General features: G+C 35.8%; 3 protein-coding genes and 1 long non-coding RNA gene across 5 annotated transcripts; 2 read left to right on the forward strand and 2 right to left on the reverse strand.

Annotated features, from left to right (window-relative positions):
* Nucleotides 1–22,925: 22,925 nt before the first annotated feature.
* LOC130934169 (uncharacterized) lies at nt 22,926–25,771 on the reverse strand. Its single transcript, XM_057863753.1, has 3 exons — nt 24,157–25,771; nt 23,754–23,965; nt 22,926–23,264 (listed from the first exon to the last, which is right to left on the reverse strand). Exons 1-3 carry the CDS (start codon nt 25,769–25,771, stop codon nt 22,926–22,928), a joined length of 2,166 nt encoding a protein of 721 aa, XP_057719736.1.
* Nucleotides 25,772–33,433: 7,662 nt separating this feature from the next.
* On the forward strand, nt 33,434–36,207 carry LOC130936615 (probable glycosyltransferase At5g03795). The gene is made up of 4 exons (XM_057866711.1): nt 33,434–33,586; nt 34,561–34,805; nt 34,907–35,255; nt 35,372–36,207. Exons 2-4 carry the CDS (start codon nt 34,618–34,620, stop codon nt 36,038–36,040), a joined length of 1,206 nt encoding a protein of 401 aa, XP_057722694.1. The 5' UTR covers nt 33,434–33,586; nt 34,561–34,617; the 3' UTR covers nt 36,041–36,207.
* A 30,451-nt stretch (nt 36,208–66,658) lies between these two features.
* Nucleotides 66,659–70,109, forward strand: LOC130935951 (uncharacterized). 2 transcript variants are annotated; one of them, XR_009068010.1, is made up of 7 exons: nt 66,659–67,015; nt 67,293–67,376; nt 67,492–67,595; nt 68,051–68,172; nt 68,523–68,596; nt 68,696–68,751; nt 69,608–70,109. It is a non-coding gene; the product is annotated as an uncharacterized LOC130935951 (long non-coding RNA). The 2 variants fall into 2 exon arrangements; XR_009068009.1 differs by having other exon boundaries at nt 66,659–67,376.
* A 315-nt stretch (nt 70,110–70,424) lies between these two features.
* On the reverse strand, nt 70,425–71,883 carry LOC130934170 (uncharacterized). The gene is made up of 2 exons (XM_057863754.1): nt 71,684–71,883; nt 70,425–71,241 (listed from the first exon to the last, which is right to left on the reverse strand). The coding sequence occupies exons 1-2, from the start codon at nt 71,881–71,883 to the stop codon at nt 70,425–70,427; spliced, it is 1,017 nt and encodes a 338-aa protein (XP_057719737.1).
* Between the last annotated feature and the right edge of the window lie 206 nt (nt 71,884–72,089).

A 72,089-nucleotide genomic window follows, 5' to 3' on the forward strand; every position in this document is an offset into this window, starting at 1 on the left:
GCCAAGGACGCGCACGCGTACCATGCGCGCACGCGCCGATGATGGCACATGACCTCACTAATGCAACACGTGCCTGGCGATTTTGGAAGGTTTCAGCAACCAACTTTGGCGCCAAAATGCATATAAGAGCCAAGGATTGAAGGGGATTGACATACACATACACATTCACACCCATAGACTAATTTTTTAGATCATTAGTTAGATAGTTTTAGTTTTTTAGAGTTCTAGAGAGAGAAGCTCTCACTTCTCTCTAGGATTAGGAATTAGGGTTAGACTAGGATCTCATAATTCTAGGTTTAATTCAAGTCTCCTTCTACTTCTACCTTCAAGTGGTGATTGCTACACTCTGGTTCTTCTTTCTATCCCTATCCTCTTGTTGTAATTTCTCTTATTTTGTTTCTAGGTTTTGTAATTGAGATATCTTGTTCTTTTGTTTTCTTTTAATAATGCAATTTGAGATAATTCATGTGATTGTGATGTTGTTGATTGTTGTTTTGTTAATTCTTTGTAATTGTTGGTTGTTGATTCCTTTTATTCTTACAAATAAAAATGCTTTCTTTCATTACCCTCCAAGTGTTTGATGAAATGCTTGAGAGGATGTTAGAGTAGGATTTTATGTTCTTGGCTTGAGAAGGTAACTTAGGATTCTTGAGTCACTAGTGTCCAATTGATTGCTAGTTGATAGCCGTTAACTCTAGCCTTCATTAATCCAATTAGTGGAAAGCTAGGACTTATGGACTAGGATTGATATAACTCACTTGACTTTCCTTTGTTAATTGATTTAAGGATGACTAAGTGGGATTAATCCTTGCAACTACCATACTTGTGGCTAGTGATAATGATGAAGACCCTTGACAACCAAATCTTGCCAAGACCATTTTGTTAATAAAGTTTTCTTACCATTTACTACCATTTACTATTCATGTTTCTCCTCTAAAACCCCAAATATAACTCACAACCAATAACAAAACACTTTATTGTAATTCCTAGGGAGAACGACCCGAGGTCTAAATACTTCGGTTTATAAATTTTAGGGGTTTGTACTAGTGACAAACAACTTTTTGTACGAAAGGATTATTGTTGGTTTAGAAACTATACTTTACAACGAGATTTTATTTGTGAAATTCTAAACCGTCAAGAATCCAATCGTCACTCCTAAAAAAGAGAGAGCATAAATAGGGCAAGAAAGTTCTAGGTACCTTCCTTTTTTGGTCTTAAAAAAAAGGGGCAGAAGAAAAATAGTAGTAGATAATCCTGCTTTTCTTAAAATCATATCCTCCTCCTGCAAAAAAAAAAATAATTAAAATTTAATTATTTTTTATTTTTAAATATATATCTTATAGTTACAAATGAACATAGCTCATAATTTTTAATTCAATTTCTTCTTTCCTGTTTTTTATTATTTGTGATTTTATTGAAACATATACAAATGAAGAAATAACATCCAAAGTTGTAAGATGAAAGATCTTTATCAAAGAATTCCTATAGCTAATTCCAAAATTAGCAACCCAATATACATGGGGGCTGAGAGGAGTTGCATGAGAACGAAGGCAGAGAACATAATAATAAGGGTTTAGAGTAACAAAGAGTACAGAATGATCGTCAGAATTTAAAATGATACAGGTTCAGAGTAACAAAAATTCAGAATAATACAAAAAATGTTAAATACACAATAGCAGATATCCAAGTGCCAGAATCTCATACAAGAAAATAGGAGTACACATTATATGATAAAAAAAAGAAGACCAAGGCTGAAGACAAAAACAAGGAAAGAAGAAAAAGAGTCTTATCAAGTAAGAAGACAGAGTAAAAAGACAGAGCGAAGTTGAATGTGGGAGTGTCCTTTACCCTAAAAAAACTCCCAATTGTTGAAGGAGACAGAGGGTTTGGATGGTGGTGGTGATAGTAGTGATGATACTGCGCGCTGTGTAAAAAATGCCCTAGCAGAGATGATGAGAAACACGCTCTTCTCTGTCCTTTCAAGTGTTCTCTCTCCTTATGTGTCTCTCCAAATTCAGTTACTCAAATTTAAAATATGTCCAATTAAAAGGATAAGAGTTTCTCCTCTTCTTATTTCCTTAAAATATATATATATATATATATATATATATATATATATATATAATATTATGTACACATACATACAATATTTTAAAATAAATACATACGTACATACAAATAAATTATGAATATATTTATTTACTAATCTTATTTATTTATTTATTTTATTAATATTTTAAAATCTGCAAAATAACATTCTTTTATTCATTTTTTATGAGTACATAATCGTATTCAAATTATACAGACATATTTATATTTGAACAATATTTACAAATACATATATTATTATAACAAAAAATGAATAAAAGAGGGGAGATTTGATTCTTTAGAGTTATGATCTGTTTTTTTTTAAATGTTATGTTGATATTTTGTTTTAAAAAAATTATAGCTCTATTGAGTACAAAAAAAGTTCAATGCAACTTGAGGAAATACTTTGTACCCTCAAAGACTACATGGGGACTTATGATTGTGTACTAAAAATATAAACTCTTTTTGTACATAAATAACTTTTACAATGACCTAAAAACATGGTCAAAAAAGAGTTAAGTTCCTCTTAGAGGTATTGGGTAAAAGGATGGAACCCAAAAGAGCACCTTGGGGAGTTGAATTTCTCTTCAGTGGGAACTATATTGGTGGAAGTGGATTTGTTGGATCTGGAGTGTAAAGAGCGTCATCTAGTTGAAAGAAAACCAAACTAGATGTCCCTTAACTAATGTCACATGTCAGGAGCTTTAATTTAACGTGTGGGAATCAACTTTCTCCATTGAACAGTTGAAAAGACTTAAAGTGACGGGAATACCAAAAGATATTTGGGATAAAAAAAGAGTAAACTAAATATCATACTAAAACCATTGGACAATAGATTTCCTCTTCATCATGGTTTTACACTATAAAAAGGACCTCAAGCCACTTCTGTAATGCACCTTCACTTTCACCTTGACCTTCTTACAAGCCTTTCTTACTTCTGAAGCTGGGAAGCTAAGAAACCCATCTTTTTCTCTCCCCAAAAAATTTTTCTCATTGTTCTTCATTTCATTCATCACCTTCACGAGTAAAAACTGGTAGGAGTTCCACCAGAGCACTCAACAACCATTAACCAATCCCTGTCCACTTTAAACAAAGCTCTTTCATCCTCTTGTGACATTAGTGGTGGTCTCAACACTTGTTCTCCACCTCTATTCCTCATAATTAGTTCTTGTATTGCTTATTCGTCATTAATAGAAGTGTCTTCCTCACAAGTATACTTACCCTGAATCTCTCATCTTAACCATCATTCTTCACTTAATCTATTTTTCACAAAACTCACCCGAATCAATAAGCTATGGTCATACTAAAATTGTGACCATAGATTAGACTATGGTAACGGTTTTAAAATAGGGTGACCATAGATAAGATATGATCATGCTAAAACTGTGACCATAAATTAGGCTATGGTCATGGTTTTACAAAGGGTGACTATAGAGCAAGCTATGATCACGATTTTTACACATGAACATAGAGTAACATATGATCATGGTAAAAAAATGTGGCCTAAAATGACAGAATTTAAACACTGCAACCGTGACCATAGATAAAAAAAAACCGTGACTATAGATCTATTGCCATATTAGAAAAAGCCATGGTGGAAAAACTGTGACCATAAGTCAAAAACAGTGACCCTAGACCTATAGTCACGCTTTTCACTAGCTGATGAACATGGACCTTTTTTTTAGTGACACTAATTAATTCAGAAAATAAACAACTCAAATAATAATAAACTTGAAAATCAACAACAATAAACAAGAAGTCAATAATTAACTTAGAAAATAAACAAGTTAAGATTAACTCAGACAATTAACTACAATCAACTAATTAACTAATAATTAACTCAAACAACACCATAACATAAATAAGAACAATGCAGTTGGGGATCTTACACTTGTAGATTCATTCAGATGAGCAACATCGGGTCATATTGCTCCTTAGTTTTTGTGTCGTCAATGTTCTCACTTGAACTGGTATCAAACTGCATAATTATCATAAAATTTGAAACAAAATCATAAAAACATGATTAAAGATTAGAATAATAAACGTAGAATTTGAAACACAAAATATCAAAATAGAATTCAAAATCAGAATCATAAACAAAATTTCAAACACAAAATCATCAAAACAAGGTTAAAAAATCCTAAATTAAAATAGAATTAAAAATATCCTAAATCAAAACAAAAATATTGAAACAAAATTATAAAAACAGAACAAAAAATCAGAATAATAAACATGGAATTTAAAACCCAAAGTCATCAAAACAGAATTTAAATTAGAATCATAAACAAAATTTCAAACACAAAATTATCAAAACAAAATTAAAAAATCCTAAATCAAAATAGATTAAAAAATAAATCAAAACAGAACTAAAAAAAATCCTAAATCAGATATTGTCTGGTGTGTGCTGCTATTGTGCATAGAGGACGATGCCGACTGTTAGTGCGTGGAGGACAATGGTAGCTGTTGGTGCATGGAGCTATGGAGTAGGATGGAAAGAGAAGCGCTTCGAAGATGGAGGAGGGAGAGGAAAGATCGTGCCACCGCAGGACGCGAGTCAGGGTGCCATGGGGCGGTGTCAATGGCGGAGAAGGGGGGAGCTTCATTGCTGTGATTCCAAAACGATGGAGTGGATCTTTCAAAACGAGGGGAGAGCGCGTGCGATTCCAATTTAGGGAGAAATTACTATCAGACTTTTCGACGGTGATGCATTGCGTATGACCATAACACAGTGTTTCATTAATTGAGATTTATCGGCGAGTAAATCTACTAGTAATTCTGACAGTAATGATTGTGTCAATTAATCTTTTTTTTTTCCTTCAAATATTACCGACGAATTTACCATCGGAAAATAGAATCCGCCAATAAATCTAACGTTAACGTCCGACATTAAATTCAATAATAAATTCAACAATATTCAACATTATTTTTGTAGTGTCCATAAGATAAATTTTATGCTTAATATAATCTTTTAATAAAGAATATTTGAAGATTGTAAATAAATATTGTCATAATATAATGATATACGAGTAAATCATTACTCTGGCTCCTAACTATTTTGATAAGTAACAATCCGTTCCCTAAGAAAATTAAGACTGTGTTTGTTTCTAAGAACAAGACATGACAAGACACTGAAAATAGGATAGGACAAGACATTGATGGACAGAGACACAAAATTTTGTGTTCTTGTATTCTGTTTTGTGATAAACTAGAACAAATTATGAAAATCTAATTTATGCTCATTTTTTTTTTCATTCAAAAAATTTGAGATAAAAAATATAATAATAAAAAAGTATAATTATGAAAAATTAACAAAAATAATGAAAAAAAGAATGAAAAATAAGTTGTGTCCCCTGTTAGTGTCCTTGTGTCCTTCCTGTCAGGATGGACATAAAATATACTCTACCAAACATAATTTTGTGTCTCAATATTTATGTCTCAATGTCCTGTCTCTATAAACAAACATAACCTAAAATACAATGCTGATCCTTATTTGTTCATTTTGTTGGACATCTTAACCTCTTTCTTAACATCTCCGACAACTGATAATGACGCACATGGATTAATTAAGTGTCTCTTCTTAAAATGGATAAGAATTTAAGTGTCTCTTTATTATCGTCCTCTTGCTCAACCTCCATGAACGACGATTTAAAACTGAGAATTGATATGTGCAACTGATAATTCTTTGTTAAGGTTTCTAATCCATTAGCAAAGTTTGAAAAACTTCTGCTAATTTGGGAGAAAGTAAACACATGCGTTTTGTGTATTGGGTTATCTATTTTAAATAAATTGAGCATTGACATATAGGCCGTTAACATTACAACTAGGATTGTGTCGGTTATTTGTTGACGGTGATGTTAAAGAATGGTCAAAATATCTAATAGAATGAATAGTTAGAGATTAATATGGTATTTTAATTTTATTAGGAGATAAATTGCCACTTATCAAAATAATTAGAGATTGAAATGAGAATTTATTCTACAAATATATATATATAAAAATTCTTTCTTATTTGTATTATGTAGGTGTCAAACAGGTATGTATTAATCACAATCAATGGCATGATTTGTTAAGGAATTAATAACGTCTTAGATAATTTTCTCGATGGAAATTTTCACCTCGTTTCCACCTTATCTTAACATTTACAAAAATGGAGAAAATCCATTTCCTTAAAATACCGCTATTCAATTTGCAAAGAAAGGAAGAAGGATGCTACACTTTGCACGTGATTCTGCCCTTCCGTAAATTCTTTTTTCTTTTTTCGGCAAATTTTCCAAACTAACTTATAACTCATAACAGAAAAGCTACAAATAAAGTTTGGAATATTTGATATTTTGCTGTGTAATATTTTCAATTATTTAACCAGTACTATACTTATTACTAGAATCAGTAGTTGATGAAACTTATTGTTTAAAATTAACACTTGGGGATATAATGACAATGATGACTTAGACATTGACAATTTTACAGCCCATTATTAGTATTATTTTACTATTCATTGTCTTCAATCGAATAAAAGCAAATTTAAGACTTGGGAATGACACGCAATATAGACATTTTTACCCTATTCTTATTCTTATTGCGCTATTATTGACTCCAATAGAAGCAAAATCCAATCTGGCATTAAACCGATAAGTTATTGCAGAAATGTGGCGCATTTAGGAAATTGGCATGCCTTCAGATCTGTGTTCCGCTGATGGAATAAATGATTGGCGGCCACACACACGAGAGTCCAATAATATTCTTAGTTAACCACCCAAAGGACCAAAAGAATGAAAGATAATTATGATGAACCACGCCACTAATTTTTTTTTTTTTTAACTTTGATCCTAAAGGTCATTATGAAATCAATACCTCGTAACCTCCCGGCCCGATATTTTCCATAATTTCAATTAGAATTAGACTATTTAAATAATTTGCGCCTTAAGAATATTAGATTATAAATTAAAAAATTTAATATAAAAAATTTAATATTTTAATAAATTTATTTTACCGTTATTAAAAGATAAAATTTAAAAACTTTTACTAATATTAATAATTAGCTTTTTAATTATTTTTATAAGCATGATTATGAAAATTAGATTGGACTGGTCCAACCACAAATTTAAAAACCGTATATAAATTACTGAATTGAACGAAAACTAGTCGATTTGTTTAAACTGGGATTCGGTCATTTTTAGCTAAACGGTGTCGTTTTGAAGTTTAATGATGAAAAAATGTGAAACTTTGCCCAACTACTCTATCTTATCCTTCTTTTTGGTTCAAACTTTAAAGCGTTGTCACCTTAAGCTCTAGCTCCTCCACTACCGCCAAAAAAACTGTTGTCATTCGTCATGCTTAGACACCACCGTCGTCAACTAGTTGTCCGTTTTTCTTCCTCGTTCAATAGTCGCACCTCCTTCTTCGAATTCAGTATCAATCCTTAGTCTTTGTTTGCTCCGTCGCGCTCAGGCACCACTGTCTTTGTTTGGTCGTCGAAGTTTCCAACCCATTGTTGGAGCCTGCTAGTAGGTGTGTTGGAGTCTGCTCTTCGTTTGTCAGTCGCAGCTTCTTTCAACCCACACCGTCATGCTCGTTGTCTGGCCTCCGTCTCCGGCACGCTTCATCCCCTCTACTCAAACTAAGAATTCAGAACAAAGGTTTACGATTCTGCTAGTGCTACTCGGATTGGTTTCTGTTTTGTCGATTTTTAGCAAATCGATAGTGGTTCGATATCTAGTGGTCTGAGAACGAAACCTACTCCTCTTTGCAGGTACCAATTCTCTAATAGTGCATCAAAGTGTCTTCGATTAGACGGGTATTTGAAATAAAGATAAATTAAAATTTGTAAATCAATAAAAGACACAAAAAGATAAAGTTTTCAAAGAGAAAACGTGCTGGAAATAGAAAGACTTGCATTGAAATTAAAAGAAAGCAGTAGAATGCCTTCGACTGGGTCAAAGGACTTTGACATGAAAATTTAGAATGCAGAAATGATTAAATTGGACAAAGAAGATAAATGATACTTGAAAGATAAATTTACTTGAAAGAATAAAGTTTACAGGAAAGTAAATTGAAAGAATGAAAAACATGGAAAGAACCCTACAGAAAAGTTTACTCGATCGCAGACGCAGGAATTTTCTGAGATGTGAGCGTGCTTGAGTGTTTTTCCGAGTTTAAAGTTCCAACCCTTATTCCCTAAAACTTCCTAGTATTTATCGTATACTTTTGGTAATTGACAATTAATTACAATTAATTATAAAATCACAGACTTGAATGCATATTCTTTGGTAACTGTTCCCGCCTCTTTACCTATAAATGTTACCCATGATTTCCTCGCGTAATAAAAGTCTTTAACTTCTCCACCACCATAACTACTCGATCCGCTTATTCGAATAACTTATTCGATTATCTGACATGAGTACCTTGTTCGATTTGACTTGCTCGATTTATTGAAGAGTCTTGAAATCGAATTTGTGTCGAGTATCTCCGTCTAATGCTTACGTGTATATCTTTTCGAAAACTGCTTATTTCTTCGACTGCCTTACCACTTCGAACTATTTACCTTCATCGAAAATATTTTTTCGATCAATAGTTTCTTTGTTTTTTTTTCTAATTTTTTGTTCTTGGTTTTTTGTTGTTCGTTTTAGGATTCTACTGCTGCAAGTGCTGTTCAGATTAAATTGTTGAAAGATTAGCTCTACTCATTGTTACTATATTGTGTTGTACTCTGTTTTATTGCTTTTCTTTTTGTATTGTGATGAAAATAATTTAGCTGAAATTACATTCATTGCAACTACTTATTGTTAATATTTGAAAAAGTTTATTTGTCTTTATTAAAATTATGCTGAAATTATGTTCACTGGTACTACTCATTGTTATTTTTCAAAAAAATTTATTAATCTTTGTTAAAATTATGCTATTATGCTCACTGCTATTGCTCATTGTTAATCTTTGAAAAAATTTATTAATCTTTATTAAAATTATGCTAAAATTATAATGAAAATTATGCTGAAATGATGTTCATTGTTACTATTCATTGTTAATATTTAAAAAGGTTTATTAATCTTTGTTAAAATTATGTTAAAAATTATTGAAAATAGTAAAATTACTTTAACTAATAATAGTTAACCATAGCTCAAAGTAAAAAGTATAAAAGATTGTGTTTATACCTCTGAGAAATAGTTAACAAATGTGTGTATAAATAGGGATTAGTTTATTAGAGCTGTGTACGATTTTCTTTTATTCTTTAACATATTTCTTACTTAACAAAACTACTCCATTTGTTCATCAAAATTTCCTTTTCTTCTTCCTGGTACTAGTTCTTGTTTTTTTCATCACTTGTTCTTGTTGTTTTCTATTGGTTAGTCTTTAGCAATCTTTTTTCTCTCTTTTAAAATATAATAAAAATTGATATATAAATTGTATCTAAAAAAATTTTCAAGTGGCAGTATTCTTTTTTTTTTAAAAATATATATATATCATTCGTCTAGAAAACAAGAACAAGTGATGAAAAAAACAAGAACAACAATAAATTTTAAAAGAATATATTCATCAAATTGTATCTAAATAAATTTTCAAGTGGCAGTATTCTTTTTTTTAAAAAAATAAAAAAATAAAAAAAGGTGTACATATAAATTATATTAAGACAAAAATTTAAGCGAGGACAATTAAAACATTTTTAAATAAAAATATTTGATTTTGTCTATTGACTAAATTGTTATGTATTAAATATTTGATACGTGACATAAATTAAAAGTATTATCATTATTAAAAAATATTATTGTATTCTTAAAATCTTTGCTTTAACTTTGACACTAATTTTTTAATTTGTTTTAAATATTTATTAAAAGATTTTTTTTATTTTTCTTATTAGTTTTTGTAAATTTTATAACATTATTTTTTACTTTTATTTTATTATCATTTTGATATTTTTTATTTTACGAATTTAATAAATTTTTTTGAATTGAGTTTTTATTTACAATTTTTATATTTTTTAATATTTTTTTTTGTTTTTTTAATCTACTAATTTTTATTGCTAATTGTTGTACTTTTAGTCTAATAATTCTTATTCATTTTTAAATTTTTTTGAATAAAACTTATTATATTAATTAAAAAAATATTTTGTATTAATTTAACTATGACTAAATAAATAACTTTAGAAAAAAAATAGCTTTTATAATTTATAGTTGTTGGGATTTTTTTAATAAATAAAATAAATATTTTAATTATGAATATACATTAATTTGAAGATATTTACAAATTTTCATGAAGTGCTTTATCTCGTTTATAAGTTTGACCATATATCGTTTATACTATAAATGAGATAAGGCATGAACACGTGGCAATGTATCATGTTTACAAACATGATATGACACGAGCCTTATTTTGTTTACAATGTAACGAGATATAGTCAAACTTATCTCGTTTACACTGTAAACGAGATAAGTACAGAGAGCGACTATAAATGAAAGTCATTCACAGCACCTCTGACCCCATATTTCTCCCACATTTTTCTCGTTTCTATCTTTTTTGCACCTTTTTCTTGATATTTATTAGTTTTTCGTCCGTTATGGCATGCAGGGAGGGAGGTACGCACGGATGCACAGGACCCTGACATCAACTGCCTCAATGCTAGTTGGTACATTGCGGGAGCTATTGACTTTGAGGTTAGTGTTATCTTTAATGTTTAAATTAGTAAGTGTATGTGATTTTATTTCGAGAACTTCTATAGAGTTCATGTTTTAACATATGAGTAGACTGAATGATATTGAGGTAAACTCAGTTTAAGTTAGTTGGCAAGTTAGTAACATGAGTTAGGTGTATAATTTATTCTTAGTGAAAGTTAGATAAGTAATTACTTTGATTTGATTAGTTAATCAAATGTTTTTGTTAGTTAATATTTTCTTTAAATTCGGAGTGAATTTTTAAGTATTGGTTTTGTATCCTATTTATTATGTTGTGATTTTTATTTGAGTTATATTTAGATTTGTTAGAATAGATTTGGACATGCTAAAAAACTTAGTTCAAAATCGAATCTTTATAAAAAATTTTCTTTTAAACAGAAGCCTGACGATCGAATTTCTGCTAGTAAAGAATTTCACAAAAATAATCGCGTTATATGTATAGTTTCTAAACCTACAGAAAATCCTTTCATACAAAAGTTTTGTGATAAGAGAAAACACAGCGGAAACATAAGAAATAAATAAGGTTTTCCTACTAGACCTCTAACATACTTGTTCTTAGCAACCTAGGTCACCGGCAAGGATTCCCTACTAGACCTTCAAGGAACTTGTCCTTGACAACCTAGATCAGAGGGGCGAAAACTGAAAGAAACCACCACGCAGATCGCCTTAGTGTTGGATCCTCCAATCTTCCTCATGCAACAAATGAAGCAAATCACTCACCTCACTTCTCACACAATAAAAGTGCTTAAAAGCAACTGAAATTTATTCATCAAAAGTTATCCCAAATGGTCTCACCAGAGGTGTATAAATAGGCCCCTAACAAACTAACAAACAGATAAGATTTTTTTTTGAAATTTAAATCCGATCTAATCTTAATGGATTAGATCAGATTTGATTTTAAATTTAAAATTCCTAAAAACACTACTAAACAAATCAAATTTAAAACAAATCTTCTAACAAACTTTAACTGCATAACAACTAAACAAAATTCTTAAATTTTCGAAATTTAATGATAAATTATGTCTTCCACTGAATTTGAAAAGTATTATTGGACTTCTTGCTGTCCTGACTTAGCCCAATGGGCCTTGCCCATTCTTCTTTGGTTAGGACTTGATGTAACTCCATATGCGTAAGCGCTGCCAAGTTCCCAAAGCTCTCCTTGAGCTTCTTTGCACGTACTCTAGTGATGGGGCCCTCTGAAAGTGTGAAATTCTCATTCTGCCCTTTTGTCTTAGAGTGCTCCAGTTGTCTTTTCGAGCATATATCATTCCCTCATTCCTCAAAAAGATTCGTCCTCGAATCTGTGTCCATATCAAAGGGAGAGAGATCAGAAACATTGAAAGTAGCAGAGACATTATACTCACCTGGTAGGTCAATCTTGTAGGCGTTATCATTGATCTTCTCAAGCACTTGGAATGGGCCATCCCCTCTAGCATCAAGTTTAGTCTTCCTCTGATTAGGAAATCTCTCCTTCCTCAAATGTACCCAAACCCAATCTCCTGGTTCGAAGACTATATGCTTTCGGCCCTTGTTAATCCTTTCAGCCGTGGCTTTGTTCTTCCTCTCAATTAGGTCACGAGCCTTTGCATGTATTAATTTAACTTTTTCAGCCTTGCTTGCTCCATCTAAACTAATAAGATCACTCAAAGGTAAAGGCATTAAATCTAAGACAGTTAGAGGATTAAAACCATAGACAAGTTCAAAGGGTGAAAACCCAGTGGAAGAATGGATTGTCCTGTTATAAGCAAACTCAATAAAAGGTAAACAATCTTCCCAGGTTTTCAAATTCTTACCAACAACAGCACGCAGTAAGGTTCCTAATGTCCAATTTACGACTTCAGTTTGACCATCAGTTTGAGGGTGACAAGTAGTGGAGTACAACAATTTTGTTCCCAAATTACTCCACAAAACTTTCCAAAAATGTTTTAAGAGTTTGACATCACGATCAGAAACAATAGTTTGGGGAACACCATGTAAGCGCACAACTTCTCGAAAGAATAGGTCAGCAATATTTGTGGCATCATCAGTTTTATGGCAAGCAATGAAATGAGCCATTTTACTAAATCTATCTACCACAACAAAAATGCTATCTCGACCTCTCCTAGTTCTAGGCAAACCAAGAACAAAATCCACAGAGATGACAACCGATGGGTGCACAGGAACAGGTAAAGGAGTATACAAACCATGTGGTAAAGACTTGGATTTAGCTTGTTTACATGCAATGCATTTGGCACAAAATTTTTCTTTACGCATGTGGGGCCAGTAAAAATGCTCAGATAAAACATCCAAAGTCTTATGCACACCAAAATGACCCATCAAACCCCCACTATGTGATTCTAGAACAAGTAACTTGATAAACTCCATTTTTAGGGTTTATCTTGTATTGAATTTAGAGTATTTTGATAACCTTTTCTCGCATTTAACCTATGAATTGGCATGGTTTTGTAATCTCTCCCATATTTGTGCTTAATTGTAAAAACATGCTTTTTAAGCCTTATTTTGATGAATTCTAGTTCTTCTTTGATTCCATAAGAATGCCTTGATGTGTTTGCTAGTAATCTCAGGATGAAATAGGCTAGGCATGGATCAAAGGAGCAAGGAAGGAAGCATGCAAGTGGAGAGAAGCACAAAAAGCCAAAGAATTAATCTCGGCCAAGCACGCGCACGCGCACAAGGCGCTCGCGCGCACATCGCAAAATTAGCCAGGGACGCGCACGCGTACCGTGCGCGCACGCGTCGTAGTCCGCACGTGATTCTGTTATTGCTACACGTGCGTGGCGATTTTGGGAGGATTCAGCAACCAACTTTGGTGCCAAAATACATATAAGAGCCAAGGATTGAAGGGGATTGACACACATTCACATCCATAGACTCATTTTTACATCTTTTGTAGATATTTTATCTTAGGTTTAACTTTGTTATTTTTGGATTCTATTAATTCATTGAAGATCTCATTTTCATTGTTGTTCATTCTGATTGTTGTTCTCTTGTGTTGAATTACTTTGCTTCTAAACCTTTTTTCTCAATTTACTATGTCTTACATTCTTGCTCTCATGTTTGAGAAAATGCCAACTTTAGAAATGGAGTAGTATCCCTTCACTTGGCCTAGTAGTTGAGTCATTGGAGACACTTGAATAGTGGATGTCAATTGTTGATTGAGAATTGAGAATTGCTAATTGACTTAGAGTGCACTAAAGCTAGACTTTCCTAGGGTAAGACTAGACTTGTGACTTGAGTTAATTACTTTTTACTTGACTTCCCTCTATGATTAGGGGTTAACTAAGTGAAGCAACACTCTTTTGTTATCACAATTGAAGGAAGCTATAGTATTGAACTTCCAATTGGAGACACTTGAATAGTGGATGTCAATTGTTGATTGAGAATTGAGAATTGCTAATTGACTTAGAGTGCACTAAAGCTAGACTTTCCTAGGGTAAGACTAGGACTTGTGACTTGAGTTAATTACTTACTTGACTTCCTCTATGATTAGGGGTTAACTAAGTGAAGCAACACTCTTTTGTTATCACAATTGAAGGAAGCTATAGTATTGAACTTCCAATGTTCAACCTTGGCCAGGCTTTTTGATTGATTGATGTTGTTTCCTTTATTAGCACTTTTATACCACACTCTTCAACCCACGAAAGATCACTTAACCAAATAGCATGCATCCTTGTAGCATTCCTAGGGAAGAAACGACTCGGGTCTAATACTCCGGTTATAGATTGTAGAATTGTTTGATGATGGATTTGCGTCGGTTTAGACTATACTACGATTGATTACTTGATAATTTCTATACCGGCAAAAATTCATTTATCAAAATGGCGCCGTTGCCGGGGAATGCACATGAGTGCCATGTTTTGGTTAATGTAAATATGTGAATATTGTGAATATGCTTGTCTTTTGTTTGTTTGTTAGTTTTCATTAGTTTTAGATCTCTATTAGTTTTGTTCCTATTTGCCACCATGAATTCTCGTCCTTGTGGTTTTGGATATGACTATGACTATGTTGTAGGCGATGAAAACTTGAATGATGGCTAACATTATGGGAGAGATGAATTCTTAGGAAGGGAGCCATATCCATATGAGCAATCATCATGGCAACCTTCCCCTTCAAGTTACTATGATGGTAATCCTTCCTATAATGCATATCATTCCTATATGGATATGAAGATTTCTTATCATGGTTATCATTCTATGCACCATATTCTCAACCCACATCTTATTTCCACCAATTGCCTACATATGATCCAAATCTATATTCTCCCTATGCATACTCTTGTGACGATTATGAACAAGCAACCCTTGGATCACCACCACTCCAACATCTTTACCCTCCACACCAAGTTCCCATGGATGATACATTTGGTATCATCCTTCAAGAGCAAGAAGAGCTCCAAACCGCACTCACTTGTTTCACCTCTACTCTCCAAGAATTTATGTCCCGTATAATCCCACCTTCTACCAACAACCAAGATGCCTTTCCACCGCCAAGCTTTGATGAACCTCCTTTCCAACCATATCATGATTTCTCCTTTCCGCCACAAACCTCCACGGAAAGAAATCCATGTCCATCAATCCAAGAGCCGTATGATCCTACTTATGTTAGTGAAGAGAAACAAGAGTCAAAGGATCCTCTCAAGGAAGAAATGGATCGGCTTCAAGCAATCATCCATCAAAAGATGGATTCTTGGGATTCATATCACAACCAAAATGGGTTCACGGATGATTGTGAAAAAGCAACCAAAGAGGGAGGTAGGAGGGAGACTTTAGAGTCTCAAGTTGAGCATAAGGAAATGGAGTGTGTGTTGCAACAAGCGGAGGAAATGAAGATTGTTGAAGATAAAGAAGTGGAAGAAGACCTAGAGGAGGTTGAACAAGAAGGAAGTTCCATCAACGAAAATAACTCTACATCAAGTGACAATGGTGATCTTGTTGAAGCTTCTCCCATCGAATGTGAAACCAATGTTGAGGAGGGTGCGCAACCTCCAACACATGACTTGATCAATGATAAAGGTTTGGAGGAAGTTAGCAAACAAGAAGAATTTAAAGAAAGTTATCAAAAGATGGAAATCATCATGGAGGAGCCAAAGGAAGTGGAACCTACAATGTCAAGACCATTGGATATCTTCCTTGCTAAGTCGCCGTCCCAATTACAAATTGAGTGGGTAATCATCTCATCCTTTAATTTTCTTGGCCCATATCAATATGCGTTGTTAGAAACGGACAGTCAACTTAGAACTCTTTGTGGGCTAGAGAGTAAGAACGGATTAGATGTTGGTGAACAATTTGAATCAAGGAGCATAAGGGATGGAAGACCAAAATTTGAGCTTCAAAAGTGGAGTGCAGCCAAATCCAATGGAATTAGGATGATGAGTATGAGTTACAAGGAGAATTCAATAAGTTTGTCACCCTATTGGAAGCATGAAGATCAAGAAGAAAAGGAGTTGACAAATAAAGTATGGGACCCCGGCACATACATAGACCACTATCAACTTAGGGGCCTTGTTACTTGCTTAGGCCCCCTTGAAGGCCTTGTACGTTTAAATTGGGATCCCGGAGGCTATGGGAAGCATAAACACTGGTGAGGATTCGAAGAAGAGTTCAAGCATAAGCCACCATAGCAAGGACTCCATCAAAATGTCCAACTTAAGGACTTAAACTAAAAGTGCTAGGTGGGAGACACCCCATCATGGTAAACTCTTTCCACTTTCTTCTAATTTTGTTTAATAAGTGATTTGAGTTACCATTGTAGGTAGGTTTTCATCTCATAATTAGCTTGTTTGTGTACATTAGTTGCTAGCATATTAACATGTATGTTGTGCTTAGTAGAAATAGAATAAATCTCAAAACCAACTTGCATTTTAGAAAGTGTGTGATTTTGACTAAATAAGGAGTTGTAGGCACCATGGGGAGTCCTTGGGCAATTTAGAGCTTTTAGGCATTTTCATTGTAAAAAAAAAAAAAAGAAAAAAAAAAGAGAAGAGGAGGGTGGACGCGCGCGCACTATGTACGCGCACGCGCCCCTGTGCAGATGCACCACGAGCCACATTCCAGAGAGTTGGGCTTCTCTTGGGCAACTATTATGCCCTGAGCCCAACATGACCCGCGCTGACGCGCACTACGCGCGTGCGCGCCAATCATGGGAACATGAACCTTCACGTGGACGCGCACCTACCGCGCCCGCGTCGATTAGCTGCTGCAAATTTTTTGAGCCAAGCCCCAGAGAGTTGAGCCGGATCTGGGCCAGCTTTAAGCCCCTGGCCCAATTCGATCTGCGCGGACGCGCACTTGCCGCGTGCGCGCCCATGTGGCCAGGAAGGAACAGACGCGAGCGCACGCATTGCGTTAACGCGCCTTATCGCGTATTACCAATATACGCGGACGCGCGCTTGCCGCGCACGCGTCCCTTACATGCTGCCACCACTCTAGGCTTCTGACCCGAGAGTTGGGCGTGCCTCAAGCCCACTCTAAGCCTCAGGCCCAATCCCATGTACGCGTGCGCGCAATGTACGCGCACGCGCCCTTGCATGATCTGCCAACCCACGCTAGAGCGCACTGCACGCTCACGCGTGGATCTCCATTTTCTTCAATGCACGCGGACGCGCAAGGTGCGCGCTCGCGTCAACTCAAAAAGATGACAACCCTAACACGCGACGCGCACTGCGCACTCGCACATCCCTCTCCTCCCCCATTTTCATCTTCTTCCTCTTCTCGCCCATAACCGCCGTGCAGCAGCGTCACCACCACCAACGGCCACCGTAACCCACTCATTCGCTCTCTTTCTCGACCAATCACCTCGCCATCTCTCTCTCCTCCACTCACTCTCTCCTCTTCCTTTCGGCCAAACCACCGCAGCCGCCATTTTCACCGCCACCGGCCGCAACCTCCACCGGCCACCACCGTCACACAGCCCCTCTCTCTCTCTCACTCATCCCTTCCGCCCTGTCTCTCACACGCCGCCGTGAACACCCCTGCCCCATTCTTTGATTTTTGCTCTGCTCCAGGTTTCTGCTCCAACTCCTGTAAATTTTGATTCCGTTAGCTACTGTTAATTTTCTGTCATTAGTTAGCATTGATATTTTGCATGTTAGGTTAGTTAGAAATAATTGCGGTTAGGTAGCTAGGGCTGGATAGAGGATTCTAGGCCTGATAAGTGCTCTGTTTGTGCATAATTTGCTATTTGTTTCCTTGGGTGCTGTATGATTGATTTTGGGTTGCTCCTCTCTGCAATGTGTGTTGCTAAATGCTATCTGATTGCTGCTGTACTTGATTGATGTTGTGATCATGCTATTTGTGCTGTTTTGCTATCCGGGAACGTCCAATTTCAAGCCGGAATGCTGCCCGATTTTCAAGAAAATTAGTTTCATTTTGGTCTTTATCAATTTTGGGCTAATTTTCGTTGCCTTTCCACTTCCCGGATTTACATCATTCATTGTGAACATGAACCGCAACTTCTCTTTTCTTTAAGCCTAAATATCATCATAGCACTAATCCACCTTTCTAACTCACTAATCTCTTTAACCATTTAACTTCCACTCACCTTTAACCCTCTTTAACAATTCTTTCAAAAATATGATGATATTATTGCCTTTTGAATAAGAGTTGTTGCCTTTAATGAAGATTACAGTCTTGGTTTACTTGTTCACTTATGCTCACTTGTTTACCAAGTCTTTTCAAGTTCATTTCAACATCATGCTTGTTATTAGCCAATTGATATGCTGACATGCCTTCTTTGTTACATGCTAAGTGTTTCATTGCTTATATTCTATCATATTTTTCAGGATGTCGGATAAAGGAAAGGCTATAGCCACTGCCACCTCTTCCAAGAAGAAAAAACACTCTACCCCCTCCATTCCCTCCATCTACAAGCATTATGCTAAGAATCCGCTAAACGACGAAGAAAAAGAAAATCAGCAGTTACCTTCTACCGATCCGACTAAGTTTCCCAATCTCTACTGTGAGCTTCGATTTTCCAAGTATCGAACGACAAAGCTGAATATCGAGAAGAAATTGCTCCTACCCAATGATGTCCGACGGTCCATTACTAGCCGGATCCTTGAGTTGGGTCTCGATTTTGTTGACAGAGATTTGGGGGATATTAACATCTCTTGGGTGAAGGAATTCTACTGCAACTTTTTCCGTCCCACTTTGGATTCGGTTCAGGTGAGAGGTAAAGAGATCATGATTACTGAGACTGCCATTGGGGAGGCATTACAGTGCCGACATATTCCTGATGACTTGTGTGCCCATCAGCAGGCAGAGATAGCTATCCATACCATGACCTTTGACTATGAGGCGCTTAGGCGCGTGATTGGGTTACCGGATGCTGCATGGGTCATGGATGCGACCAACACCAAGCCTAAGGGGATGCTATTTGCTCAGTTGACTAGAGAGGCCAAGACTTGGCAGATGATCTTCGCTCACTACGTCTTGCTCACCACCCACTTCTCTGAGATCCCTATGGAGATGCTACTCTTGATTGGCTGTGTTATGGAGGGAAAGGAAGTTTATTTTCCCCGATTGATCCGACAGAGCATGTGGCGAGCCCATATTCGTGGCCTCCTGCCTTCTCCTGTCCTGATTACCAGCATGGCATCACTGGCGGATGTTCCTAGCCACGATGATGATGTGATACCACCGCCGCCAGAGGACGGTGCTAAGGAGGTCACTATTCCTTGGGGCACTTGGGTGACTGAGAGACCCCCGGCTAGACGCCGATCTAGAGCTAGAGCGGTGGTAGGGACAGCCGGACCTTCAGCAGCCCCATCCGCTTCTACACCAGCAGCTCCATCTTCATCGACAGCTCCACCTTCAGTACCTGAGCCTACTTACCTACTGGTCCAGCGTTTGTTTCGGTTTTTAGAGCGCGAGAGGCTCCATGTCAGACGCTGACTGGATCGGATGGATCAGGCGCTCATATCTCTTGGCGCTGAGTTACCTCCGCTACCAGACTCTCCGGCCTCCGATGAGCAGGATCATCAGGAGGAGGATGTGGAGGCGCTGACTCAGCAGGATGCACCTCCAGTTGCCCCGGATACTACGGAGCCAGGCCCACAGCCACAGCCAGTGCAGAGCCTATCGTTGTACCTCCCACTGATCCTCCGGTTTAGCATCGAGGACGATGCTTGATCTTAAGTGTGGGGAGGGCACCGGTAGCATTAATTGGGGACCGGTGAACTTTTCGGCTACTCTCCTAGTTATCTTATTTTGCACATCTTTTGTATATATTTTGATGCATTTTTAGTTTACTTTGGATACTTTTATTGCTTATTTTGGATTTTAGATATCTTGATGCTTTTGGATATTTTTAGATTTCATACTTTTAGTTGGATTTTTTTTCTTTATGCATTTTGCTTATCTTTCTTTTTAGTTTGTGGTTGTGATTAGAAATCATACTTTGAATTGCAAACTTAGTGTCACCCTTTTTGCATAAGAAATTGGTTTTAAGTAAAAGGAAAGGGTAAACTAAGGAAATTTTTGGATTTTTCAATCACAACAATGCTTAGTCAAACATTGAGATTTTTCAAGAAGTTTAAACATAAGGCATTGAACCAATTGATTGAAAAAAATTTTTTGGTGAAACTTGCTTGAATTTCATACTTTGTGAAGCATGTATTGAATTGAGAACACAAGCTTGTGAGACTTGAGCCTATTGATGTGGTTACATTTTATAACCACTTATCTTCCATTCTTGTGTGAAATTGCTCTCTTTCTATGATTATGATCCTTGATTTGCTTGATTCTATATGTCCATTTATTTCTTGTATTTATGCATTTATATGATTGAGGCCATCATTTCATTAGCTCTCTTATCCAAATAGCCAACCCTCTTATATTCCCTTGTTAGCCAATTTGAGCCTATGCTTAACCAACTTATTCTCATTTTAGCACATTACAAGCCCAAGGCGGAAAACCAATGAAAGTCCTTGCTTGGATCTTTGATTAGCCTAGGCTAGTGAGAGTGTTTATTATTCAAAGTTGGTGAGGCTTGGGAACATTGGATGAAAAAAAAAAGGGGGGTAGTACACTTTCATGTTTAGGAATTGGGTACATACTCATGTATTGATTAAATGTATAGACCTTATGCATTGATGATCTTGTGTATAGTTTGAAAGAAAAAAAAAGAAAAAAAAAAGAAAAAAATGAAAAGAAAAAAAAAAGAGATAAAAGTGAAAATGAGAAAAACAAAAGAAGAGAAAAGAAAAAAAAATGTAAATAGAAAAAGAAAGAATAAAAGAAGAGCAATAAAGGGGACAAAATGCCCCAAAGTGAAGTCAATAAAAAGGAATCAATGCATAGGTGTTATGAATCAAATAAGAATGCATGAGTATGTAAGAAAAAGTGAAGAATGGGTGGTTAGAGTAGTTTGAATTTGTATAGGTCATTATATAGTTAGGTGGGAAAGTCTATGCTAATCAAAGATTCAAATCCTAGTCCACTTAACCATAAATGATCCTACCTTGACCCTAACCCCACTACAACCTAAATGAAAGACCTCATGATGAATGTATGCATGCATTGAATAAGTGTTGATTGTTAGAAGAAAATCAAATATTGGAAAGCTTGAATAGAAGAGAATTGAGTGAGTTAACCCTTGAACACTTGAGTGAATAGGGCGGATACACATCCGGTGAGGGTTCAAAAGTTCAATTACATGGGTTCACTCATATTATTTATATTCTTGCAAGTTTGAACTCTTTTTAATAATTCAATACAATTGTGGTTTGGACTTTATTCCTATTGCCTTAGTTACTATGCTTATGCATGTCTCTTGGGAATTGAACTAAGCATTTCCATTTGCTTTAGATAATTGCATTTAGATAGGACTCACATAGTTTAGTTGCATTCAAATAAATGTCATAACCCTTAGTCCTTCTTATTTTAGCATGAGGACATGCTAAGGCTTAAGTGTGGGGAGGTTGATAAACCCCATTTTTAGGGTTTATCTTGTATTGAATTTAGAGTATTTTGATAACCTTTTCTCGCATTTAACCTATGAATTGGCATGGTTTTGTAATCTCTCCCATATTTGTGCTTAATTGTAAAAACATGCTTTTTAAGCCTTATTTTGATGAATTCTAGTTCTTCTTTGATTCCATAAGATGTCTTGATGTGTTTGCTAGTAATCTCAGGATGAAATAGGGCTAGGCATGGATCAAAGGAGCAAGGAAGGAAGCATGCAAGTGGAGAGAAGCACAAAAAGCCAAAGAATTAATCTCGGCCAAGCACGCGCACCGCGCACAAGGCGCTCGCGCGCACATCACAAAATTAGCCAGGGACGCGCACGCGCACCGTGCGCGCACGCGTCGTAGTCCGCACGTGATTCTGTTATTGCTACACGTGCCTGGCGATTTTGGGAGGATTCAGCAACCAACTTTGGTGCCAAAATGCATATAAGAGCCAAGGATTGAAGGGGATTGACACACATTCACATCCATAGACTCATTTTTACATATTTTGTAGATATTTTTAGTTAGTTACATTTGTAGAGAGAGAGACTCCAACCTCTCTCTAGGATTCATCTTCATTTTGTCAATTCTCAACCATTCCTTGGTGAGATCTATTGAAACTCTCAATTTACTTTTGTTCATGTTGTAGATCCTCTTCTCTAATCTCCATTAGTGTTTGTAATTGTTCAATTCTCATAGATCTTAGGTTTAACTTTGTTGTTTTGGATTCTATTAATTCATTGAAGATCTCATTTTCATTGTTGTTCATTCTTAATTGTTGTTAATCTCTTGTGTTGAATTACTTTGCTTCTAAACCTTTTTTCTCAATTTTACTATGTCTTACATTCTTGCTCTCCACATGTTTGAGAAAATGCCAACTTTAGAAATGGAGTAGTATCCCCTTTTCCTAGTAGTTGAGTCATTGGACACTTGAATAGTGGATGTCAATTGTTGATTGAGAATTGAGAATTGCTAATTGACTTAGAGTGCACTAAAGCAAGACTTCCCTAGGGTAAGACTAGGACTTGTGACTTGAGTTAATTACTTTTACTTGACTTCTCTCTGATTATTAGTTGAAGCAACACTCTTTTGTTATCACAATTGAAGGAAGCTATAGTGATGAAACTTCCAATGTTCAACCTTGGCCAAGACTTTTGATATTGATTGATTGTTGTTTCCTTTTATTAGCACTTTTATACCACACTCTTCAACCCACGAAATATCACTTAACCAATAGCATGCATTTTTGTAGCATTCCTAGGGAAGAACGAATCGGGACTAATACTCTCGGAAGCATCACATTCGATTTCAAAGGTTTTAGAAAAATCTGGTAAAATAAGAATGGGGGCAGAACACAATAATTCTTTTAAGGTGTTAAAGGCAAGTTCTTGTTCTTTATCCCATTTAAAGGTGATATGTTTCTTGATGATTTCAGTTAAAGGTGCAGCAATAGTAGAAAAATCTTTAACAAACCTCCGATAAAAACCCGCAAGACCATGAAAACTTCTAACATCAGAGACACTCTGAGGTGTTGGGCCTTCTCTAATAGCCTTCACCTTCTCGCTCTACCTCAATTCCTGCAGAACTTATCACAAAACTCAGACAAATGAGCACTTTTGGAGATTAGCATATAATTTTTCCTTTCGAAGTACCTCTAAAACAGAATGAACATGCAAAATATGATCATCAAGACACTTACTGTAGATAAGGATATCATCAAATAAACAACCACAAATTTACCTAAAAACTCTCGCAAACATGATTCATTAGTCTCATGAAGGTACTAGGTGCATTAGTCAAACCAATGGCATAACTAACCACTCATACAAACCATATTTAGTTTTGAAAGCTGTTTTCCATTCATCACCAAGTTCATTCATATTTGATGATAACCCTCCTTAAATCTATTTTAGTAAAAATAACAGAACCGTGCATTCATCAAGCATATCATCAGTCTAGGAATAGGATGGCGATACTTTACCATAATCTTATTTACAGCTCTGCAGTCAACACATCCTCCATGAGCCATCCTTCTTGGGCACCACCAATAGTACCGGAACAACACAAGGACTCATGCTTTCTCTCACAAAACCCTTAGCCAAAAGGTCCTCGACTTGCCGTTGCAGTTCCTTCGTCTCCTCAGGATTGGTCCGGTAAGCTGGCCGGTTAGGAATGCTTGATCCGGGGACAAAGTCAATCTGATATTCAATGCCTCGTAATGGCGGTAAACCTGAGGGCATCTCATCCGGAAATACATCGCCAAATCCTGCAAATCGCCAAATTCCTGCAAGAGTGAAAGAAAAGTACTAGGTAGGTTATGGGTTAGTTTTCAATGGTAGAAAGTAAAGACTCTCTAAATCGTACTAATACCAATGCTTTTTTTCCTAAACTAGCATGCTTCCCTAAACTAGCATGCTTCAGATCCTCTCTTAAAACATATTTTGTGAGCACTCTCACTCTCCACAGATGCTTCTCTTTTAGAACTCTCTTTTTCACTCAGACCCTGACTCTTTTTCTCACACGTTTCATCTCTCAAAGCCCTCTCTTTACCCTCTTGTTTTTCTATTTTCTCACATCCTAAAGACTCTTTAGTAGATTTGCGCATGCTCAGTTGCTCCAGGTACACTTCTTTAGGTGTCAAAGGTACAAGAGTAATCTTCTTCCCAAGATAAGTGAAGGAGTATCGGTTTGTGAAACCATCATGGACCACCTTCCTATCATACTGCCATGGACGGCCTAGGAGTAGATGACAAGCCTGCATGGGAACCACGTCATAAAGTACCTCGTCACTGTATCTCCCAATAGAGAATTGTATGCGGGCTTGCTTCATAACCTTCAACTCACCAACATCACTTAGCCACTCCAGTTTGTAAGGGTTAGGGTGTTTGGTGCATTTCACCAATTTTGTGATCAAAGTAGAGCTAGCAACGTTTGTATGACTTCCAGCATCAATGATCATGAGTCCAACCTTACCTCCCAATAAAACTTTTGTATGAAAGATGTTCTCTCGCTGTTCTAGACGATCATCCTTGGCTTGTACATTTAAGATCCGCCTAGTAACAAGGGTCTCGCCACTAACAGCATACTCAACTATATCTTCATTATCTGTAGCATCATCCGCATGTGGCATGTCTTCATACCCATCTGAATTATCAGATTCTGAGAAAATATCATTTGCCTTAATTACCATGGTCCTTTTATTTGGACACTCAGAAGCATAATGGCCTAATCCGCGGCACTTAAAGCAGGTAATATCACGATGCCGTGTAGGAGGTTTAGAAGTGGAATTAGGTGTGTGCGGCTTCCTGTGCTGCTCTGTGGGCTTCTCCTTTGATTCGGTAGGTTTGGATCCAATCTTCTCCCTGAAATTAGCACCTCTCGAATCCCACCTTGAAGTAGAATTTTGTAGCCCTTTCGCCTTTTGCTGTTTTTCCACTTTGATAGCTAGGTTCACCAAGTCTTCCATAGTCACAAATGGAAGATGTTCTACAGTATTTGCAATGTCTCGGTTCAGCCCACCCAAAAAACGTGCCATAGTAGCCTCAGACTCCTCCTCAATGTTTGCTTGGATTAGCAGCATCTCCATTTCCTTATGATACTCATCTACAGACTTAGAACCTTGGTATAACCGTTGGAGCCGTTGATGTAGTTCCCTGTAATAGTAAGGAGGGACAAACCGTTGTCGCATGACCTTCTTCATCTTTTCCCAAGACAGAATTGGTGATTTTCCATTCCTCCTCCTCTGTTTGTCCAGCTCGGCCCACCAGACAAGGGCATAATCTGAGAATTCTACAGCCGCTAGTCTTACCTTTTTGACATCAGAGTAGTTATGACATTGAAATAAGAGCTCTACCTTGCGTTCCCATTCCAGGTACGCCGCAGGATCACTTCTGCCTTTAAATTCTGGGATGCGCATCTTGATAGCATTAAGGTTATTGTCAACATCAACCGGTTGTCTATGATGCCGGGATCTGGATGAAGTCTCCTTCTCAGACTCTGTAGAATCATTATTAATAGATTCTCGTGACCGTGCTTTTTGCCTAGGGGTAAAAGAGTTAATTTGAGAATCCATGTCATCAAGACGTTGTTGAATCCCTGTAAGGATGCTGGCAAATGCGTCGAGGCGGAAAGTTAGTTATGGATCGGGGTTCTCTTCAGTGTTATCCATCAATGAACCTGAAAAAAAAAGACCTTACAGCACTCTTCTCACGTGTATCACTCGGAATAGGACACTCGTGTTTCACTCAATACGTGGCTTTTACCCTCTGATGAGCTTACCACTCTTGGATTGCCTTAACAAGTTGCACTTCGGAAGATGAGGAATTGAGACACCAAACTAAGATAAGCTGAATGATAGAAACTTCAACTTGACAAGAAGACAATTAAAGTATGTGAAAGAAAAAGGAAACAATGAGTGATACTAGGATGAAAAAAAGAAGAAAAAAAATTAGCAAAATTGAATTCTAAGTGGAACCCAAGGAAAAATCTGAAAAGATAAAAACAATGGAAAAATTTAGAATTTCGTTTTTTTTTTTGCTTTTTTTTTTTACGTTTCTTTTTTTTTTGTTAACTGGAATAAACAGAAATTGCAGTAATAAAATTTAAGGAAGATTTTTTTTGAATCTAAAGTAAATTTGCAGAAAAATAAAGAGATTAAACAAAAATCCTAGAACGTGCAGATAAATAGGAATTTACCTACAACCCGTAACTGATACCAGATGATAAGAGAAAACACAGCGGAAACATAAGAAATAAATAAGGTTTTCCTACTAGACATCTAAGATACCTGTTCTTAGCAACCTAGGTCACCGGCAAGGATTCCCTACTAGACCTTCAAGGAACTTGTCCTTGACAACCTAGATCAGAGGGGCGAAAACTGAAAGAAACCACCACGCATATCACCTTAGTGTTGGATCCTCCAATCTTCCTCATGTAACAAATGAAGCAAATCACTCACCTCACTTCTCACACAATAAAAGTGCTTAAAAGCAACTGAAATTTATTCATCAAAAGTTATCCCAAATGGTCTCACCAGATGTGTATAAATAGGCCCCTAACAAACTAACAAACAGATAAGATTTTTTTTTGAAATTTAAATCCGATCTGATCTTAATGGATTAGATCAGATTTGATTTTAAATTTAAAATTCCTAAAAACACTACTAAACAAATCAAATTTAAAACAAATCTTCTAACAAACTTTAACCGCATAACAACTAAACAAAATTCTTAAATTTTCGAAATTTAATGATAAATTATGTCTTCCACTGAATTCGAAAAGTATTATTGGACTTCTTGCTGTCCTGACTTAGCCCAATGGGCCTTGCCCATTCTTCTTTGGTTAGGACTTGATGTAACTCCATATGCGTAAGCGCTGCCAAGTTCCCAAAGCTCTCCTTGAGCTTCTTTGCACGTGCTCTAGTGATGGGGCCCTCCGAAAGTGTGAAATTCTCATTCTGCCCTTTTGTCTTAGAGTGCTCCAGTTGTCTTTTCGAGCATGTATCATTTTGGTTGTCACTTAAACAAATCCAATAAAATTTATAACCGAAGTATTTAAACCTCGGGTCGTCTTCTCAAGGAATTGCAGAGAGGTGTGTTTATTATTGATTATGGAAAAAGGTATATTTTTGGGTTTTTGAAATAGAGAACAAGTAATTTAAATAGCAAGAAAAATAAATTAATAATTACGAAAATCTCTTGGTAAGGTATGAGAACTGGAAATCCTATCTTAGTTATCCTTATCAGGTGTGATGAGAATTGGATTTTGCTCCCACTTGGTCAATCTCTAACTATGAATGTATGTTAAGTGGATAAATCAATTTGATTTCTCAAGTCCTAGTCAATTCCTAAGAAAAGACTAGAGTTAGGGGAATTCAAATCAATCAGCAAAGAATTCCAATTTTCAATCATCAGCTGAGTATGATAACTCAAGTGTCACCAATTACCTAACCAAAGCTAAGAGTGTAAAAAGCTAAATAAAAATCATAAGTCTGAAATACCTCAAATTGCATTAATAAAAGAAATCAAATCTAACATGGAAAAGTTCATAAATTAAATTGGGAAAATAAATAAAAGAAACATTGAACTTGGAAATTGAGAAGTAGAAATCCTAATCCTAAAAGAAATCCTAAATCCTAAAACCTAAGAGAGGGAAGAGAGCCCCTCTCCCTAAAAACTACATCTAATCCTAAAATTATATATATGAAAGTTGTGTCTAGTATGTCTTGAGTCTCTGCATGTTCCCTGGCTTTATTTTGTGTTTCTGAGCCGAAAACTGGGTCAAAACACGGCCTGAAATCGCCCCAAGCGTTTCCTGAATTTTCTACAGATCGCGCATGTCACGCATAAGTGTCGGTTACGCGTCGGTCACGCGTACGCGTCGTTTGACGATTTTTCTCTCCACGCGTGCCCGTTAGGCATGCACTCGCGTCGTTGCGCGAACTCCAATCCACGCGTACGTGTTAGGCACGCGTACGCGTCGCTGTGATTTTCTCTATTTTGCGCGGTCGCGTGAGCCATGCGTCCGTGTCGGTGTTCGCTGGTCATCTCATTGGTTTCTTGTGTTCCTTCCATTTTTGCAAGCTTCCTCTCCATTCTCTAAGCCATTCCTGCCTTATGAAGCCTGAAACACTTAACACACGGATCACGGCATCGAATGGTATAAAAGAGAATTAAAATATACAATAAAAGGATCTCTAGAAAGCAAGTTTTCAACCATAACAACTTTGGGAAGGAATTATAATATCATGCGAATTATATGAATAAGTGGGCAAGAATTTGATAAAAATCACTCAATTAAACACAATATAAACCATAAAATAGTGGTTTATCAAGGCCTCATTTGCTACTACCTATGCGGGTTAGTCAAATACTTGCACCCCCGGACGCCATCATCCCTTACCTGAGGGAGGCTAGGTTAGACGAGACGATGCAGCTCAGGAACTTTATGTGTTGACAACTCCCTGATCACTGCCTTCATGGAGCACTGGTGTTCGAAGACCTACACTTTTCACCTTTCATGTGGTGAGTGCACCATCACACTACAGGATGTTGCTTACCACCTTGGGCTACACACATATGGGGAGCCAGTGGGTGGGTGCCTGCATGACTTCCAGACTTGGTACCAGCAACTGACATGGGAGTACGTGGATGAGCTCTTGGTTTCCAAACCCCCCACACGGTCTGTAGCAAGGTGCCCAGAGGAAGGAGTCATTTAGCATCAAGATGACATGGCTTCAGAACAGAGTCCCGCCACATGCCTCTGAGTACGACGGATCCAGCCACCCTCCGACAGTACACTAGGTGTTACATCATGCAACTGATCGGTGGTTACCTGATGACTAATAAGTCCAACAATCAGGTGCATATCAGATGGTTGCCACTATTAGCTGACTTCAGGAGGTGCAATGGTCTGTGGTGGGGGTCTATTGTGCTTGCATGGACATACCAGTCCTTGTGCCATGCAGCACATTGTGAGCCCACGGACATAGCCGAATGTATACCGCTGCTAGTCTCGTGGATATACCACAGGATTCCATAGTGGTGTCCGCCAAAGAGGTAGATTCCGACCTTTCCCCTAGCAGTGAGGTAATTGTTATCGTTTAATGTTCTTGTCAATTTTTATTTATTCAATTCAAGTTTTACCTGCACGGATTGACACAAATTAATTACTACATGCGACTGATCAGGCACATCCATACCTTTCACATCCTCCTCTACCACCGTCACATGCAGTGGCCCTTCCACCACCACCAGCTCCTCAAGACGTACAAGGCTGTAAACCACCTCGCCAGACCCAGCCTCCCTCTTGTGGCACTGGCCATTGCCTTCATTACCCTAGGGACCAGCATCCATGATAGGAAGGAGATATTGATAGATTAGTTAGTAGTTTATCCTATATTACTCCAAAGTACAGTGTTTTGTACCAAAATTTTACATTATAGTGATGTACTCCTTTATTTCTGTCTTTGTTTTATGTGCCTTGTTTAACGAATTTTTTTAGTTACTATCCATGCCTTGATTAGGGTTATGTATGCAAATTATTGTAATAGAACATAAAATGTAGGCAGTTCAATTGCTAAATAAAATAAAATAACAACAACACATAACGTAACCTCAAATGAATGGAACGCTTCTAGTAGATATGAAATGCAACACAAGTTACGCAATTGCTAAGTGTCCTCTGTGGGTTGATTCAGACAACCCCTCCGAGTATGACCTATTTACCAATAGAGCCCGTACCGTTTCTCTTGGTACTCCACCTCATCCATATTGCTATGAAACCTCGTAGAAACTAGTCTGCCGGTTCCCTTACTATACATGGCTGAATTAGGGGGCAAGCGTGCCCTGTGTCACTCTGGCCAAAGCTTCTCATCAGGGATCGGGAAAAACTCTACCTTGTAAATCTTGAACACATACTCTTAAAGGTGGATTGGATGAACATATGACCCCCACTCGACGCTGGCAGAAGCGCAAGCAGTAAGTGCATGATGACAAGGGAAATGAAGTGATTGGGAAAGCCCACAGTCGCATGTCCCCGAGCTCAACCGAACACGGAATGAACCTTAGCTCTAACCCTCAAACGGCTCTAATTCCTGTACCAAAAAAAATCGAAGCCCTCTTGTCGCAATGTGTAACCCGCGTCTTCTGAATATCCTCTCTATTTTTTTCAACCGCAACCTACAGCCACTGTGAATACCGATTACCCACTGACATTTGAGCCTGCACCTCCCTACCTTTCTGGACGAACAGCTGCTGCAGCCTCTCGTACACGTATCTAACAATAGCTGAAATGGGTAGATATCTTGTACCCTTCAAAATTGCATTGATGCACTCAGATAGGTTAGTTGTCATGTGCCCAAATCGACATCCACCATCACAATGTTTCAATCATATTTTCTTATTAAATCTATCGGCCTAGTCAGCCATCTGACGCAATAACGTTTTCAGAGCATCCATGTACCACTCATACCAAGTATTGCTATGACTGTATGAAGCATTAATGAGATATCACTTGCCCTCAACTGACTTGAACTGAGACATGAAGTTCACTGCTGTGTGCTTGAGACAAACGTACGTGGTACTTTAATCGATCCGACTCGACTACTCGATACTCGGCACTTCTCCGAATGTTGTAATTCTTCACGCCTTGCAGCAATGCCTCTCTGCTTTTGAATCTGTGACCAACCCGAAACTCTACACCACCGTCAGTATTGTAATCGTCGGCCCCCATATTCGATAAACGGAGTTTTCTCGTGCATCACATCCAAATCCAATGTATGGTAGTGGCTGGGTACAAATGATAACTCCAGAATTGGATGCGGAGTAGAAAAAAGGTATCGAACTAATCCACCAACAGGAGTCTCAAGTATGAACTCATCGTTGTTGTCATCGTCAGAGGAACCACTTTCATGGTGATCGGTAATGTACTCTTCATTGGATTCCTCATCCTCAATGTCCATGTCCTGTACTGGACTAGCAAAGTACAACGGTCGTGGTGCGAGCGGAGGGTCATCTGGTACAAAATTCCAGCCGCCAGCACCACCACCACCAACATCACGAACCTCCGCAGAAAGCTCCATCACTTGTTCAACAATAATTTTACTGTGCACATTAAACATTAGGCACACATGCTCATCGCCATCGAGCCAGAATAGACGAAAGCGAAATACACCATTCTTCATCGGTGCTTGCATCCTATACCTAACTCTACCAACCTCTTTTCTCTTACCACCACCGACGTCGGACAAAGAATTTGCTCTTCAAGTTCGAAATAGCGCAGGACTTTCACACTCAAATATAACCCCGCTGTCACTATTTCTCATCTGACAGTTGGATACACCATCACAATAAAAAAAACCACTACTACTAGACATTTTTGCTATGTTTTTTGAAAAAAAAAATAGAAGAGAAAGAAGAATTGAGAGATTTCTAAGGAATACTAACAATTTCTTAACCCTTTTATTAGGGGGTTGATTTTTGTCCTATTTTATGTCATTTACTGTGTAAATATTTTTTACTCTCACGTATCTCCTTTACACGTAAACTAGATAAGTTTGGTCATATCTCGTTTACAGTGTAAATGAGATATAACTAAACAGATATTTCCCACATATCATATTTGTAAACGTGATTTGTTACCACGTATTCATGCCTTATCTTATTTATAATATAAACGAGATATGACCAAATTGTAAACGAAATAAGACATTTAATAAAAATTGATAAATACCTTTAAATTAACATATATTTATAATTAAAATATTATTTTATTTATTAAAAAAAAAGTCCCGATTGTTGCCAATAAATTAAAGATTTGGTCACTCGAACTGGTGGTGGTGTAAGGAAAGTAATGACCAAGGATAATCAAGAGAATTAAAATTGTGTTTGTTTATGAGAATAGGATAGAATAAGATATTGAAAATAAAACATAAAAAATAGAAATACAAAATTTTGTGTTCTTATATTTTGTTTGATGATAAACTAAAACAAATTATGAAAATTTAATTTATTTTTTTATTTATTTTTTATTCAAAAAATTTGAAATAAAAAATATAATTATAAAAAATTAATAAAAATAATAAAAAATAATAAATTATATTTTTTATTAATATTTTCGTATTCTTTTTGTCAAAATAAATATAAAATATATTAATTTAATATCTATAAACATATTATTTTTATCTATATTTTTTCTATCAAATATAATTTTATATCTCTATATTTTTATCTTAATGTCTTATCTCTATGAATAAACACAACCTAAAACTTGGTCATCATAGTTATTACTCTGTCATCAGTTAGCAGCAAAAGTTAGAACGTAGGGCAAAGTCTATATATGGACTACGGAGTATGGAGTATGGAGTATGGAGGCCATAGAGTTACCATCCTCTTGCGTGCCAACATGTCAAGTAATCAAATTCTTCAAATCTATGCCTTCAGCTCTCAAAACGACACCTCCGAAGCCAAAATGATGACACGTGGGATAATTTTAAAAGAAAATGAAATATATAATTAAGAGAAAATAAAATGATTCTTAGCATATATTAATTGAAAACAAAAATTGATAAGTTTCATTTTCATTACAAAGAACAAAGTAGAGGCCATCAGGCGATGGCCATTAAATAAGCAATCGGTGGTGTGGGCAATGTTGTCAAAAGGGCAAAAGGTAAGGAGCAAAAACGGAAACACAAAAAAGTTGCATGCAAGAACTCGGATTTTAAGGGCAGTATATGAAGACGCTTGGCCTCAAGATTCCAACAATTTATTACCAAGATTTCTCCTACTTCCTCCTCCTCCTCTTTTTTCTTCTTCAATATCACCAAAGCTACACCACCTTCAATCTCTGTCTTCTCTCTCAACTTTCTTTCTTTTTCTTATCTGTTTCTGTTGCTACAAAGGATAGTGATGGAACTGTTATTACTTTCCCGTATGTGTAGTTAGAGAAAGAAAAGAAAGAAGATATTGAATGTGAAAATCCAATGGCTAACAACTGGAGATGCAGTAGTTGTAATTGTTTTTTGTGGAGGGGCTCATCATCATCAGAGTCTTATTCTTCTTCTTCATCAACGAAGCTATTGTTGTTCATGTTACCTCTTCTAGTCGTTGCTGGGCTTATTTCAGTGTTAGGTCCCAACAACCCCTCCAATTTAGTTGATATTGCTAAAAGGCCCCTCTCAGATGCCTCTGTTACTGTCACCACGGTGGAGTCACCGCCGCTAACTGAAGTAGCGAAGAAGAAGCAAGGCGGGGAAGGGCTGGTGGTGGTGGCCGTCAATAATGCTCACGGCGGAAAACAGGAGGAGGCCAAAGCAATCTCCGAAACACTCTTCAATCACTCCTCTACTCCCTCACTTCCCATTCAGGCCATAGAAACGTTTATTCAATCTGTAAGAGATTCTTTTCTTTCAGTTAGTCTAATCCTAAAACTCATCCGTACTACTCTTAAATTCTATTCTTTTCTTTCGTTTTTTTTTTTTTTTTTTTGGGTCAAGACAATTTCACATGGATAATAATAATAATAATAATAATAATAATTTCAAAGATTAGAATGTTCATATATATATATATATATATATATATATATATATATATATATATATATATATATTCTTATTTCAAGAAAGAAAGAGTGTAATTATTATGCTGATAAATTTAAGGAGGAAAGAATGTAATTAAAGCCGGAGATCCATGTTTCTTCTAATTGTGCATACTACACCGAGAATTCGAATGAATTGATTTTCTTTACTCTATTGGTATAACATCCGGATGAAAACGGAAAAGAATATTTTGTTACCCATAACATCATCACCTGCCTCATTCTATGTTTTGTGAGGAAAAAAAAAGTTAGACTCATTAGGATAAATTTTTATAATGAAATTATAAATGATTATAATAAATATTTGATATGTTTCTGTAACGATGACGAGAAATTTAAGGTCAACAAGCCCTGTTATTATCCTCGATATGAAGTACATATATTCTTTTGTTTAATTTGCTTATTGGTGAGTGGAAGCATTGCAATTAACGCAATGTGCTGTATCAACGTGGATATATTTTGTAAAATCGTTGCCTGAGTGTGGCAATCCTAGGAAATAATTACAGATTTCGGACAATCCTTTTATCATATTGCAATTTTATTTTTATTTTTATTTTTATTTTTTTTAATCCCAAGTAAAAAACTTGTCTCAATCTCTGCCTTAGTTTGCCTGAAACTTAATTTATTTTTTGTCTTCCAATAGTGTGTACTTCTATTGTTGGCAAATTGGATTTTTAGAAACTGCTTGGTAGGTAGATTCAAACAAAGAAAATTGTACTAATTAAAAATCTTGTCATTGTGTTTTTTTTCCTCCCTCAAAAACAGAACACCACCGAGGGAATTCTCAATGCCTCCTCCAAAACCTGGCCCATCGTGGCTTCCATGAATGAATCTTATAACCCTATTGAAACACTGAGGCGGCAAAGAAAATTCAGCATTTTAGATAGAACTGAAGCTGGTCTACTACAAGCTCGAGTTGCAATTAGAGAAGCAAAAAACAGGAGTCAATTACAAGATATAGACTATGTTCCAATTGGACCAATGTATCATAATGCTAAAGCATTTCACAGGTAAGTAATGCCATTTCTGGTATAACAAAAATGTACCCATTTGATTTGATAGTGCCAAAATCTTAATCAATTGATACTAATTGTACAAATTGCTATGACAGGAGTTACTTAGAGATGGAGAAACTGTTCAGGGTATATGTGTACGAAGAAGGGGAACATCCTGTGTTCCATAACGGCCCTTGCAAGAACATATACTCCATAGAGGGGAATTTCATCCATGGCATTGAGATGAACGAGCGACTCCGAACAAGAGATCCTGAGAAAGCACATGTATACTTCCTTCCTTTTAGCGTAGCAATGATGGTGCAATTCGTCTATGTACGTGACTCTCGTGATTTCGGACCCATACGAAAAACAGTCACTGACTATGTCAATCTCGTAGCCGGAAGATATCCATATTGGAACCGAAGCTTAGGTGCTGATCATTTCATGCTCTCTTGTCATGATTGGGTAAAGAGTTTTACACGAATATTAATATTCAATTATGTGTGTCTGATTTACTGAATGGAACTAGTAATAGAAGAGAAATGTAACAATGTTGCACAATATTTTTGTAATGTTTTCAGGGGCCGGAGGCATCATTTTCGGTACCAAACTTGGGGAAGAATTCAATTCGAGTGCTGTGCAATGCTAACACATCGGAGGGATTCAAACCGACAAAGGACGTGTCTCTTCCCGAAATAAATCTCCTAACGGGAACATTAGACGGTTTCCTTGGTGGGCCATCTGCATCAAAGCGTCCACTTCTAGCTTTCTTTGCTGGTGGGCTTCACGGGCCCGTTAGGCCCGTTCTTCTGGAGCACTGGGAGAACAAAGACGAGGACATTCAGGTCCACAAGTACCTACCAAAGGATGTGGCCTACTACACAATGCTGAGGAAAAGCAAGTTCTGTCTGTGTCCAAGTGGGTACGAGGTTGCAAGCCCAAGGGTAGTTGAGGCAATTTACACTGGTTGTGTACCAGTGCTGATTTCGGACCATTATGTCCCTCCGTTCAGTGATGTGTTGAATTGGAAAGCGTTCTCCGTTGAGGTTTCGGTTAAGGATATTCCTAGACTGAAGGAGATTTTGTTGAGCATTTCTCCTAGGCAGTATATAAGGATGCAGAGAAGAGTGGGACAAATTAGGAGACATTTTGAGGTACATTCTCCACCAAAGAGGTTTGATGTATTCCATATGATCCTTCATTCCGTGTGGCTCAGACGGTTAAACTTTAGAATTCATGATGATCTATAACTTGGTAGCTTTTTTTTGTTGTTATGCCACTGGTGACAAAAATTAATTAGTTTCGGCGGTATGAGGTGGTACATGTGATTCTCTTCTTTGTCCTGTGTAAAATTATTCATAGAGGAAGCATAGGATTCCAATTTGCCAGTATGCCTGGATTCCAGTTCATTTTAATAATCTCCACCGTTCCTTTTTGGTAGTTTTATGTATGTAATCTGTAAGGTGTTTGCCTGATGACAAATTTATAGGTATTGATATGTAAAAAATATATAGTCATATAAAATTTATTTTTTACGTCAGCATCAGAATTTTTTTTAAAAAAAATAAATATCATATTACTAATTGCACTAACATACCTCTAATTTAATAAAAATAAAAAATAATTTTTATTTAATTTTATAAAAAGATTTAAACATTCTTATTTTATTCTATTAGACAAAAATATTTTTTTAAATTAATCAAATTTTAAAATCTAACTAATTCTAATTTAATATTTTTAAATAATTTAAACAACAGAATAAAAACATATCTGAAAAACAAAAAAAAATTAAAAGATTGTTCTTTTATTTAAGTTTTAGAAATTCTCTTTATCACCGTCTTTAAAAATTTTTTAGTGTTCTTCATCTTCTTAAGGTTTTTTAGTGTTTTTTCTCTTTTTTTTCTTTTCTCTCTCTGGTGTCGCACTCAAGCTCTCTCTCTCTCTTTTCTCCGGTCTCACAATTAAGGTTGTCGTCGCAATTGAGGTCGTCATTGCGTCAGAGATCGTCGCCATCTTGGGCGTTCCAGAGAGCGTCGCCGTCTTTCTAGTTCCAGAGAGTGTCACCATCTTCCTCGTTCTACATCATCGTCGTCAGCTTCTCCCTTCCGATAACATCCTCTATGCCTCTCCCTTCCGATAACATCCTCTATGAGATTTATGTGATTTTAGTTATTATAACATTGTAATTTTTGTAATTAAGGTAATTTGGTTTTATTTTTATAATTTTATATTAGTTGTTAATTTTGACAAAATAAAAATATTAAGAAAATTGTATGTGACAATTGGCAAAGTTGGACATAAGCTTCATGTGAAATATCTTGGTGACCAGCCTTTAGTTTTATTTTGGAGGAATGATATGGTTTAGGTTTCTCATCTAAATTGAATTCTTATTTTATTTGCATATATTTTCTGAAACTTTGAATGCAATTTTTTTAATAGAAAACTTAATTTAAATGACAATAGCTTCATTTTTGAAATGCTGCAGAGTGTCTTAATGCACATCTAATTTCACAAATTTTAAATGATGCACTGCAAAATGCCACTTATCTTAGCTATTTTCAATCATGCATTCATCGATTCGAAAAAACACTCTCGAACCTTAAGCATCAAAATATACCTCTTTCTTAGTAATACCAACAAGGAAAAGTCTAGGGGGCCAGCAGTTTTATTGAATTTTGGCCAGCATGTAACCAGCAGAGGAAGGTGAGCCATTGGATGAAATTTCACACCAATCTCACACCATCAAATCATCATTGATGGCTAGTTGATGGCTAACAATCACAAAAATTGCTGGCCCCCTAGCATTGCTCATACCAACAATGCCTGTAGGAATCAACCACATTATAAGAAAAATGTCAATTTGAGATGCATAGTTACTGATATAAGTCGCCCTTTCGTTATTGTACTCAGCACCTTTAATTTTTATAGGATTACCAAGAATCTACATCTGCAACCAAAATCTGAAATATCAGTCATATTTTCCACATCTATTACTAGTAATTCGACTAATTCGACAAAAAATTGTTGTTGCCTCTCTTAGCATGGGGTTTTTGTTTGTCCTTAGGATTCGAAGCAAGACTACTAAATTGGCAATAAATTTTTCTACAACTCGACCAACCCAATATTAGTGCAAAATTATGAACAAACATAACTATGCTACTTCAAAATATATATTATAAAGAATCAATCAACAAAATGAACAACATAAAAATTTTAAGCAGCTATGCACAACATTAAAACTTACCAGCATTCTACCAGTGGCATGGCCATAAATATTGCCTTGCCGAGTCTTCTCATAAGGCCATGGTATAAATAAGCACAACTATGATCAATGCCCATATGAATGTTGTGACCATCATAGACACAAAACATGTCACAATCCTGATCCAAGAAATGATTGATGAAACCTACCCATTGTCTTCCATATATACATCCTTCTTTAGCCGGTGTTTCAATTTTTTTTAACCATCATTGTTTGGAGGGGAGAAGCAGAAGTGTTACTCTGATTCTTGCTTACTTAATGCTCAAAAAATACGTAAAATAGATTTGAAATTATGCAATTTTATTAAATAGTTAAAACAATTAAATCTTTTTAAATCTTAATGTAATTATTTTACATATTATTTCTGATTGGTTCAATTTTGATGGGATGGTTTGGTGTTGTATTTAAAGTTGACATATCTCAAGTTTCAAAAAATCTAGCTATAGCAATTAACAACCGGTTACCTAGGAAGTCTTACAACTTTCAGCGGTTGGAATAAAAAAATGCTTCAACTCAGTGTCTTCGGACACTGACTCTTTGCCATACTCGGTTTTTTATTTGATAAATAGGTCTACTAGATAAGAAAAGTTTTCTTTTAGTTATAAATATGATCTTAGTCTTGTTGAATTTTATTAGTGTTTTTAGAGGCTATGATTAGCATTTAGCATTATTGAGTGGTTTTGTTTTGCAAACGTGATTTTCCAAGCTTATTTCTTGTTGGATTTTTCATCATAGTTGGAATTGAAACTTCCAAGGGGTTCAAGTGGCTTCTAAACAAGCTGAATATGTGTTCAGGAAGTGGTAATAACTCTGAGAACTGTAGAGTAGATAGCCCCCAATGTTAGGCAGGGCAGGGTTGTTTAAATGGATGCCATTTGGAACTCTCATTGCCAATGTATCAACTACTTGTGTGATGGCTACACTTTTCACCGTAAAGGAAGTAGCAAGTTTCAATTGTGCTCCTCTGTCTCCTAGTGCTCCAATATTGGCTACATTTGCTAATCTCTAACCTAATAAGAGTAATAGGATTACAATTAAATTAGATATCAATGAGAAATTGTTACAATTGTGTCTAGATACATTGATTTATGAATGTACAAAAAAAGGTTAGTATAATAACCATAAAAAGTAGTGTAATACAGGTTTTTGATGTAACAACTTATATATAATAATAGGGCCTTCTTTTATTATCCATCCATGTGCCTGCTATTAATAAAGTTATTAGAGTGACATTTTAATTATTCTTATTTATCCAATTGTAAATCATGATAAAGCAGAAATAATAAAGAAACACCACATCACTATCCGTCATTCTTAGTTATCCAATTAAGAATAAAGCAAGGATTAAGTTAATCACTCTGTTAACGTTAGACGCGGTAATAATGAAATGCAAGTTTGATATAGAATATAAACTTTTAATTTTGACAATAACATGTATATCAGTTCCAGAGTCTAGAGTATTAAATGAAAAACTTAACATAAATTGCAACACACTATTAACTGTCTCAACTTGTTACTAACACGGATATATCTCTTTTATCTAACATAAGTTTAGTATAAACATAAGCAATTAAACTTGCATAACACTATTTAAATGAAGGTCCGAGATAGATAAATGGGCACATTTATTGGTGAGTAAAGTTGTTCAAAAGTTTTCACTGCACATTTTTCTTGGACAGAGTACCGAAAAATAGAAAGGAATGAGAAGGAAACACCCTCTCAGAATAAACTTATATTAGATTAAGATATAGTAGTGGAAGACATGTCATGGAAGATCACAACATCTCTCGTTGGAAGATCTAATATATATGGTAGGGAAAAACTTGGACTTTTTCCCCAACAAACACACTATTCAAAGGTCAAAAGTAGATATTGTCTTCTGCTATGCCCCAATTGTTATATGCTACTGTCATATCCTGTTGCCCAAACAGCTACACAGTAGATCAAGATTTCAAGGACAAATGAGGCACACATTGTGATAATGGCATACACATAGGCTTTCTAAGGATGATTGTTTTCTCTCATTGCATTGAACTCAGCTACAAAAGTTGAGACATGACTCAAACACCCCAAGAGACCTAACTGTGTTCCAATTACAATAGTGTCACAATTTTTGGTATTGACCTGCAAGATTTGTGATGAGAAAAATGAGTTTTCCTTTTATTTTTACAATGTGAAATTGGTTTCGCTTTATCTAAAGCTAAACTTTATATCACAAACCCTTTATAGACTTCGGACCAGCTATCGGATATCAAATCACATCAATCACACTACAGATTTTTTGTGAATGGCTTATATGAATCCACCTTTAAGAGGTTGTAACAATAAAATCTTTACATCAGGAATATATTAATGTACAAATGATTCAAATTTGCTATTTCTTGTATGTTTAACACACTATTTTTTATGGTTGTATAACCTTTTTTTGTACATTCATAAATCAATGACACAATTATAACAATTTCTTAATGGTATCTAATTTAATTGTAATCCTATTACTAGTATTAGGTTAGAGATTAGCAAATACAGCAAATATTGGAGCACTGGAAGACAGAGGAGCACAATTGAAACTTGCTGCTTCCTTTACGATGGAAAGTGCAGCCATCATACAAGCAGCTGATACATTGGCAATGAGAGTTTCAAATGGCATCCATTTAAACAACCCTGACTTTCCTGACATTGGGGGTAGTTCTCAGAGTTATTACCACTTCTTGAACACATATTCAGCTTGTTTAGAAGCCACTTGAACCCCTTTGCAGTTTCAATTCTAACTATGATGGAAAATTCAACAAGAAATAAGCCTGGGAAACTACGTTTGCAAAATAAACTCACTCAGTAATGCTAAATGCTAATCATAGCCGCCAAAAACACTAATAAAATTCAACAAGACTGAGATCATATTTATAACTAAAAGGAAACTTCTCTTATCTAGTATACCTATTTACCAAATAAAAAATCGAGTATGGCGAAGAGCCAGTGTCCGGAGACACTGAGTTGAAGAATTTTCTGATTCTAACTGTTGAAAATTGTAACACCTTACCACACATAATCTTATGCTTAAGTCATAAGATAGAGGTAGTGAGGTATTACGACCTCTAAAAACAATATATATATATATATAATAGTTGAAAGGAATTTATACTGAGGGGCCTTTGAAGAAGTTTAAAACAAAAGTCGTAACGCTCACGTAAACGGAAAACTTGCGTACGAAGAAATGTAAGATATGTGTGTGTGTGTGTGTGTGTGTGTGTGTTTGTGAATAATAAAAAGGGAATGTCAAAGATACAATTAACAAAGCTTCCAACTCAGTTCGCGAAGATAAACCGGCCAGAGCATATAAGTATATATACATATATATAAGAGAATCCCAAAATGACCCAAAGCAGAAAAATGACAGCTTGTTTCTCCGAGTCAACCTCTAAGAGGGACAAACATAAAATACAAGGTGGAGAATCTATATACATACATACATATATATATATATATATATATATAAAATACGCCCCTGAGTCCCAAGAGTTCTTCGCTTCACCAGAGTCTCCAGAATATAGAGTGGTGCTTCTCAACCTGCATCTGAAAAACAACAATATTGTATGGGATGAGAACTAGGAGTTCTCAGTATGGTTAAGGTGCCCACATATATAAAAAATAAGGGTTCGGGAAAGCCAGAGGCAATCCTAGAACACCGACACTCAGATTATAAAACTTAAGGAGGGTAGGTTTCTAAGGTTTTAAACTTGATCAAAATCTAATCAAAACCCTCAATCCTCTGCCTGCCCTCTAATCCTCCAACTCCAGTGCACAGACAAGCAAAACAGGCAACTCAAGCACATACAGAAAACATATATAACAAGTAGGCAGTTAGCAATTAACAAGAATAAACAATTAAGCAAGCCACGACAATGCACAAACAAGAAAATCAAACATATGCACTTGATGTATGCATGCCCTATGACTGTTGATATCAACTGTTGGTTACTTAGCCAGCCTAACATGTCCTGGTAGCTAACCATGGACAGAACACCAAACACGGAGCAAGTGGGACAATGCTGCAACCCTTGCATCTTACCCGCGTACTCGGAGCAGGGGACAACTTCACTCTGCCTCTTATCCAGGAAGTGTTACTGCTCTTGACCCAGAGCAAGTGATGACAGAACACAGCCCTTGCATCTTACCTGAAGCCTTAAACTTTTCTGGAGCAAGTGGATAATACCACTGTATTTTACCCGGCTTATTGACTCTTATCCGGAGCAAGTGGATAACACCACTGCATCTTACCAAGAGTCACATTCAGAAACACATTTTCATTATTATTACAATTCATTCTCATTCATCCATTCACTCTCAATTCATACCCAGAGCTAGTGGATAATACCACTACATCTTACCCGGCATTCTCACCTCTTACCCGGAGCAAGCGGATAACACCACTGCGTCTTACCCAGAGGTATATTACAATCAAATTCAAGTTTATTTTTGTTATTATTCTAGTTCATTAGTTCATCTTCCATACATCCTCATCATCTCTACATTTTCTTAATATATACCCGGAGCGAGTGGTCAGTACCACCGCTTTTTACTCGGTCACCTTTATCTCAAACAATTCATTCCAATTCAATCACCATCATACCTTAATGTCACTATCCTCATCAACCCATTTCTATCCCATTGAAATTTATTATTATCATATTCATAATTATATTAATTCAGTTAACACTTCTCAAGCTTAAACCCACCACTTCACAATCATAATTTATTACCCCACAACTTGCTTCACTCCTAAGTTACTACCCCTTCCTAATTTCATCTCATCTCTAAGTATCCAACAAAGGTTTAAGGCTAAAAGAGTAAAAATAGAGGTTTAGAGATTCAAAATTAGGTTGTAAAACATTAAAAATCCACTTTCTTGAAAACCGGGGTCACACGTACGCGTGGGCGTGTTTTTCTTGCTCACGTATGCAAGCACCCTGCTCGGGTACTCGAGATGCCCTACCCGAAAGGTTTGGTCGTGTCGCGTGCAGTGGTCGCGTACGCAAGCTATGCAGTAACGACTAAAATGTTGAATGCTGCAAAATTTTTAGTTTTGCCCTCCAAACTTCTGATGCGCATAATTTTTTTCTTTAAAACATTTTTCATCTGTTCTTTGAACGACATAAACTTCACGGACCTAATTTTCATATGAAATAAATTTGAAATAATTTGGGGGTCCGAAAGCCGAGTTATGACTCACCGAAATTCAGTCAAAAATCAAGTTTTCACCAAAGACTTCTAAACCTCTTGTTTCACCAATTCCCTTTATCAAAACCAAAGTCCTACCTTTCAAAATGACTCCAAATACACCCAACATAGTCCATATTCAATTGCAACAAACCATGCCTCAATTTTAAACCACTTCATTCCACAAGTTCTCAAATATACAAACACAATTATCAATTTATCAAAACTCATATGTTCACATTCATAATTCTTATCCATTAGCATCAAATTCGTCATTCATTAATCTATTTTGCCAACACCAATCACATTCACATCAATAAATCATCAATTTAACCATACCTCATCATTTCAACATACATTGACAATTAAAATCATTAAACATGCTCCAAACACATATTCAACTTATCCTATAGTCATCTAGCCTAAGTTTTCACAACATTGTACGTGTTATATATGAGAAATAAAAACCATACCTTAGCCAATTTCTCTCCTAAGCCAAAAACACCCAAGTTGGCGAGGTCAAAAGCCTCTGACACCAAAACATCAGCACCCAAGGCTTAAACAAGCATCCAATCTCTTCAATTGAGTTCTAATCTCTCATATACACTACCTAACACATACTATCACATTCACATGCACCAAATTAATACTCATTCACAATTAACCAAGGGATTTACTAGGGTTTGAGGAACCTTACCTTGTATGTGCCTTAATCAAACAAGAGCCCGCTAATTCTCCAAGCTAGATTGACCTTAGAAAATCAAATTCACCAAAACATCAACCTCTAAGCTAATAAATCTCGAAATTAAGAAGGGAGAAATTGAGAAAGAAAATGTTACTTTTTTACCTTATAACATACTGGGTTTTGTAGAGCTCGAAGCTACAGTCGCGTGACCGCAAACGGTGCGGCGATCGGAGCTCCGGATCAAAAGTTATCTTAATTTGATTGGAGGGTTAGGTTTTGGAACTCAAACTCTTCTCTCCTTGATTTGTTTCAGCGTTCATGCTGAATGGAGGAAGAAGATGGGGTTTTTGTTAAGTGTATGTGTTGGGCCCAATACGGGCCCGGTTCACCCGGTTCGGCCCAATATTGGGTCAAATTCTTTAAAATTGGTATCAAATTTCTTATTTTAATTAGTTCTACCTCAATAAATCATAAAATTCTATTTTCTAATTTATTTGATTAATAATTAATTTATTAACTAATTAATCACTAATTACTCATGGTTTACATTCTACCCCCTAACAGAAATGTTCGTCCTCGAAATTTTGCTCTCAATTCTCCATATACGCTTCCTCAGATTAAACTAATCTCTTACCATTCATTTTGTCATTCTCCATCATCAATTTAATACCGTATTCCCATTTCGAGCCTAAACTAAACCTGTCTATTTCATTCTTAGTTTTGTCTAACTCTTTCTTATTGACTACAAACTCACTTATCCTCCAAGGATCCTATCTAAACCAAATCGATCTCTAATCCTTCTCAAATATCTCAAACACTAATCAATTTTCTAATCTCTTAGTCTAGTTCAATCCGTTATAGTCTAAATCACACACACTTTTCACTCCTCGATCTTACACTGATTCCTCAAGACACCCTCATATCCTAAAACTCCTTTCTCACGTCGATACAATTCTAGAGCTACCAAAAGCCGCAGCGTCACTCTGATTATCAACTTCTAAGAACTTAATCCTTCTCCTGCTTCCACCAAATATCTTCTTGTGTCTTTTTACCTTTCTAACTAGCGCCATTGACTTTTACTCTAGCTGCACAAGTTCTGAGTCCTTGGTTTTCTCCACTACGAGGTTCATTATCGTCTCTGTCACTATTTCTAGTTTGTTCACTCCATTCCTTCAGCAAAGGCTTGCACAGCAGTAGCCAAGAATCAACCATATTATCTCACTCGCGTTCACGAGATGCCATTTAGGTCTTGTCCACACTGAACAATTGATATTAAGGTGATCAGTCTTAATATCTAAAGTCTAGTGCTTCGAATATCCAAAAGTAATGCTCATGAATATTTATGCTATATATGTCAAGCAGACATCCTAAATAGCATGTACACACAAACAAAGTATGCTCAGAAGTATAGTTAGTTTATTCCCCAGGCTCTACGTGAGCGAAATGCTCTGATACCGTAATATAATACCCTAATATTCAAATCCTTATGCTCGAGTCATAATTCAATGATAATAATGTGGTATGACTCTCACGGTGGATTTTTAATACATAAATATAGGTAAAATTGAAAGGAGTATTAATCGAAAAGCCTGAAAAGAGTAAAAATAAAATCACGAAGTCGTAACACTCACGTGTCGAAGCATAATAAAATTCAACGTGTTCAACTAACGGATGAAATAACTAAAGCATATAAGGAAGAAATAGAATAAAACAGAATAGACATAAATATAAGTATACTAGCCACTAGTCGCGACCAGCGAAGTTTTAAAATAATATATATACATAATATAAATTTTTCAAAATAAAGGTGGAGAGATCCTAAACAAAATATAAAGCAGAGAATACAAAGATCTTCGCCATCTCTTAGATGAACCACAGCTCACTGCTGAGCACCTGGACCTGCATCTAAAAATAAAAAATATATATGGAATGAGAACCCTCAACCTATGGGTTCTCAGTACGGTAAAAGTGTTAAATAAATACAATGCACTATAATATAAATTCACTAAGCATATTAAACTTCTAATTTTAATCATATCCAACCTAAGTTCTCACAAAACCATACATTGGCCAATTTCTCCCTTAAGCCAAAACACCTAAGTTAGCGAGATCACAAACCTCCAACACCGAAACCTCAGCACCCAAGGCTTAAACAAGCATCCAATCTCTTCAATTGAGTTCCAATCTCAAAAATACACTACCTAAAACATATTATCACATTCACAGGCAGCAACTAAATTCTCATTCACAATTAACCAAGGGATTTACGAGGTTTTGACGATCCTTACCTTGTATGTGCCTTAATCAAACAAGAGCTGACTAATTCTCCAAGCTAGATTGACCTTAGAACATCAAATTCACCAAAACCTCAACCTTTAAGGAAGAAAACTTGACTTCTTTACCTTACAATGTACTGGCCTTTGTAGAGCTTGACGCTGTGGTCGCGTGGCCACAAACGGTGCGGCAATCAGAGCTTCGGATCAAAAGTTATCTTGATTTGATTGGAGGGTTAGGTTTTGGAACTCAAACTCTTCTCTTCTTGATTTGTTTTAGCGTTCATGCTGAATGGAGGAAGAAGATTGGGTTTTTATTAAGTGTATGTGTATTGTGGGTTGGATCATGGACCCAATACAGGCCTTGTTCGGCCCGTTTGCCCCAATCTTGTGTCAAATTCTTTAAAATTGGTGTCAAACTTCTTATTTTAATTAGTTCTGCATCACTAAATCATAAAATTCCATTTTCTAATTTATTTTATTAACTAATTATTCACTAATTAATCGGAGTTTACATTCTACCCCACTAATAGAAATTTTCGTCCTCGAAAATTTGCTTTCAATTCTCCATATACGCTCCCTCAGATTCAACCGATCTATTACCATTCATTTTGTCATTCTCCAACATCAATTTAACACCCTATTCCCATTTCAAGCCTAAGCTAAACGCGTCTATTTCATTCTTAGTTTCGTTCAACTCTTTCTTATTGACTACAAATTCCCTTATCCTCCAAGGATCCTATCTAAACCAAATCGATCTCTAATCCTTCTCAACTATCTCGAACCTAATCAATTTTCCAATCTCTTAATCTAATTCAATCCGTTATAGCGTAAATCACACACACTTTTCACTCCTCGATCCTACACTGATTCCTCAAGACACCCTCATATCCTAAAACTCCTTTCTCACATCGATACAATTCTAGAGCCACCAAAATCACTGCGCTTCCACAGCGTCACTTTGATTATCAACTACAGAACTTAATCCTTCTCTTGCTTCCACTAAACATCTTCTTGTATCATTTTACCTTTCTAACTAGCGCCATTGACTTTTACTCTAGCTGCACAAGTTTTGAGTCCTTGGTTTTCTCCACTACGAGGTTCATTATCATCTCTGTCACCATTTCTAGTTTGTTCTCTCCATTCCTTCAGCAGAAACTTGCACAGCAGCAACTAAAAATCAACCGTATTATATCACTTGCATTCACTTCCACACTGAACAATTAATATTAAAATGATCAGTATTAATATCTAAAGTCTAGTACTTCGAATATCAAAAAGTAAGGCTCAGGAATATTTATGCTATATATGTCAAGCAGACATCCTAAATAGAATGTACACACAAACAAAGTATGCTCAGAAGTATAGTCAGTCCAGTCCCTAGGCTCTACAGGAATGAACTGCTCTAATACCATAATGTAACACCCTGATATTCAAATCCTTATGCTCGAGTCATAAGTCAGTGATAATAAAGTGGTACAACTCTCAAGGTGAATTTTTAATACATAAATATAGGTATAATTGAAAGGAGTATTAATCGAAAAGTCTGAAAGAGTGAAAATAATATCGTGAAGTCCTAAAACTCACGTATTGAATCATAATAAAATTCAACGTGTTCGGCTAACGGATGAAATAACTAAAACATATAAGGATGAAATAGAATAAAACAAAATAGACATAAATATAAGTATACTAGCCACTAGTCGCGACCCGCGATGTTTAGGTCAATTGGCTTTATAGAGTTAAAATAGTTGACAATAGAAATTCCTATCTCTCCCAAAATACATCAAAGCCTCTATAGGCAAGTTTCAAAATAATATATATACATAATATAAGCTTTTCAAAATAAAGGTGGAAAGATCCTAAGCAAAATATAAAGCAGAGAATACAAAGGTCTTCGCCATCTCTCAAATGAACCACAGCTCACTGCTGAGCACTTGGATATGTATCTGAAAAATAGAAAATACATACAGAATGAGAACCCCTGACCTATGGGTTCCCAGTACGGTAAAAGTACCAAATAAATATAATGCACTATAATATAAATTCACTAAGCATATTAAACTTCTTATTTTAATCATATCCAACCTAAGTTCTTACAAAAACATACCTTGACCGATTTTTCCCTGATAGATGAAGATTTAGTATTGGGTTTGGATTATTTTAATCAAAATAGGAATCACTTGGTTCGTAGCATTGTCCAAACCTACAATAAACTCTCACAATCAATGTTTTAATATTCACATTTAAAATTAACCAAGAGTAATCAAACTTCGGGTCGTTCTTTCCTAGGAGTTGTAATTAAGGTGCTCAATTATTAGTTATAGAAATATGGGGGTTGGGAATGCAAGAGAGAGCATGTAATGTAAATGGTAAGAAAGTAAATGATCATGCAAGGGATTAAAAGTTAAAGCAATAAAAGTCAAAGCAATTAAAGCAAGAAAAGGGAAATTCAAATGCAAGAAACCTCTTGGCAAGTAATTAAGAGCTAAGGTTACCTATCTTAGCCATTGACCACAAACATATGATGATTATGAAGAGTTAATCCTACTTAGTCAACCCTACATCGAGGATAAGTCAAATAGGCATAGTTGATTCCAATCCATAAGTCTTAGCCAACTCTATTAATGGGAGGCTTAGAGTCAATGGAAACCAAATCAACTAACTACTCTAAGATATCAAACAAGAATGGACATCAATGACTCAATGGTCACCAAAGTCTCAATTCCAAGCCAAGAGTGAGGAAAAACTAGGTAAAAACTAAGCCAAGCATTTTATCAAACACTTGGTGTGCATGAAAATAAAATAATATTAAATTGCATTAAAAAATAAAATCTAACTACCAAAAATGCAAGGAAATAATAATAACAACTAAAGAAAGCAAGGATTAACATAAAAACATAAATTACATTAATTGAAATTAAAATTAACAAAAGTATCTATAAACATAAAAATGACAAAATAAAGGAAATAGCAAAAGAGATGAAGAAGATAAAGACAGAAGAGCATGAAAACATAGAGGAAACTACACTAGAACAAGAATTAAAAGCTAAAATTAAAGAAAATTAAACTAAGAAAACCTAAATTCTAGAGAGAGGGCGAGCTTTTCTCTCTAGAAAACTAAGAGAAAAACATGTAAAAGCTAAACCTAAGTGCTCCCCCCTTCATCCTTCTTCAATTTGGCTTAAATTAGCTTAAAAAATGAGTTGGATTGGGCTTTGGAGGCCCAGAATTCACCACCAGTGATTTACAATTAATGACCTCACGTGCGTGCAGTTGTGTGTACGCATGACTTACGGTGCATACGCACAGTTGCGCAAAGTTGGTGCGTACGCATTTTTGTACGAAGTCACCGTTGTGTGTACACACGCATCACTGTGCATACGCACCTTTGCTGCAGCTTTCAAACTCCATTTTCTTCATGATTTCTCCCCTTTTGGATGCTCTTTCTTTACTTCTTCAACCCAAACTTGCCTTGAAAACCTGAAATCACTTCACAAATGCATCAAGGCACCAAATGGGATCAAAGTGAATAAAATTTAGCAATAAAAATGCCTAAAGAGCATGTTTTCACTTTCAAGCACAAATTAGGAAGACATCATGAAACTATGCTATTTCAATGGATAAATGCAAGAAAGGTTGATAAAATCCACCCAAATAGAGCAAATAAATATCATGAAATGTGGATTCATCACATCTCCATACTTAAACAATAGCATGTCCTCATGCTATACCAAAGAAAGACAAGAAGGGAAATCAACATTTATTCAATGTAACTATCTATATGCAAGTAACTATAAAATAATTTAACTAGTCCACATAAATCAATTTTCAAGAAAGCATCCATACACAATCAAGGGCTAAGGTAATCATAACCAAATCACATTCACAATTGAATTGAGTCATATAAAATAATTTAAGCAAACTTGCAAGATAAGCAATGATCATAGGTGGAAATATGGAATTGAGTAATTGAACCCTCACCGGATGTGTATATGTACTCTAGTCGCTCAAGTGTCTAAGGGTCAATCCACTCAATTCTCCTCTAATCATGCTTTCTAAAGTTTGTTCTTCATCTAACCAATCAACAAAAATTTAATGTACATATGCAAATATCATGAGGTCTTTTCAAGGTTGTAATGGGGCTAAGGTTAAAGGTAAGGATATATATATATATATGGTTAAGTGAGCTTGCATTTGAATCTTTGATTAACCTAAATTTTCACCTAACACATACACAACCTATACAATTCTAATATCAAGCTTAGCTACCCATAATCTCACTTTTATATATACACATACTCATGCATCAAATTCAATTCCATCACATATACATTGATTATTATTGAATTTCATATTGGGGGTAATTTTGTCCCCTTTTTTATTATTTCTTCTTTTTTTTCTTTTTTTTTTCTTTTTGATTTGCCTTTTTTTTTTCAAGAACATAATATATATACCAACTCATAAATGCACATGGTTTCTATAGTATTACATGAGCATGTACCCAAATTCCAAATATTTCTCAATAAGCATAAAACACATTTTCATCAACCAAAATTATCACATTTTCCCCACTACAAGAAAATAAGCTTTCTGCCACGCTTTTAAAGCGTGCCGAAAAGTGCTAAAAAGAGTGCCGATAGCTTTTCGCCACGCTTTTTGAGCTATCGGCACACTTTTAAAAGGGTCACATCCGCCAGCGTGCCGATTGCTCTATCGCCACGCTTTTGTGGATCTATCGGCACGCTTTCTTTTTGGCCACGCTTTCAACTCTTGCCACGCTTAAAAGCGTGACCATAGGTGTTAACCTATCGGTACGCTTTAAAAGCATACCAAAAAGTTCACATATCGCCACACTTTTGAAACGTGCCAAGAAAGCTGGTTTTCAGTACACTTCAAAAGCGTGCCGATAGAGAAATATACGGCTACGCTTTTTAAGCGTGCCGATTAATGACTACAAGAAGATATGGCTACGCTTATAAAGCATGCCAATAGCTACATAAACCCTTCCCTAAGCCACTCCATATCACTTTCAACATTGGGAAAGCCACCATAATCAACATTAAATAACCAATCATTATGCAAAAACTAAATCATGTTATTAAAATAAACTTTATATAAAAATACAAAAATAAACTGGCACAAGAAAATTGAAAACTCTTTTTAGAGACAGTCAATATCACAATCCGCAAATAGCTCTCTTTGTTCCCAAAAAACTCGAGAAAATTCAAGTAATCTACATAAAGAAATCCAAAAACAAATAAAGATACATTATTTTAGAGACTGTTGTTAAAGAGCATTTTTGTTCTTGTTTTGATCCTTCCACAGCTGGGGTTGCTGCTGCTGTTATTGCAGCCGCTGCTTTGTACATGATGAGTTTCTGAATGACTGCTTTGTACATGACGAGTTTCTGAATGGCAAAGTTGTTTGAATTAGTCCAAGAAGAAAACAAGTAGGACCCTTTGCTAGCTAAGACACCAGGGTTTATGCACAAAAAGGAGAAAATTATATACTTGCCTCATTAGGTTCTGTAAAGAGTACGATGCATTAGTGTCTTCCAAAAATTTTGAGACAAGAATTCCAAGACCTCGTCCTCTGTCTCTCAATTTTTGTTTTCTCATTTAAGTTAGTTCAAATTGTCCCAAAACATCACATTGTGGTCAACCAATATAATTAAGTAATTAACTATGTAGTATTATACCATGGAGTAAAAAATCAAGAGAGGTGGTCAGATACCTTGAATGCATCTTCATCGATTCTATCATCTCTAATATAAACAGGAATTTTAGCTTTAAACAAGTCTAAATAGTTTAACAATAATAGCAATAGCAATAGCAGTCAGCAGCCACTAATAACTCAAACCCACAATTTGAGTGCATAACCTCAAATAAATAAATAAATAAAGCGCTTAATGTACTAGAATAATTTATCATGTTCCTATTTTGACAAATATTACTTAATATACTAGAATAAAGTATGTAAGCCAAAAAATATTTTCCTTCCCTTTTTACAATAAAGGATGAACTCTAATCTTTGGTCTCTTATTTAGATTTATGAAAATGACTCCAAAAGTGTTAAAGTGGATTTTTAGAGAGAAAAAGAAATTAAACCTAATCATGATAGGGTAGCATTTAAAAATATACTAATTTTTATCGTCATTCCATTTCGTTTCATAGACTATACAATAATAATCAATTTGTACAAAGCCTAATATAGCAAGAGACAGAAATCTCATTCTAATTAATTAAGGTATAACTTCTGTTTATGGCCGAGCTAGTAGCATCAAAGATGAAAAATTGCTTCTCTATTGTCTCAAATAGATCTCATTACTCACATTTAGTTAGGACCCCAACAAGATAAGTACATGACTGTTCTTAATAATGAATTGAATACAAAATATTCTGTAAAATTTGATTAACTTGGTCAAAAATTTTAGAAGGTCTATATGATCGAAATTCAGTATATGGTTTTCTTTGCTTTTTAAAAAAAAGAAAAGGAAGAAGAGAGAAAGGAGAAAGCCACTAATCAAACTCTTATCAGATGCAGTGCTTTGTTTTTATAAGAAAAATTACTAAAAATCAAATAAGCAGAATATCATAAAAACTCATGTAAATCTATGAATAACTACACAACAACCGAATGGAACATATATAACCTGAAGTGCAACCCAATTCTTGATGGCTCCAAAATAGTTTCCAAGGTGAATTGACCCAGTTGGCTGCACTCCGAAGACTACCCGTTTCCTGTGAGAGAGAAACAAGAAAACCACATTTTGACATAACCCAATTAACGAGGCAAAAAGAGAAAAAAAATAGATATTTGAACTCAATTGAGCATTAAAATAATAAAACTAAAAAGAGAAGAAAAAAGAGGGATTTTTACTTGAGAGGGGTTGGAGGAGTGATCGTGTCTGAAGAAGTAAAAGGTGCGGCGGTGGCAGAGGAAGCACAAGAGCGGATAGAAGGGAGTGATAAGCAAGAATGAAGGAGGGTTGAAGCAGCACACGGCCTGTTTGTTGAAATGAAAATGAGAATAAACTGAGAGACACAAAAATATATAAGTTGAAAAAAAGAAAGAAAAGAGAGTGTGTGTTTGTTTGTACAATGAAAGAGCAAACAAGCGGTTGGACAACTTACTTACAAGTACTAAGAAGTTGAGATGCAATTAATGCAAAATGAAAATAAATACAAGTTGAGATGAATGCTATATCATTGAACTTAACTTTTAAAACATTTATAAGTTAATATTCATGAAGGAAGCAGCACAGCCACCGGGAACACGATAATCAGCCAAGGCTAGATTATTACAAGAAAAGTCTTTATAAGGGAAGTTTTAGGACAAAACAAGGACCTACCGGTTCACTGTATGTACCAACAGATCTCATTAGTATATTTGATGTTCCATCATATAATAAGATGCAGACTTGAACAGAAGCTGAAGAAGCTACTGCAGCTGCCTCTCTTGCTCTTTTTGATGAACTACCCTTGGGAAGAACAGGAAGTCTTGGGGGAATTGCTGATTCCAATATAGCAAATCTGTCACAGCATGTATCCCAAGCAAGAAGCCTTGCAGTTCCAGAGTCAACAATTGACCAGTCACTAGCCATGTATACAGAGAAGTAAGGAAGAAAAATGTTTCATTAAAAGCTATTCATATCATTGAAAGGAAAACTTTCAATTTTTGTACCTTCAAAAGATGTTGGAAATATGAAGAATGTCGGTGCTGGTTCCTGTTCTTATAGACCAATCTTTGCAGAATGCCACACTCACATTGGAGTTGTGCAAGCATAGGTGTTATTCTTGTCTCAATTATTTCAAATTCAGTACCCATCAAGTACCTTCAATTTAAAACATGATTCACTGATAAAGCAAGTTAACAATCTATTGAACAAAGGAAAAATAAACACATCAAGTACCCATCAAGTACCCTTCGTGTTGAGTGCATTCGTTTCAGGACTCTTGCAAGTCTTGCTGGACAGGTTGGCTTCACGCCAAATTCTGAAACTATTTCATCAAATAACTTCAGCAGCCAAGAAGCTGAGGTTCCAGTTGCTATTAGTGAAGACAAGTACATAGTAAAAAAAGTTTTATCTAAATTAAGTAGGGTAATTAATTCATATGGGGAAAATTCATAAACTCAATATTTATAAAAAGATTAATGACAATACGATAATCAACAATAATCAATCTAACAGACCAGCAACAATAATAAAAAATAGAGTATATACCCATTTTGGTCCTCAAAGAATTTTAGACTGGACACTTTAGTCCCTAACTAAAATTAATTACTCAATTGGTCCCTAACAATTAATTCCGTCAGTCACTTAGGTCCTTTAGTCCGTTAACTCTAACGGAGGACAAAATAGTCCCTGACAACTCTAACAGGGGACAAAATGGTCCCTGACAATTCTAACAATGGACAAAATAATTCCTGACCCCTTTATTCGAAAACGATATTGTTCTTCCCCAATTTTTATCATATCTCGCATAACCCTAACATTCATACTCTCCTTCTTCACCTTCACAGTCTTCTTTTTCATCTTTTCCTTTATCCTCTTTAGTTCCAAGATTAAGCCATGGTATAATTGTCACACCTACCTCAACATGTCATGGACCACACACATCCTAAATCCTTGTGACTGGTACATCCACCTCCTCTGCACTTCACCCACCAAAAGCATACACTTCCACGTCTTCGATAACATCACCTCCAATCCCGACACGTCCACGACATCCTCAAGACCAAGTTCCACAACTACTCCAAAGGCACGCCTTTCTCCACTCTCCGACAAGCAATATAAATTGTTGGACATTAGGACATCATGAGAAAATTCTCCTTCGACATCATATGCAAATTCTCATTTAAAATAGATATCGAGTGCTTCATTCCTTCTTTTCCAGAGTTCAAGTTGGCAGACAACTTCGACCTCGCATCCAAGCTATCAGTACAACGAGCAATGTCGCCATTGCCACTCATATGGAAATTGAAGCGATTACTGAACATTGGTTTGGAGAAGAAGCTGAAGGAAGCGATTGGAGTGGTGGACAATGTGGTCATGGAGATGATAGGGCAGAGGAGGAGGGAGATGACAACGACGATGACAGGTCTTAACAAATCAGACTTGCTGTCTAAATTCATGGGATCCGTCGAAGACGATAACTAGTTGAGAGATATAGGCATTAGTTTTCCGAATATGAATTGGTTAAGAACAAGTTGAGGATTTTTTTCTTGTGAACATTAAATTTATAGAGTGTTCATGGTGTAGTTTGAAATTACAGTGTTAGACTGCTAGTATTATGCGAGATATGATAAAAATTGGGAGAGAACAGTGTCATTTTCGAACAGAGGAGATCAGGGACCATTTTGTCCCCTGTTAGAGTTGTCAAGGACTATTTTATCCTCCGTTAGAGTTAATGGAGTAAAGGACCTAAGTGACTGACGGAATTAATTGTTAGGGACCAATCGAGTAATTAATTTTAGTTGGGGACTAAAGTGTCCAGTCTGAAATTCTTTGAGGACCAAAATGGGTATATACTCTAAAAAATATTTATATGGATTGTGTATGAAATTAACACAAACACACCATCAACAATAATCAATCTAACACAAATAGTGAACACAGACTCAAACTCAAAATAGTTAACATCGAATTCCATTGAAGCACACATAATAGCAGCATTGCATTGGGATGCTCCTCAAAATAATTATCAAATCTGCACTGCATTACTCACACACATTTAATCAAACACATGGTGGGCAGTAACAGTGGCAGTGATAGAGTCTAAATAAAGAAACGAAAGAAACCTCAAGGGTTGAGCGCCGAGTGAGGGATAGGTAGTGATAGACAGCGCCAATTCAGGGAGGACACGCCGAGGGATCAGCATCGATAGAGCAGCACCGACGGGGCAGCGCCGATAGAAGGTTGCGAGAGAGGGTGCAAGGTTGCGAATCTAAGGAGGAGGCTTACATTGAGGGTGCGAGGGTTGCGACAGAGAGAGACTGCTGAGGGAGTAGGATTTAGAATCAGAAAGGTAATGAATGAGCAGCCAGAACAAGTCACCCATAGAAGGTCACTTCCAGTATCAACTTGCACCCAATAATCAATACCAGGAGTGCCGATCTTGGTTTTCGTGTAATAAAGCCTAAAATCAAAACAAGAACAGTGTCGATGCGTTGATGGTGCGACAGAGAGAGGGCGAACGATTGAGAGGGTTGGGTTGATAGTGCGAGGGGTGGGTCCAAGGGTTGAGAAATAGCTAGGTGGCGATAGAGAGAGGGCCGGGTGCGAGGGTTAGAGGAAGGGTTATGCGACGGTCATTGATGAAGATGACGGTGAAGGCTGTGCGACGCTCAGTGATGAAGATGATGAAGGCGATGCGACGCTCATTGATGAAGATGATGAAGGCTGTGGGATAATGAAGGCGGTGCGATGAACATCGATGAACATTCGACGACGCAGCTTCACTTTTAGGGTTAAAAGGGAATTTTGAAATTAAGTTAAAATATGCTGTTGTTATCACTTTAGGCTTAAAAATGAAACCTTAGTAAAAAAAAGTGAAGTGTAGACAAAATGGGTGGGGAACTAAATTTTGGGGGAGGAAACTCTATCGGCACGTTTTTGCAGGGTGCTAAAATAAACACAGGATATAGGCACGCTTTAAAAAGGTGCCTATTAGAAAGCAAATTAGCCACATTTTATAAGCGTGCCAGTTTCTCTCTATGGCCACGTTTTTTAAGCGTGACAAAAAAAAGCGTGGCCAAATTTTAAATCAGTAGCCACCCTAAAAAAAGCGTGCCAACAGCCTTCTATGGCCACGCTTTTCAAGCGTGGCAAAAAAAAGCGTGGCCAAATCACAAATAAGTGGCCACCCTCGCAAAAGCGTGCCCATTGACCACTTTTCGCCACACTTTAAAAGCGTGGCAAGAAAAAAGTGTACCGATAGACCTTTTTTCTTGTAGTGCCCACACTTAATTGACACACACACTCTCACTACTTAAGCTAACCAAAGATTCAAATAGGAAGATTAATTATTTTTCGCTTAAGGTTAGTGATGTGGCAATATGAAGAACAAAAGAGGATTAAAAAAGCTCAAAGTGGTAAACAAAGATAAATGAAATGGTAGGCTATTTGGGTTAAGTGAGCTATAATGAAGTGATGGCCTCAATCACATAATTGCATAATCATACATTAACCAATGGATATATAGAATTAAATAAACTAAAGATTAGAATCATAGAGAAGAGCAACACACAAAAATGAAATAAGTGGTCAAATGATGTAACCACACAATGAGGCTCAAGAACTCACAAGTTGTATGTTCCTTAACTCAAAACCACATTCCACAATGAATGAATCATGCCAGTTTTAAAAAATTTCAACTCAATTCAATTTGAATTTCTATGCCCTATATAAAAAGCAAGTTTCTTGGAAATTTTATTAAATTGACTAACACTTATTCTATATATGTATATAGTGTGATTGGATGAAAAAGGTAAAAAATCCCAAGTTTAATTCCTAATTTCAATCGAACCAAAATAGCAAGTGTATAGAAAATCAAACTAGGTGCAATTATCACATCATCCAAATCACAATCACAACTAAAAGCTAAAAAAGGAAATCTAAAAGCATGCTTTACTACAATATAATACTAAGTTATATACAAGCAAAATTGAAAAGTGAAATAAACTAAGAAAGTGCAATAAACTAAGTAAAAAGTTCCTCAAAAGGATAAAATATATACAAAGTACCAAAAAACATAAAAAAGAAACTACATTAAAAGTGTTCGAAAATGAAGATTGTCACCTAAAATGCACTGCTGAAGTTGGACAACCTCTCCACATTTAAAATGTAGCACCGTCCTCGGTGCTCACGATCATGCGGCGCGGAAGGAGTCGTCACCGTGTCATCGGCTCTTCCGTCTGCTTGTGGATCTCGGGTGATAAAATGGCTGCAAGAGTGATGGTGGTGCTGAAAAGGAAAGAGCTAAGTCACAAAATAGCATATGAAGTGAACAGATAATAAAAATTTGAATGGAAGCATACATGAGAATCAAATTAAATCAAACACAAACAACTTCCAATCAAATTCAGGACATGAGAAAAGCTAACTTGTTTGTTTATCAAATAATAAAAGAAGGAAGGAGCATTGTTACTATGCACAAAGAGAAAAAAAAACAGTTAAAAGTTAAAAGTTAATGTTAGTTGAAAAAATAAAAAGAAAGTTAAAAGTTATGTTAGTAAAAAGAAAAATGGTTAATTGAAAGTGAAAAGAAAATTTAGATTAAAAAGACAAGCAAAGTTAAAAGTTAGCCAAAGAAAAAGAAAAATTAGTTGAAAAGAAAACAAAGGTAGAAAGTCAAGTGAAAAGGAGGAAAAAATTAGTTAAAGAAATGAAAACAAGCAAAAATTCAAAAGTTAGGTACATAGTCAAAAGTTCCTTAATTCCAAAAAGTTTCTAAAGTTTCAAAACAAGCAAGTTTGTATTTACTTCTCAACAATTCAAAATACCAAAACAAGTGATGCACATGTATGTGTAGAGCACACAATCAAGTAAATATCAGTCACAAGTAATTGGCATAAATTAAAACAATTTGGCGTTGGCAAGTTAAAAACATTGAGACCAAAGTCATATGAGGTATAAAAATCACATGGTTAAAATGAAAAATTGAAAAGCTTGTTTACTATGTGACTCAAGGCAATTTAGACATGGAGAAAATTGAATCCAATTTAGTCACATAGCTAAAAAGAAATATTCAACCTTGTGAGAGCATGCTAAAGAGGCACCAATTAAGAGAAATTCAAGTTTATGGTCAATTGGAAAATTCAGTCAAAACTCATTCAAAACTCAAGAATAATATACAATTTAAAACAAGCAAGGAAGTTAAAGCATTGACCAAAACTTGCAAAGAAGTTCTTGAGACAATCAGAAATCATGTAGCAAATAAGGGTCTATTTTGACACAGAAATTCGTCAAATAGAACTGATGAGGGAAAAGCGATTCCACACAAACTCACTGGCAAGTGTACCGAGTCACATCAAGTAGTAATAACTCACAAGAGTGAGGTCGATCCTACAGGTATTGATGGATTGAGCAACTTTAGTTAGGTGATGAATTTAGTTAAGCAAATATTTGATGATTTGAGTGATTTTGAGTAATAGAAGTAAAATTGCAAGTAAACTAAAGTGCAGAATGAAAATTGGCTGAATCTTAAAGTGCAGAAGAAGTAAATTGGCAGAAACTTAAAGTGCAAGAAAGTAAAAGAACTGAAACTTAAATTGCAAGAAAAGTAAATGACTGAAACTTAAAGTGCAAGAAACTTAAATTGCTGAATCTAAATTGCTGGGAATCTTAAATTGCTTGAAGATTAAAGGATTTGGGTATTGGGATTCAAAAAAAAAAAACTAAAGCAGAAATGAAAATTTGCAAAAGAAGTAAAATCAAAGAGACAATTGAGATCAGATCTTTAATTCATAAATCAGAAACAAGGAAATCAAAAGGAAACTCAAGGATGGAGAGATCCAGAAGAATTCTCCAATCAGAGTCCCAAAATCAAAAGCAGAAAGTAGAAGTTGCAGAAGAAAAAAAAATGAAAACAGAAAACAAGCTCAGATCCGATCTCAATCCCCAAATTCAAAAATGAAAATTAAAAGTGAGAAAACTAAAAAGTGAGCAAAAGGTCCCTCTCAAATCAAACTAAATCCTATTTATACACTTTTTATTTTGGTCTTCAAAACTTGGAGTGGGCTTTCAAATTTGTGAAGAAATGGATCCAAGACGGCACTTTATTGAAATTGGGTTGGAAGCATGCTCCAGTGGAGCGTTCAGTTCATTTTAGTGAATGTTACGTTCACTACTCCAAGCATGTGCTTCCCTCGTGCCAATTTTCCTTCATTCATATGTGCTTCTTCAAAAACGTTCACAAAAGTGAATGCTACGTTCATTCAACTGAACGTTCCTTCCTTGTTGCGCGCCTTGGTGTGCACCATTCTCACTAGCGTTCATTCTTTTAACGCTCAGTTCATTTAGTGAGCGCTACTCCTTGGTGCCTTGATGCTGTCTAGCGTTCACTTCCTTGAATGCCACGCTCCCTTGGTTGAGCGCTCCCTTGGTCGAGTGCTCCCTTGGTTGAACGCTTTAATACGTGATAAAGTTCACAAAAGTGAACACTACGTTCAAAATTTTGAGCGTTGGGTCTTGTGCCTTTGATGCGCGCCCTTGTTTACTTGACGAAAATCATGAAAACGTTCACTAAAGTGAACGTGGCATTCACTTGCTTGAACGCTTCTTGTGTGAGCCTCCTTTGGTTGAGCCAATTGTTTCCATGAGCGTTCACTCTTTGAACGTTCTGTTCATTCATTGAACGCTACCTTTGTTTCCTTGCTTAGCGTTGCCTTAGTGTTCGCCACGCTTTCTAATGCAACGCTTTCCTGGTTCTTTCCTTTTTTTTTATCATTTTTTCGCCTACAAGTAACCAAACAACCAATTAAAGTCTCACCAAAATCACAAGATCTTTGCATCATTCATAAAATCAATTAATTCTATCATAACCCTTATGATTTTGTGTAAAATAGATGATGTTTGATTGATTTAAAATAATAATGAAAATCCACTCCAATCATTTACTTATTGTGCAAGAAAATGCATAAAATCTAATGAAACTAATGAAAAATGCTTGTAAAACTAGCATAAGATGACTTGTCATCACAACACCAAACTTAAACTTACTTGTCCCCAAGCAAGCACTAAACATGATAAGAAATGAAATCAAACAGAGAAGCATACATGTCCTTATTTAGTAGGTAATTGAATTTGATTCACGGGGTTTTATGCAGACAAGATGCAACTCACTTATTCTTTGCTGATAGATAAGAAATGTCCCTTTTAGGATTCACTAGAGTTGCTACTATATTACCTTGTTCTTCTATTGATCCCTGTTAGCTTTTTCTTTCTTTCTTTTGCTTAGAAAGCTTATTTCTCAATGATATCCCACTGCCAAGTCTTGCAGCAGCCTTTGGCTCAATTTTTCTCAACACTTCTTCACTACAGACACTTGGCTCACAATTCTTCCTAGAAACATTGATGCCCAGCATCTCTTAGGATCACTAAATGCTTTGTAACTAGGTTGCTCTTGATAATGGACTTTCGGTTGATAATCCCAAATTAGTTAATCCAAGTTACCAAGTTTTAAAAGACTCTTCAGAACCTAATTGTCCAAGCAGATCCTAGTACAAGAAGCCACAGACATGTGTCCCAGGATCCAAGCTATTGGTGTCTAGCCTTATTGTTTGTTTCTTTGCCACTTCTTGGCTTTTCTTTTCTTTTTCTTTCTTACTTTTCTTCATTTTGCAGGGATGTTCATTAATAAAAGATTTCATAGCAGCAACTAAGTTCACACTACAAGAGATATTATATTCTGTAGCTTTTATTATTGAGCTTATCATCTAATCAAGCAATTACCACCACTAACTGCATTCTAATTCCCACCACATTGGACAATTACTTTCTATTTCAAACATTTTCTCTTGTTGATGCAAAAAGGGAAACAAGACATGAATTTAAGCAGATGAAGATGAAAACAAGCATTATGCAGATCCTAATGAAGAAAATCTACTAGAATATGAAAGTGCAAAACATACAATATTTGGTGGCATATCATGTTTCAGATATGCATCACCCTTATTTAATTAAAAACATGAAAGGAACTCTACCACCCCTAGTTGTTATGCTCTTGTCCCTTGCTGGATTCTCCTTTCTTCTTCCTCTTCTTGTGTGTTTCTTGGGGTTCTTCAACAGGGCACCTACGATCCCAAATGTGGTCTATTTGACCCGAGAGTCCAGCCTCCTCCAATCCTTGTTGCATGTGTGCTATATTTTTGTTGGCTTTTGCTCTCTGATGGTCTACCAACTCTTGGCATTGCTCAAATGACTTGATCTGTTAGTTCAATGCTGGAATGCTATGGACTACATAGTCCAACTTTGATTGAGTTTCTATATCATACTCCATTCTGTCCAAGTTCCTATGCTCTCCAATTGTATGATATATGTTCTTCCATTGATAGAGATTTTGGGTGTACTCCCCATACTTGGCTCGTCGTAGGGACAACCTATTAAATGATTCTTGAAAGTTTTCCGATTGCTCCCTTTGCCCCTCCAAAATTCTTGCTTGAAACTCTCTTTGTTGCTCCAACATCTTGAGTTTGAAGCTTTCTTGCTTCTCCATCATTTGCTGCTGCCAATGCTCTTGTTGCTCTTGGGCTTTCAAGTACAGCTCTTGTTGCCTCAAGTATTGCTTCTGTTGTTGCTCCTGTGCTCTCATATATTGTTGAGACATTTCTTTAATGGATCTTTGCATTTGGCTCAAGTCCATTGCACCAGAAGCTTGCTCTCCCTCCACTTGTGATCTCCTTATCCTTCCTTGATCTCTTCTCTCTTCTTGGGTGTCAACAACACCATCCATTCTTTGCTTGGTGATTCCTCTGCTTCCTTTTACCTTCTCTGTATCTTCATCCTCAAAGAGTACCCCTGCTCTTTTGCACAGCCTCAGAATAGTACTTGGGTGACCAAGCTTGCTTGATTTTCCAGTGTCCTCAACCATCTCTTGGATGCTATCTGCTATGAGCTGTGGAATATTGATTTCTCCTCCCCTCAGGATGCAATATGTCAGGATTGCTCTCTTTATTGTGACTTCAGATGTATTTGCAGTAGGGAAGATGGATCTTCTCACTATCTCATACCAATCTTTGGCTTCAGGTATGAGATCCATTCTCTTCAAGTGGCTTGGAGCTCCCTCTGAGTCCCTTTCCCAGTCTTTGCCTTCAAAGCATAACCCATTTAATATCTCATCAGGGTCATTCTCACCTTGCAGTCTTTTCTCAAAGCTGGGTTCTCCATATGATATTACCCTTATCTCTATGACTCTCATAACGGATGGTGGGCTGAAATCTACCTCAACCCCCCTAACATAGCTTTTGTAGGGAGGGCTGGTCTTGCTTGGCCTCACAGCATTTGTATAGAATTCCCTTATCATGATTGCACTGATGTCTGTAAGAGAGGCTCACACAAAAGTTCCCATCTCCTCTCTGTAGTTATCCTTCTCATAATGGGATATTCTCCATCTTTCAATCTGAACCCTATCTCTGGAATGACTTTCTTTGATTCCATCAACCTGTGATATCTTGATTCATGAAATTGAGACTTAAATCTCTTGGTATCATAGGTTGGTGGTTCGGCTATAGCAGGTTCCTTTCCTTTCCTTCTCTTGGAACTTGATGAAGCCATGAATTAGGAAAGAAAGAAGAAGAGAAGATAGGCCTTGGTTAAGGCACGGTTGTGATGGAAGGAATGGGAGGAAAGGTGCTGTGTGGTGTCTTTGGGTGAGAGAAAAACAATGTAAATCTTGTGGAGGATTTATACGAAGAAAGCAAAGGTGTGTGGCTTAAGGAGTACTACTTCCAATTTATAGACAAGGTCATGAGGTCTTGAAGCAAAACACAAGGGTAGAGGATTCGATTAAGTTGCCATGAAGGGTGAGGATTGAGCAAATCATTATTGAAGATCCATGAAATGGATAGTGTGCATGTGGAGATAGTTGAAGACAAAGATTGCTCCCTCATTAGGCACATGTGGTTCGGTCTCCTAGGTGTTGATTTCATGCAACATTATGCTTCCCAAACTTGCACATGTGACTTGCCCTTTTCTCCTTGGGAAGACCGTCCGTGCATGCCTTCTTTTATCTCCTTCTCAATCTTCTTTACTCCTATCCACGTGAATCAAAGCAATAGTGAGCTTAAACTTTAGATTTCAATACGGTGGCATTTTATCAAGTGACAAGTAATAATGAAAAACAAAATTTGTTATATGTTCCTTATTTATGAATAACCAACTATGCCTCTTTGAAGTTGAACAAAATTTTGGTGAACGCCAAACTTATTTTTTGCTAAGTAATTCATATGAAACTCAATGAATATCCATCATAATTAGTATATTCATTATAAGGAACATTTTATTTTCTATCATACTACAATAAACTCCTAAAATGATGCAATATATGGTTTATCTATTCATGAATTTGAGCCTTTGAGTAAAAGTGATTTTCTTGAAATTCCTGGCATATACAGACACCAAACTTAATGTTTGGTTATATACTTAAACAAAATGAATGAGTATATATCCTAAGTTGGTTCTATGATGAATCATGCTTGAAAAGCTGTTTTAAAGTGCCTTTAGGCACACCAAACTTAGGAATCAAACATATGCTTCAAAATGATATGTGCAGTTATCAAATCTACTCATGAGAGCTCAAATTTATGCTAGAAGAACCATTAATTATTGAAATCAAAACCAAAGCAAGCATATTAAATCATGGGCTGCCTCCCATGGAGTGCTCTTTTATTGTCACTAGCATGACATTGGTTCTTTGTTAGGGTGGTTGATGATTATGGTGCCTCAGCTTGTCCCCTCTCACTGTGAGCTTTCTTCCAGTGCTTTGATGGTCAATCTCTATGTGCTCCAACGAGAGTATCTTGTTGACAGTGTAGTAATCATCAATTTGTGGATCTGTCTCCAACTGTTAATATATCAGTTGCACTTTGTCTCCATTTGAGAACCCTTCAGTTGGGATTCTTTTGTTTCTCCACCCTTTTGGAACCCTTTTCTTGTTCTTCTTTCCTTTCTTTGGTGGTTCTTCTGTCTTTACAGCAGGCTGTATTTTAGGATCTGTCTCCTTAGTGGTCAGCTCCTTACTCTCTTCTTGCCTTCTCATCTCATTCTGTGCATTCTCATTCTCCTTTTGTTCTTCTCTGTTGCTTGTCTCTTGCTTTGGAAATGGCTAATGAGTGTTTCATTGGATTCTTCTTTCCAATGCAAGTCTTCTCCTACAACCTTCATGCAGCTTTTCTTTTCATCAGTATGCTGTGTTCCTTGAAAGACATTTAGGGAGATCTTCTCATCATATACCCGTAGAGTCATTTCTCCCTGTTCTACATCAATGATGGCCCTCGCTGTGGCTAGGAAGGGTCACTACCACAAATATGGGCTTTAGTAACGCCAAAATTTGTAACGCCTTAAAACCGTTCTCTTAGATGGTTTTAGACAACTGTTTTTTAAAGTGTTGCTGCTGAAGTTTAATTTTTCACTACGTTATAGCAACAAAATAAAACTGTTCTCTTTGACTATTTTAAAGACCGGTTTTATAACCGTTACAATGATTTGTTTTTAGGCAACAATTTTTTATTGTTGTTTAAATATTTGTACAAAAGGATACGAATGAAAACCGTTGCCAATATTGTAACACTTTAAAACCTTTCTATTAGATTCTCTTAGAGAACGATTTTTACAATGTTGCTGTTGAAGTTTAATTTTTCTCTACGATATAGCAACAAAATAAAACCGTTCTCTTTGACTATTTTAAAGAACGGTTTTATAAACATTATATCAATTTTTTTATTAAGATATAATTTTCTAATGTTGCTTAAATAATTTAACAATTATTATTTATGAAAAAAATAAATTTAAAACAAATATTAATTTTTATTCCATTCAATTTCCACTCTAAAATTTAATATATAATTTTATTATAATTGAATATTTTGTATATTTTTAGTAATTGAAAAAAATAAGAAAAGAATTGTACAGTTTAATTTTAATAACTTTTATTATGAAAAAGGTATAACTTATTTAATTAATACGAAGTTTTTATTTTTAGAAATTAATCAATTTAAAATTATTAAATTAGTTTTATTAATATTTGGAGTTAAATTAATTAATATTTTTATGTAATTTTTATAATTGGTTATTTCACATAATTTAAAATTAAAAATTCAATAACAGAAGAAATATATATAATTTAATTTAAGTAATTTTTATTATGAATAAATTATAGTTTATTTTATTAATTTGAATTCTTAGAAAAATAGTTTATTAAGAATAATTAAATTAATTTTTATAAATACTTTTAAATTTAAATTAATTAATATCTATGTACACTTTTTATTGTAATTAATTATTTTATATAAATTAAAATTAAAAGTTTGGTAATATTAAAATAATAAAAAATTATATTATTTAATTTAAATAATTAATATTTTTGAATTTAAAATATATTTCATAAAATATGATTAATATATTCATTTTATAATTTAAAATTAAAAATAATTATTTAAACTCATTAATATATTAATAAATAAAATTTTATATTTTAAAAATAATCTTTACAATATTATATTTAAATTTAAAATTATTATTCTATTTCAAATATTTTATAAAATTATTATATTATTAGTATATATTTTACACAACTCTCAATTTTCAAATAAAACCCTAATTTTATAATCTCTAACTCTAACCTATTGTAAACATACACACACATACAGAAACAGAGAAGGGGAAACAAGAGAAGAGGGGGAGCTCGAGAAGAAGGGGGTGGGGGAGGGGTTCAGAGAACGGGAAGGAGAGGAGAGGGGAAGGGAGAGGCGCTGCCGGTGGTGACCACAACCACCGTCGCCGCTGACCTTGAGAGGAAATCGAGAGTGAGAGAGAGACTCGCACAGTACGCGCGACGCGAGGAAGAGAAGGAGCTCATCTTCGATGCCGCCATCACCGCGCCTTGCAGTTGCTGCCATTGATGGAAGCTGCCGCTGTCGTTGGAAGGAACCAAACAGGGAGAGGAGATCGCTGTTGATGCTGCCGCAGAGAGGAAGGAAGGGACGCGTGTGACAAACTGACGCAACAGAGGAGGAGCCGTTCCTCTGCTGCCGCCTCCGGAATTCCTGGTCGCCGCCGTCGTTCATGGTGAGTTGGTTGTGCCCTAGCTACCAGAACTACCATTTCTGAACTCTTATTGCTCTGTAACAATCCTATAGATCAGGCAAGTCAATTTTTCATTGTGAATGCTTTTTTCAAATTGTATTTTGTGTAGCTTGTAGGAACACGTGGTTTCATATGAGGCTAGATTATTTGTGTGTGAATTGTACTTTTATTGCTGCATCTTTCTGCTTTTTGATTTAGGTGTATGATAATGAAATTATGATCATGTGAATGTTTGATTAATGTGTGGTGAGTATGGCAGAATGCTATTCGCGAAGGATACAGACGGTACACTCCTAATGCCAGAATATTTGAATTGTACAAAGCGATTTGTCATAGTTGAAGGGTTAGCTAATTTATGCACTTTAAGTTTTTGTTTTGGTTTGATTAATTTTTTTTACTGATTTTTTGAGATGGGGGCTTATGTAGCTTTTGACAATTTTCTTGAATTTTTATTGCAGAGGAGAATGGAATTACATATACTCCTGATCAGATTGTAGTAAGCAATGGAGCAAAGCAGAGTATTGCTCTGACAGTGCTTGTAGATTGTTCTCCCGGCGATGAGGTATGTAATGGCTCTTTACCTTACTTGCGAAGACATTATGCTAGTTAAAGAAAAATAGCGAGTGTGCTTTAAACTAGTGTTGAAATACAGGGTTAGGGGATAAAATTGACTTCACCATTTAATATCTTGTTTCTCATTGCTTTTGAATTTTTGGGGGCAAAATTTCTATTGTGATTCAAAGACTAAACAAAGGGCTGCAATAAAATTTGTGTTAGTTTTTCTTATAGATCAGAGATCTTTGTAGAAAAGATAGAGTATAAGAACTCTTTAGGGTTTTCTTTCTGAATTTGTTCATGAAATTGCTGTTTGATATGTTCTTTTGTTTATCAGAACTCTTTTTTTTTTCTTTCTTGAATTGAATGTGGATTGCAAAAGTGTGTGAATTGAATTGTGTTGTCTTTTATCTTCTACATGTGTAATTCTTGACCTCTTTTTTTATTTTCTTCTTACTTCAGACTTGTTTTCAAAGCAGACAACCTTGGTTGGGAAATATTGTCAATTGCAGTGCCTTCTGCTATGGCTTTGACAGCTGATCCTATTGCTTCACTGGTTGACACAACATTCATTGGCCGAATAGGTATATATTCCACCATTAACTCCAAGTTTGCTAAGTGTCTCATAGAAGAAAAATATAAAAAAGGAGATAGAGATAAGACAAAATGGTCATGTCTCTATTTATATCCATGTATCTGTCTCTTTCTTCAAACAAGTTTGTGTCTGTTAATATTTTTGTGTTTCTGTCCTAAGATAGCATAATTTATAACAACTTTGGCATAATTTCTGTTTTTATTGACTTGTCCTTCAATTACTATTTTGTTGATATTATTTATATGTATTATTTTTTTGTCCCTGTGATTATGATCTTAAACCCACCGGATTTGTCACTTTATTGGTGTGCATTAATCTCTACTCTTTCTTATGTTGTAGATATTTAGAGCACTTGCTTATCTTCACAATAGCATTGGAGTTTGTCATAGGGACATAAAACCTCAAAATTACTGGTATATTCTTATGGAAACTTATTTATTTGATTTCTCACCGTACAATCTGTCTTATACATGCTGTATTTATTTATTCATGTGTTGTTTGTCTCATAATAGGTCAATCCTCACATCACCAGCTGAAGATATGTGACTTTGGAAGTGCTAAAATTTTGGTTAGTTTATTCTTTAACCCGAAGTTCTTAATGTTTATTTTGAATGATAATGTTCTGTTATAACTAAATTATGCATACCCTTTACAAGTAAAAGGTGAACCAAACATATCCTTGACCTATATGGATCAGGAAAAACTTACACTATGGTAGAATTCAATTGAAGTTTTCTTTGGAAAAACTGAGATTTAATTTAATTCCTTGAGCTTATTAACGTTCTTGTTTGCATTTATTCCTTTAGATGTTTCTTTAGACTATCCAAAGCAAGTCCTAACTTGAGCACCTGTCTTATGGGTTGTATTTTAGAATTTAGCTTAGCTTGTTTTCATGTGTAGCTTGTTGACAACTCATATCTTGAAGAATTAAAAGTTTCATACTGATATGACATTTACTTATATACTAAATTATATTGAATTCATTATTCTAAAATTTTTTTAAGGCTTAACAATTTGCTTATGGATCATATATATCAGGAAGTCAAAATCGTATATTTACTTTTTCTATGGAATTAAATGATGGTTTATTAGTATCAAATCTTCCATCTTGCTTGATCAACACAACTGAACTGAAGCACAAGAATAATTGTCAATGGCAGCCTCTTCAAACATATTTTACAATCTCATGATGGTTTGCTGTCTTTTCATTGGTAGCTTGTTTCTTCTTGTATTATATTTAAATGAGATTATTAATTTGCTTGACCAAATTAATATTAGCTATTATGACCTATCTATAATAATGAAATACATAAGGAAAATCCCTAGCAGTTATCTTTCTTTCCCTCATCCCCTCTCTCTATTAGTAAGCATTATTAGCATTAGGCTTAGTATTATATTTAATTTGCTAATTTTTTTGTTCACAGAAAAATCATTATGAAGGTGGGGGAGAACTTAATCACACATTGTGAAGATTAAACACTAGAGTGAAAATTACCAATTTGTGGAGATGATGGAGAGCCTATTTGCTATTGTAATATATCAAATCTCTTTTATTTATGATTAGATATTGTTATGACTTAGACTTTTATTATGTGATTTTAAAGTATCTTAGTTTATTTGACTTCTAAAGTCTTTTTTTATAGGTCACAAACATGTATGAATCTTATAGAATATGTTATAAATCAAATGTTCAATTAGTTTTCTTTAGTAATTTGATTCAAATAGTTGGAATATTAATCTATTGACACTAAAAAATAGTTGGAATATTAATTTCAATGCAACATGAGAAAACTATTGTAAATAAAGAAATATATAACTAGAAAACACCGTTGTCAAAAGTTGCCAGAGACAATGGTGTTAAAACCGTGGTCAAAAGCAGTTACACAATGGCAATGGTATTAAAATTGTTGCAAGGAAAAAAAAAACAACACCAAATGCAACACTTTTAAATTGTTATCTTTGTGAATAACAAAACTACAACAATTTAAAATCGTTGTCTATCTAGTTATGGTTTTAAACCGTTACGTCATGAAAGAGAATGGTTCTAAACCGTTGCCTATCAAGTAATGGTTCCAAACCGTTCTTCAAAAATTATTGTCAAAACCATTGCCTATGTCGGTAACTATGGCAACGATTTTTTGGGTTGCCGTTGCTTTAGGTAAAAAACCGTTGCCTTTGAGCATTGGTAACGGCCGTATATACCACATGTCAAAAATCGTTACCAAAGCGTTGTCTAAAGTTTTAGCAACGATTTTTCGATCTATGGCAACAGTTTTTGATCATTGCGAAAACCTTATTTGTTGTAGTGGGTCTTCCTAATATAATTGAGTCACTCCCCTCTTCTCCTAGGTCCAGGATTACAAAATCTGCTGGAAATTTGAATTTTCCTACTCTGACCAGGAGATTTTCAATCACACCCTTGGGAATTACCAGTGATCTATCCACTAGCTCCAATGACATCTGTGTAGGCTTCACTTCTTCTATAAATAGCCTTCTCATCAAAGATAAAGGCATCAGGTTGATACTGGATCCCAAATCACACAGTGCTTTATCAATGAATATGTTGCCAATGGTGCAAGGCAAAAAGAAACTCCCAGGGTCTTTGAGTTTTGGTGGGAGGCCTTCTTGAATCAATGCACTGCATTCTTCAGTTAGGAGGATGGTTTCCTTCTCATGCCAGCTTCTCTTCTTGTTGATGAGTTGCTTTAGAAATTTTGCATATAGAGGCATTTGCACTAGAGCTTCAGCAAGTGGAATGTTGATCTCCAGCTTCTTAAAAACTTCTAAAAACTTTGGGAACTGTTGATCCTTGATCTCCTTCTGAAATCTTTGAGGATATAGCAAAGGAGGGGTGTAAGGCTTCACCATCTTCCTCTGTTCTTGTGAATGCTCCTCCATGACTTGCTTTCCTTTCTTTGAAGCTTGTGGTTGTTCCTCTTTTTCCATGAGCTTTTCTTGGTCCTTCCCCTCAAGTGTTACTTCTTCCTTGCTGCTGGCCTCATCATTCTTAGCTGGCTTCTTGTTGGTTTCTTTGTCATTTACCAAGGTTCTTCCACTCCTTAATTGGATTGCTTTGCATTCTTCTTTGGGATTAGGAATGGTGTCACTTGGTAATGCATTGGGTGCTCTCTCAGCTACTGCTTGCTTGGACAATTGACCAATCTGCCTTTCCAGATTCCTAATTGAAGCTTCATGGTTCTTACTGGTTAACTCTTGCTGTTTCATCATCTTTTCCATCATCATCTCCAAGTTGGAGATCCTTTGAGCTTCTGGGGGTGGTTGTGGTTGATTGTAGGGTGTGGATGGTGGATGATAGTTATTTTGGTTAGTGGATGAATTGTTGGATGGATAGTAGTTGGGTTGAGGTTGGTTGTTTTGTGGTTTTCTGTATTGGTTTTGGTTAATATTTTGATGGTTTTGATGGTTTGTGTTTCTGGAATTGTTTTGGTTTGAGTTTCTCTGCCAAGGCTATTGGTTTTGGCTATCTCCCTATTTCAAACTTGGGTGGTTCCTCTAGGAAGAGGTTGTAAGTGTCTCCATAGAACTCATTCTGACCAGAACCTTGATTGTGCACATACTGAACTTGTTCTTGCTGCTTCTCTTCATAGTTTTCCTCATTTTGCCCCCATGTAGGTGATGGTTGACTTGTATTCACTGCTGCAACTTGAAGACCATCAATCCTCTTGGCCATCATCTCCATTTGCTGTTGAATTTATTGATGCATCACCTTGTTTTGAGCCAAGATGGTATCCACACCTTCCAGCTCCAATACACCCTTCGTTTGAGCTGGTTGGCATTACTTTTGATGAGCATAGAAGTATTGATTATTTGCCACAGTATCTATGAGATTTTGAGCTTCCTCAACTGTCTTCATTAGTTGCACTGAGCCTCCAGCAGAATAATCCA

Source organism: Arachis stenosperma, chromosome 6 (genome assembly GCF_014773155.1).
Source record: "Arachis stenosperma cultivar V10309 chromosome 6, arast.V10309.gnm1.PFL2, whole genome shotgun sequence".
In the NCBI taxonomy this organism is placed as follows: Eukaryota; Viridiplantae; Streptophyta; class Magnoliopsida; order Fabales; family Fabaceae; genus Arachis; species Arachis stenosperma.

Bases quoted from the DNA above. Each gene is read 5' to 3' on its own strand.
- LOC130934169 (XM_057863753.1), bottom strand. From the start codon at position 25,771: ATGGATTCTCAAATTAACTCTTTTACCCCTAGGCAAAAAGCACGGTCA. The intron at 23,966-24,156 runs GTGAGAGTGCTC...GGCGATTTGCAG, and splicing joins AAGAGAAGCATCTGTGGAGA to GATTTGGCGATGTATTTCCG. The intron at 23,265-23,753 runs GTACTATTGGTG...GAATTGAGGTAG, and splicing joins TGAGTCCTTGTGTTGTTCCG to AGCGAGAAGGTGAAGGCTAT.
- LOC130936615 (XM_057866711.1), top strand. From the start codon at position 34,618: ATGAATGAATCTTATAACCCTATTGAAACACTGAGGCGGCAAAGAAAA. The intron at 34,806-34,906 runs GTAAGTAATGCC...TTGCTATGACAG, and splicing joins AATGCTAAAGCATTTCACAG to GAGTTACTTAGAGATGGAGA. The intron at 35,256-35,371 runs GTAAAGAGTTTT...TAATGTTTTCAG, and splicing joins TGCTCTCTTGTCATGATTGG to GGGCCGGAGGCATCATTTTC.
- LOC130934170 (XM_057863754.1), bottom strand. From the start codon at position 71,883: ATGGAGATGATGGCCAAGAGGATTGATGGTCTTCAAGTTGCAGCAGTG. The intron at 71,242-71,683 runs GTTTGAAATAGG...AATCCAATTAAG, and splicing joins TTCCTAGAGGAACCACCCAA to GAGTGGAAGAACCTTGGTAA.